This window comes from Halichoerus grypus, chromosome 9 (genome assembly GCF_964656455.1).
Source record: "Halichoerus grypus chromosome 9, mHalGry1.hap1.1, whole genome shotgun sequence".
NCBI classification, from domain to species: Eukaryota; Metazoa; Chordata; class Mammalia; order Carnivora; family Phocidae; genus Halichoerus; species Halichoerus grypus.
The window spans coordinates 41,809,263-41,881,351 of NC_135720.1; the positions used below are offsets into that span (position 1 = coordinate 41,809,263).

At 33.7% G+C, this 72,089-nt stretch overlaps 1 pseudogene; it reads right to left on the bottom strand.

Annotated features, from left to right (window-relative positions):
* Positions 1–71,444: 71,444 nt before the first annotated feature.
* LOC118554081 (high mobility group protein B1 pseudogene) overlaps positions 71,445–72,089 on the bottom strand; it is a 2,402-nt pseudogene continuing 1,757 nt past the window's right edge.

Sequence of the window (72,089 nt, forward strand, 5' to 3'; positions counted from 1 at the left end):
TAATGTAATCAAAATTCAAAAATCAAAAAGTTCTAAGACCAAATTAAAAAAAAAAAACAATTATAGCAAATGTGACCTCAACTGATACGTGGCTATTAGTTTGAGCAGTTGAGTTTGAGCAAATGTTGTGTTTGATTATGGGACACTGTAACAAATTCCACAGGGTGTGTTTCATAATATATGCATATGTAATGTATCATCTTCATAAAATTATAAAGCATACTCTAAGTTCTAAAATACAACTAGTGCCAAGAGTTTTGGATAAATCATAATAAAACTACAGACCATATAACAGCTCCTCCTATTTTGCTTGCTGATATCCAAGTAAAGACCCATTTTGATGAGCCTGGAAGCCTGACCACAGCTTTGGATTCCCGGGATCATTATGATTGAATTTTTTATTTATTTATTTATTTATTTATTTATTTATATTTATTTATTTATTTTTAAACATTTTATTTATTTATTCGACAGAGAGAGAGATAGCGAGAGCAGGAACACAAGCAGGGGGAGTGGGAGAGGGAGAAGCAGGCTTCCCGCCGAGCATGGAGCCCGATGCGGGGCTCGATCCCAGGATCCTGGGATCATGACCTGAGCAAAAGGCAGACGCTTAACAACTGAGCCACCCAGGCGCCCATGATTGAATTTTTTAATCAGATCTGATGTTTTAGGATTATATACACAAGGGCTTGAAATATATGGATAGAGATTAGATTGGAAATTTGTATTTTTATTTTCCTAAGGGCCCAAAGGGAGAATCTGTACCTAAGATCAACTTTCCAAGAGACTGGATAATGTGTGGGACATGGAGAAACTCCCTTTGCTTACAAGCCCGATTTCAACTTCACCCAAAGTCATCATATTTAAGCTCAAAATCATCCAAGATACCCAACATCTTTAGGCATACATGGCCTTCACCCCCAGATACCTTGGTGTCTAAACCTTCCTCTGCATAATTCATATTATGCATAATTCATTAGGCATTTCCAACACTTGTATTATAAGAAGATAGAATGCGAGGAAGAAAGAGTCCCTGTCACTGGGACTCAAAATCTAAGCAATTACATATTCAACAGCATAGATCTGACCCATTTTCATTCCAAGAACTAGAAAAAGGAGTAGCTGGATCCTTTTATCTGCTCTAGAATGCTCATAGGAACCCCAACTAATCATCACGTTGGATCAATTGACCACACGTAGATATATTTTTACTTCCTTGTTATTTTTGCCTTACCTACACTGTCCTATTTAGAAATTTGGAGGGAACCAAGAATAAAAAAAACCCATGCCAGTGCCAACATGTGCTCATAGCTAAGGATCTAGACACAAAATGGACAGCAAGAACTTCTTATTCAGTTGACATAGTCAAAGATACTAAATACCAAGTAGCCATGTGCTTCTCTTTCCACTATGTCTTTTCTCCCAGTAAAACCTGTGTAATCACAGAGTATATACTGTGTCTTATTAGACCTGTGTAGGTTTATTAAATCAAACCAAGACATATAACCCCTTTTGTATTCTTCCATAAGTCATAATTTAGTTAATAAATGTATAATTAATAAATGAATCTACATAATTATATATATAAATTTTGTTAACAAAACTACCATTTATCATTATATCTATATTTTCAAATAAATGGTAACTTTCAAAGAGATCAAGTTTGGAATTAATTCTGCTCCTATATAAAACTTTGTCTTTGTTAAAGAAATGCCTACAGCATTATTTTATAAACTACAGAGCTTTAGTACAATTACTTCATAGTTATACTTACTTTTGTAATAGTATTACCAATTTTAATTACTCATATTGTGATTCATTCGTTAATTTTGGTGAAAAATCAACTTTCCTACAAGGTGAAGAATTTACCCACATTAAGAATATGCCTAAGAAGACTTAGGACATTTACAAATTAGACCAATATCAATACTTCTGTAGCAATTCTGTGAATATTCTCCTTATGAACCATCTAAATGCAATAATAGATATTTCTTTATTACTGCTTCTGCTTTGGGAATTTTTGCCATGCAAGACAGAACCAGGAACCTACCTACTACCTTACAACAAAAAATAAGTTCCTTACTTTTCACTCATTGCAGTCCCCTGCCAGAAACTGTGGGAACAGCCTTGCTATTAGGCCAAAGTCTAGACCTATCCATCCAATGTCTTCCTTCCTTTCTTGCGCTTATCTCTGCCAGTCTTAGAAGGTTTGTCAAACTACATTTGCTGATGTCAGATGCAACTCATACTTGGTCACATTTTATCCTCTAACTCTCTACACCAAGTATATTTGAATCTTAGATCTGATCCAACTGTAAATCCTAAAGCACATACATTGATATAAGAAACATTAATCCTATCGACAATGACATCACAGTGATGTGACTTTAAGGCATTATATTGAGCTTATATGCCAAAATTATAACAATTCCCCTGCTAGTTACTGTTCTAAGGGTTTTACACATATTTCCATATTTAATATTCACAACACTTTATGGAAAATATCAATATAGCTAGATGAGAAAACTAAACAACAAAGAATTTAAGTAACTCACTCAACTCACGCTAATTGTCACAGCCAAGACTTAAAACAGCATTCTAGTTCTAGAATGTGTACTTTTTGTCACTGCACTATACAAACTTATGATATATGTAAATTGTTATTACAACAAAAAATATAATGAATAATGTAACAGCCATTTCACTGCTCAAAAAGTGTCAGCTCTATATCTTTCAGAAAACATGTTAGGATTGTGTTTTTCTGGTTCTTTTCTAAGTATTTGATGCTTCCATGTAGTCCAGGTAAATAAGTTCTGTGTATCATTCAGGACTAATATTTAATTGCCTTTGTGGGACTCTGACACAGAGAGGGAAACACTCAATATGGTGGATCCTCCATCTGTCTATATTCCTTAGTAACTACAATGAGTAGAGGTTCCTGTCAATCTGTGAGGAAATATAATTAAACAAAAATCAAAATTGTATTGTTTTAAGGAACATAAACTCGGGAATTGCTTGTTAACAACAGTAAAATCTTAATACAGTACATGTTTCTGATATGAGTATAACAAAAATTATAAACTAAACATCTTAAGCAAAAAATGTTAATCATTCTAAAACTTTTGTCAGAATTAGAAATTGACAAATATTTTTATTATACACAATTTTATATTTATTTCATTATTTCATGTGCCTTAGTACCTTGCTAGCAAATGATTTCTTGCTTTCATCACCATTGTTGAATAAAACTTAAATGTGTAATGGCAAAAAAAACTAAGAACATGGAGTTAATAAATGGTTTATTGTCAAAAGACTATCTTACTTAAAATGCAATAAAATTTTTGTACTGTAATGATATAACTTAATCCATCAACAAATATGGATTAGCCACCTAATATATGTCCATTATTGCTGATGTAAGAATTAGAACAGATTAAAAAATAAATTTTAGAAAAGTAACTAAATACTCATAAGACTTTCAAGTCATACTTTATAAATAAATGTTAAATATCATTCATCTAAGTTTGAAACAACAGCTTCTAGAACAAAGAAATTTATCAATAATTCAGTATTGTCTTTTGAAATCTTCTATTATATAGTGGTTTTAAAGAATTTTAAAATTCAATATTTGTTTCTTTAATTTTAATATGTTAGCTTTAGAGGAAGATGGCGGTGGAGTAGGAAGACTTTAGGCTCACCTTGTCGTACAAATACGACTAGACAACTACCAAATCATCTTAAATACACCAGAAATCAACAAAATGAGAAGGCAGAGGAATTTATCCCAAATTAAAGAACAAGATAAGGGCGTGGCCAGAGATCTAAGTGAAATAGATATAAATAACATGCCTGATGGAGAATTTAAAGCAATGATCAAAAGGATACTCACTGGGCTTGAGAAAAGAATTGAAGACATCAATGAGACCCTTACTCCAGAGATAAAAGAGTTAAAAAAAAGAATCAATCAGGGTGCAATAAACGAGATTATAACCATGCTTGATGCAATGAACAGCAGGCTGAAAAGGGCAGAGGAACAAATTAATGACCCAGAAGACAAAGTAATGGAAAGCAAGTAGCTAAAAGAGAGAGAGAGAGAGAGAGAAGAATTATGCAAATCGAGAATAGACTTATGGAACTTAGTGACTCCATCAAATGTCATAGCACTCATATTATAGGAGTCCTAGAAAAAGAAGAGAAAGAAAAGTGAATAGAAAATTTTTGAAAAAATAATAGCTGAAAACTTCACTAATCTGGGAAAGGAAACAGACATCCAGATCCAGGAGGCACAGAGATCTCCCATCAAAATCAACAAAAGCAGGCAGATAACAAGAAATACTATAATTAAATTTGTGAAATATAGTGATAAAGAAAAATCTTAAAAGCAGCAAGACAAAAGAAGTCATTAACTTAAAAAGGAAAACCCATAAAGCTAGCAGGAGCATATATATTCAAAGTGCTGAATGGCAAAAATCTGCATCCAAGAATACTTTATCCAGCAAGGCTGTCATTCAGAATATAAGGAGAGATAAAGAGTTTCCCAGACAAACAAAAACTAAAGGAGTTCATGACCACTAAACCAACCCTACAAGAAATATTAAAGGGACTCTTTGAGTGGAAAGGAGAGACCAAAACTGAAAGTATAAAGGCAGGAAACACAAAAGCAGTAAAAGTGAATATTTCTGCAAAAAATCAGCCAAGAAGTTCACACACAAAAAGAGGATATAAAACATAATAACATATACCTAAAACATGGGGAGGAGAGGAGAAAAGAATGTGTTCAAACTTAAACAACTGTCAACTTAATATAGACTGCTTTTTGCAGAAGAGGTTATATACAAACCTAATGGTAACCATGTATCAAAAACCACTAATAAATGTGCAAAGAATAGAGAGAAAGAAGTCCAATCACATCACTAAAGAAAATCAGCAAAACATGAAAGGGAAGAAAACAAGAAAGGATCAGAAAAAATTTCCAGAAACAACCAAAGAACAAGTAATAAACTGGCAATAAATACATCTATCAATAATTACTTTGTGTTTTTTTTTCGATAATTGCTTTGAATATAAATGGACTGAATGCTCCAATCAAAAAACATAGGGTGTCAGAATTGATAAAAAAAAAATAAGGGCCATCGATATGCTGCCTACAAGGGACTCATTTTAGACCTAAACACCTTCAGATTGAAAGTGAGGGATTGGAAAAGCATTTATCATGCAAATGGATGTCAAAAAAAGCCAGAGTAGCAATACCTTTATCAGACAAACTAGACTTTAAAACAAAGACTAACAAGAGACAAAGAAGGTCACTATATAATAATAAAGGGGACAATCCAACAGATTGAAGATGCAGAAGATGCAACAAATGTAAATCTTTATGCATTCAGCATGGGAACTCCCAAATATATAAAACAATTAGTAACAAACATAAAGGAACTCATTATTATCAATGATATAGTAGGGGACTTTAACATCCCACTTACATTACTGGACAGATCATCTAAACAGAAAATCAAGAAGGAAATAATGGCTTTGAATGACACACTGGATCAGATAGACTCAACGGACATATTCAGAACACTCCAACCTAAAACAGCAGAATACACATTCTTTCCAAGTGCACATGGGACATTCTCCAGAATAGATCACATATTAGGCCACAAAGAGGCCTCAAGAAATACACAAAGACTGAAGTCATGCTATGCACCTTTTCTGACAACAATTCTATGAAACTAAAAGTCAACCACAAGAAAAAAGTCTGGAAAGACCACAAATACATGGAAGATAAATAACATGCTACTAAACAATGAATGGGTGAACCCAGAAATAAAAGAAGAAATAAAAAATACATGGATACAAATGCAAATGAAAACATAACAATCTGAAACCTTTGGGATGCAGCAAAGTGGTCATAAGAGGGAAGTATATATCAATATAGGCCTACCTCTAGAAACAAGAAAAATATCAAATAAACCTAAAATTACACCTAAAGGAGTTAGAAAAAGAATAACAAATAAAACCTAAAGCCAACAGAAGAAGGGAAATAATAAAGATTGAAGCAGAAATAAATGATACAGAAATAAAACAAACAAACAAACAGTAGAACAGATCAATGAAACCAGAAGCTGGTTCTTTGAAAAAAATAATAAAATTGATAACCCTCTAAACAGACTTATCAAAAAGAAAAGAGAAGTGAACTAAATAAATAAAGCACAAATGAAAGAGGAGAAATAAATAACATCACAGAAATACAAAAAAATCATAAGAGAATATGCTAACAAATTGGACAACCTAGAAAAAAAAATGGGTAAATTCCTACAAACATATAAACAACCCAGACTCAAACAGGAAGAATTAGAAAACTTGAACAGACTGATAACCAGCAAAGAAATTGAATCAGTAATCAAAAAACTCCCAGCAAGCAAAAGTCCAGGACCAGATGGCTTCACAGGCAAATTTTACCAAACATTTAAATAAGAGTTAATACCTATTCCTCTCAAACTATTCAAAAAAATAGAAAAGAAAACTTCCAAATTCATTCTATGAGGTCAGCATTACCCTGACACCAAAACCAGATAAAGGCACCATAAAAAAAGAGAACCAGGGGCGCCTGGGTGGCTCAGTCGTTAAGCGTCTGCCTTCGGCTCAGGTCATGATCCCAGGGTCCTGGGATCGAGTCCCACATCAGGCTCCCTGCTCTGCGGGAAGCCTGCTTCTCCCTCTCCCACTCCCCCTGCTTGTGTTCCCTCTCTCGCTGTATCTCTCTCTGTCAAATAAATAAAATCTTTAAAAAAAAAAAGAGAGAACCACAGGCCAATATCTCTGATGAACATAGATACAAAAATCCTCAACAAAATATTAGCAAACCAAATCCAACAATACATTAAAAAAATTATTCACCACTATCAAGTGGGATTTATTCCTGGGTTGCAAGAGTGGGTTCAATATTCACAAATCAATCGATGCAATATTATCACATTAATAAAAAAAGGATAAGAACCATATGATCAGTTTAATAGATGCAGAAAAAGCAGACAAAATACAACATCTATTCATGATAAAAATCTTCAACAAAGTAAGTTTAGAGGGAACATACCTCAACATAATAAAGGCCACATATGAAAAACCCACAGCTAAGATCACCCTCAATGGGGAAAAATAGCATTTCTCCCAAGGTCAGGAATAGGACAAGGATGTTCACTCTTACTATTGTTATTCAACATAGTACTGGAAATCCTAGCCACAGCAATCAGACAACAAATAGAAATAAAAGGTACCCAAATCTGCAAGGAAGAAGTAAAACATTCACAATTTGCAGATGACACGATACTATATATAGAAAACCTAAAATATCCCACCAAAAAACTGCTGGGACTGATAAATGAATTCAGTAAAGGATACAAAATCAACATACAGAAATCTGTTGCATATCTATACACCAATAATGAAGCAGCAGAAAGAGAAATTAAGGAATCAATCCTATTTACAATTGTACCAAAAAAAATAAGATACCGAGGAGTAAACCTAACCAAAGAGGTGAAAGACTTGTACTCTGAAAACTATAAAACACTGATGAAAGAAATTGAAGGTGACACAAACAAATGGAAAGACATTCCGTGCTCATGGATTGGAAAAACAAATATTGTTAAAATGTCCACACTACCCAAAGCAAACTACACTAATTTAATGCAATCCCTATCAAAATACCAACCACATATTTCACAGAGCTAGAATCATCCTCAAATTTGCATGGAACCACAAAGGACCCCAAATAGCCAAAACAACCTTGAAAAAGAAAAGCAAAGCTGCAGGCATCACAATTCCATTCTTCAAGTTATATTACGAAGCTATAGTGATTAAAACATTATGGTACTGGCACAAAAATAGACACATAGATCAATAGAACAGAATAAAAAACCCAGAAATGAACCCACAATTATATGGTCAATCTTTGACAAAGCAGGAAAGACTATCCAATGGGGAAAAGACAATGTCTTCAACACATGGTGTTGGGAAAACTGAACAGCAACATGCAAAAGAATGAAACTGGACCACCCTGTTATGCCATACACAAAAATAAACTCAAAACGGATCAAAAAAAACTAAATCTGCACTGGCTATTATATGACTGATGAATCACAGACCTGTACCCCTGAAACAAATAAGACATTATATGTTAATTAATTGAATTTAAATTTAAAAAATATAAAAAATAAATTAATTAAATTAAAAAAAAAACAACAACACCTAAATGTGAGACCTGAAACCATAATACTCCTTGAAGAGAATACAGGCAGTAACTTCTTTTACATCAGTTGTTGCAACTTCTTACTGGATATTTCTCATCTCCAGAGGCAAGGGAAACAAAAGCAGAAATAAACAATTGGGACCACATCAAAACAAAAAATTTCTGCATAGTGAAGGAAGCAATCAACAAAAGTAAAAGGCAACCTATGGAATGGGAGAAGATATTTGCAAATGACATATTCAATAAAGGGTAATATCCAAAATACATAGAGAATTTATAAAACTCAATACCCAAAAAGTGAATAATCCAATTAAAAATGGGCAGAAGACATGAATAGACATTTTTCCAAAGAAGACGTACAGATGGCCAACAGACACATGGAAAGATGCTCAACTGATCATCAGGAAATGCAAATCAAAACTACAATGAGATATCACCTCATACCTGTCAGAATGGCTAAAATCAACAACACAAAAAACAACAGGTGTTGGCAAGGATGTGAAAAAAGAGGAACCCTCCTGCACTGTTGGTGGGAATGCAAATTGGTGCATCCCCTGTGGAAAACAATATGCAGATTCCTCAAAAAGTTAAAAATAGAGCTACCCTCTGATCCAGCAATTGCACTACTAGGTAAATACCCAGGTAAATACCCTTTGGGTAAATATTTACCCAAAGAATACAAAAATACTAATTCAAAGGGATACATGCCCCCAGCTATTTATAGAAGCATTATCTATGGAAATAGCCAAATTATGGAAACAGCCCTAGTGTCCCTCAATTAATGAATGGATAAAGAGGTGATACACACACACACTTGCACACATACACTGGAATTTTACTCAGCCATAAAAAATAATGAAATCTTGCTATTTGCAACAACATGGATGGAGCTATAGAGTATAAGTCAGTCAGTAAAAGACAAAATACTATATGATTTCACTTATGTGGAATTCATGAAACAAAACAAACTAGCAAAGGGAAAAAAAAGAGATAGAGAGGCGAGCCAAGAAACAGACTCTTAAGGATAGAGGACAAACTGTAGGTTATCAGAGGGGAGGTAGGTGGGGGGATGGGTTAAATAGGTGACGGGGATTAAAGAGCGCATTTGTTGTGATGAGCACAGGGTGTTCTATGGAAATGTTGGATCCTGAAACTAGTATTACACTATATGTTAACTAACTGGAATTTAAATAAAAAACTTTAAAAAATGTTAGCGTTATATGAGTTATAGAACAGATAATTTTTCCATAATGACATAAAAAAGATGGATTCCCCCCAAGAGGACTGTAATTCACAAATGTCTATATTGTATCATTAAGGATGAATAATTAGAAATATGTCAATATTCCTTTGGCTGCTTAAACACTTATTTCATGGGAAAATATTTATGTAGAGTTTTAAAATATTGTTGAAAAAATAAATTTCTTCATGACATAGTTTATGTAGTCATATTTCTCACCTTCTGAGGATAACTGTTAACTAATAGTTTTTATGGACAGGTATTATTCAAGTCACTGGAAAATTCTGGACTTATGAGATAATAAACAGTTTTCTAAGAGAAAACTGTTGGCAAATAAACATATTTATCAGGCTTTCCAATCTTACAGGGAAAACAATTACTGTTTGTTGTGCAAATAAGAGCACCCCTCCAATTGACCCACAGCTCTTTGTCGTTTAGAAATAAGAGCTTTGTGTGTGCTATCAAAGCCAGTTCCTTAAATTCTTTTATAACACTCTTAGAGACAATGAAATCTATTCTACTTTTTCCCTTTTTGAAGAAAAATATATGGTAACAAGAGTAAAGTTGATGAAACTGGAATTAGTAGAATTAAAGAGGAGAGAAGATTGTCTTGAAGGAAGTTATAGAAATGTGAATGTTGAGTTTCTCTTATTAGTGGAAATTAAAATAAATAAGTGTATTTATTATTAGATACTCATACAATGGAAAGAAAAGTATTTATGAAGAAGTTGAAAACAAAGTTTGAGAAAGAGGAAATACCTTCCCAAGACCTTTTGCTTGGAGAGGTTTAATTTTATTTTTTTGTGTTAATAGTAAGTGAAAAGCCTCATTTCTTTTATTGTCTCCTCTCCTTCTCTGACCTAATTTGTTTTTGTACATAAGCATTGTAGGTAAAAAAAAAAAAAAATTAAATTTGGGCGGGGAGACAGAAAACTGTGTTAAAAGGTAAAGTGAAGCACTTACAATTTTTAAGAGTTTATTTAAGTATATACATCGGTCTGAACCAGGCTGCACCAAACCCAAAGTGGTTAGGAGCGCCCTACTGCCCAGAGCCAGGGGCAAGGTTTTTTATAAAGAAAACACTGAAGCAAACACTTTCTCAGATTTTAGTGTATTGACTGGAGTAGATTTTGGTTTGCTTAGGTAGCCTACCAAGACATTAGAGCCACCACCGTGTAATGGCCTCTTTGTTTAAATGCTTTAACAATTGCTATTTAAATTATAAACACGGGTTGTTTATAAAGAGAAAAACAGCAGGGAAAAAAATCATTCCACTATGGATCCTCTTCCCCAATCCTGAAGAAATTTTATTTTGAAAATTGCTGTTGTATAATCGATGTATTCATCCACTTCGTTTGGATTTTCACCTAACTTTTAATATAGGTTAAAACAATAACGTGGGCACACTTCTTTATTAAATATTATAAAATAAAAATTTACAGATGGAACAGCCAGACTCTGTTGCCTCCCAGCTGTGTTAGCCCATTTAGGGAATAAAGGGAATGATGTCCACTTTCTACCCTAGAGGGAGCTTCAGTAGTTTTGGACAAATAAAAACATCCTAGATATTACCCAACCAAGGATTAAAATGTGTTGCTCACTGAATACAATGGCAACAACACATCATGTTCTCTTAAAAGGCTGTTCTCTTGAGTCTGTCTCAATCTAATATTCAAACAGTAGAGTATACTGATTAAAAGAATAGGCTTTAGAGTCACCCAGACCTGAATTTAAAAACCAACAATACTGCTTTCAGGATATGTAAACTTGGACAAGTTACTTAGCATCTTTAAATTTGAGTTGTCTCATCTATAAAATGTAAATAAGAATAATACTTCATTGGAGTTGTGCAGAATAAAATACAGTAATTATAAAACTGTTTAGCTCAGAGCCTCATGCACAGTAAATATTCAAATAACTATTAATTTTTGTTGTCATAATTAATAAAGGATGAGTCTTTTATTTACTGCCAGAATTGATTCCATTCTATATAAGCCTGTACTGTTTATGGGGAGAAATAGATTTATGTATATTTGATCACCAGGAACTGCATAATGGTTTAGATACTTATGCTTAACTCAGTGATGGCTCTTCAAGGAACAATTAATTGTCCATATTCAGTTTTCTTCTCCCAGAGATATGCTGTCACACTAGCCAATGCTGGTCAACCTATCATATATATGGTACCTGGAAAGCCTGTATTTCCTGCTCTTTGCTTCTTTTTTTCCCTGGCTTCTATAATGAGGGCTTACTTCTAATAAGAAATGAATCAGTCTGAGATAGTCACTGTCATGTTTATTCTACTTGTGTTATGCTCATGTTAAATTCTTCATAGTGTTCTATCCAGTATCTCTGTGGCATCTAAATCATGGGCTAATTATTTTATGAAACAATTTTTAATTAGATATTTATTTGCACTGGATATTCTTTGTATCAGTAAAATAGGACTTCAGATATAAAAAATTTTAACACATTAGAAAAAACAGAGTCTGGAGATTTTGGCTATTCTGATTATCTACAAAGTATTCACCCTTGGTCTTTCTGAAAAAAAATTATGTGTGCCAAATAGTTGGCTTTTAAGTTATCAGATATGAAGATTAGAAATGAGCCTGCAATAGATATAAATGAGTGAAAATATAGCTAATCCAAAATTTGTGGATTAAATTCAAATATGTTCTTATTTGCAAAATGAGAGCAGTAGTTTCTTTCAATTCAAAATACATATATCTTTAAGTATTAACAGACACTTTTAGGTTCACACAATTTTAAAGCTGGCTTACAAGGAACTTCAGGGACAACCTAATTTAATCCATTCATTTTGCAATAACATAGGTAAATCCAAGAGATTTATGAGAGATACCCAAGGTTACACAATGACTTTGAGGCAAAGCCGGAAATGTAATCAAGATCACCCAATTCTCAATTCTGTGTTTTTCCCATTATGCAATACTCACGCTGAGAGGACAGAGATGGATGATCAAGATGTGTCAGAAAGGCCAGCGATTTCAAGAGTTTCATGGTTCTCAGTCATCAATCTCACTTATTGCCAAACTTTTCAGGGGAGCTGGTACTATAGAAGCAGCATTTATACTCAAAAATGCCAACTGTAACCACAATTGCTTTTCAGAAGGAATAGAAATAAAGATTACCCCCTGAATTATGCAGCCATTATCTAAGATTATTTAATATAATTTCAGTATTACCAGAACATGCCTTGGGTTACCAGAAAAGCTTGAGATCTAAATAAATTTTCTGTTAATCATATTATTTATCATCTTTTTCTCTTGAGACATTTACCTGAAAAAGTCAATGCTGTCAATATGAGAGAGCCATTATCTAATTAGCATGTGATCACTCAGATAATCAGACACTATAATAGTTTTTTCTGTGTTCACTAGCTATGAACTAAAAATGGTCCACCTTTTCTATCCATTATCTTAGAAAATAAAAATTCGGGTATTTGATTTCTTTTTTTGATGTAAAATATTTCTTATTCTTTTGAAGAGCTATTTTGGGTTCATTCATGACTTTATAAAGAATACATATGGAAATTTGCATTTTAATTGAAGTTGATAGTTAAAATATAATTATCTTTACCCAAATATTGTGTCTTTCTAATCCTTATTGTGCAACACAATACTCCATTAACTTAAATATATTTATGAAAATGCCATTCAGTTAAAAATATCCTGATTTGTAGTGTTTATAGAGAAAGATTCCTATAACCTAGAATACTCATTTCCTAAAATTCTGCATATCAGCCAGCCCTTCTGCATAGAATCTATATATTGATACATACATAGGTATATAGGTTTGCTTTTTTCCATAATTGTTAGTCCAATACCTCTTCAAATTATGTTTAAGAAATATTCCCCAATATTGGGGCGCCTGGGTGGCTCAGTCGTTAAGCGTCTGCCTTCGGCTCAGGTCATGATCCTAGGGTCCTGGGATCGAGCCCCGCGTCGGGCTCCCTGCTCAGAAGCCTGCTTCTCCCTCTCCCACTCCCCCTGCTTGTGTTCCCTCTCTCGCTGTGTCTCTATCAAATAAATAAATAAAATCTTAAAAAAAAAATATTCCCCAATATCAATGTAAAAAAGAGAATAAAAGGACTAAATGAAAACTGATTTACAATGGAGTGGTCAAACTTAATCTAAAAGATTAATAGAGAAATGAGAAATGGCCCTAGTTGAACAGAATGTACAAAACAAGAGAGAGACTGAAGCTCAGAAATAAATCATAGCTTATTTGTAGCTCAGAAAAAGCCCACCCGGGGTCTCAAAGCATCCAACTAGCACAATTTAGAACAGAACAGTTTTCAATCCTTTTCCATATTTTCATTTATAGGAGACCTAGTTTAAGTTTTTTATTTCTAATATTTATCAATCTCTATTATAAGGAAAATGTTACTATTAACCTAACTCACATGAATTTATTATTTTTTCTGCTTTTTCGGCATTTCAATGAAAAATCTAATCACATTATTCATCTATATGATAACAGATAACTGAAAATCTTCCCTGTATTTAACTTGCCTAAAGAAAACTTTGTTAATTAATCTTTATCTCAAACCCACTGAATGCAAGCATCTTTATGGAGGATGCTTCTCATTTATTAAAACTAAATGAATTTTTCTATAACTTATGAGATCCAACTGCCTTTATTTCACAGTATTAACATGTTAATCCTTCCAATAAGGCAAATATTTAAATAAGACCCTACTTAATGGCTGGGAATAATTGGAGACCTTTATCTGGATTCATTCATTTATTGCTTTATTTGAAAATATTTACTGAAGGTCTACTATATACAGAATACTGTGGAAAAATATGGAGGTTGCAAATAGTAAAATATATTTCTTTGTATAATAAGCTAACAAATTAAAAAAATTCAAGTATGTACACAGAGAAGGAACTGAAGTGATTACAGCAGGAAAAGCAATCCTTCCTGAGATGACCAGTGAGCATCTTAAATACAGAGGAAGTTTAGGGAGAATTTCACAAAGTGGAAGTAAATGTTCCAGGTATACTAGGAAAAAATGTGTAAGTTTAAACATATAGACAGGAATGATTACAGTTTGTATAGGTATAGATTACAGAGGAGGTAGGTTATAGAAAAAAGAAATTAGTCTGTTAGATTTCTATAAAAACATGAAAGGGTCTTCACCGACTATGATTTATCTAAATGTGAATTTTGTTGTTTTGTTTGTTTAAAACAATGTTCAGTTTTGATGAATTTTTTCAGTATCAATACTGAGATATTTCTTTAGTTCTTGAAAAATTTCAAGTATTATCTCTGATATTTCCTATAGTTTCCTATAGCTGTTCCTCCTCGAAATCCTCTTAGATAAAACTGAAGCTTCTCATTCTGTTCTCTAGTTCTTTCCACTTTCAAAACATGTCATCTCTTTATTTCTCTCTGATATGTTCTGTGGTACATCTTCATTCCCAAATTCTAGTAATTAATTTTCTCTTCAGGATTGTCTACTTGTCTACTACTTATTTCCTATAATGACATCTTTTTTTCAGACATTTTGTTTTCATTTCCAAGATTTTCAAAAGGAAAAGATTGTGTGTGCTTTGTCTTTACTGTCTTTACTAGAACCTCTAATTGACATTTAAAATAAATTGTAGGGGCGCCTGGGTGGCTCAGTCGTTAAGCGTCTGCCTTCGGCTCAGGTCATGATCCCAGGGTCCTGGGATCGAGCCTCGCATCGGGCTCCCTGCTCCGCGGGAAGCCTGCTTCTCCCTCTCCCACTCCCCCTGCTTGTGTTCCTTCTCTTGCTGTGTCTCTCTCTGTCAAATAAGTAAATAAAATCTTTAAAAATAAATAAATAAATGAAAAAAGCTTTAAAAAAAAAAAAATAAAAAAAAAAAAATAAAAAAAATAAAATAAATTGTAAATTTGCCCTAGCCACTCTTATTTGGTCATTTCAAACGCTATAAAATTTACCTGGTTTTCATATCATAGTGATTCAAATCACTATGAATTATTGCCCTGTCCTCTGATGTGTCACCAGCTATCTTCCTCATTAGTTTTCTTTATACATTGATGAGGCATGTTCTTTTTTTTTTAATATATGAGAACATAACAATATCTAATAAACTGATTATATTAAGTTTTTCAGCATGCCCCTATACCACCCTGAACGCGCCCGATCTCGTCTGATTTCGGAAGCTAAGCAGGGTCGGGCCTGGTTAGTACTTGGATGGGAGGCTGACATTTTAAAAGGCATTATACCTATGTGTCTTTATTGAGTTTGTGTAGAAAATTAAATTAGAAAAGAAAAAACATCTAGACATCTTTACAGAGATTTCTTCTTCTCCAAAAAGATTAATTATATGCTAGACACTGAACTCAAAAGCAGAGTTTAAAGAAAATGACATTGTATAAAATTTGCTTCAGTACAATCATATTCAGTGACTCATACTGTTGTGCCTTCTAACCTCTGCTCTTAAAAACAAGCCCTTAGAAGGTCACTGCAACCTTAAATGATGTTGATTTTCTTCAGATTATGCTGTAACTTGACAGGAGCCATAAGAAGGCCACACTGTAAATATATGTTGGTTACTAATGTCCTTTTCTGCTGGCATTCAGACACTTCTTGTCAAAGCTCTTAGACCAGATAATGCTTCCCTACTCCTTTAAAGAATAATCTGAAAACACTACCCAGAGTGCTATAGAAATCCCAGAATTGTTTATCTGTAGATAGGTCATGTCTTAGGGGAAAAACAAAACAAAACAAAAAACCAACAGTCTCTAGAAAGTTTTCTTTTTTAGTGTTTTGGTACTATAGTGTATACACACACACACACACACACACACACACGTATTAAGTTAAGAAATTTAAATCTCATAACTTTTTTTTTTTGGTTGAGGAGTTTTTATTTATTTATTTGCTGGTTTTTACCTATGAAGTTTAAACTAATGCAAGCATACCAGAAGACCTGGTACTAGTTTTCTTTCTGTAAATTAAGATATAGCCAAAAAAAAAAAAAAAAAGTTGGGTGGTGCAGGCGAGAAGGTAAGTTTCTCTCTAGTCCATGGGAAACATTTAAAAACACTGGCACATATATTAATGTGTCAGGTTAATCATGTGTCCTTATTCTTGGTGTATGTTGAGATTTTAGCATTTATATCTACAGACTTTAATAAGCAAAATAGTCAGAAAAAACAATAATTTTTAAACAAATGATTATTTAAAACTTCTTTACTACAAAAAGCCCTTACTTTCTAAGCTGACAGGACACATCTTTGATATTATAAAATTTTTTATAATATCAAAGATGAGAATTTGTTATTCAAAACTTCAAGCTTTCATAATGTTTTTAGCGTTAAAAATGTAAAATCTTTGATGGCAGTGCTACTCTCATTTATTTTGTATACCCAGCACACAGCTAGGGAAAGTTGGTGCAAAATAAGTGCCATTTGATAAATTGAATGAGGGCAATAAGCTTTTAGCTTTGCTTCATTATTCAAACATAAGTAAAAATGTTTAACGCTTATGTGTAATTTTAAGAAAAAGGCAAAAAAACACATGCCTGTATCATTCTAAGAGAGAATTAAGAAAACAGAAATAAAATTAATTGCCAAAGAACTGGTACAAACTGAATTTTTCAGAAGGAATAATTAACTTACAGAAAGCTTACAGACATTTAAAAGAACATGCCACAAAACTGCATGTCATAGGATTATAAAAATAATAACATTTTATAGACAAATGAGCCTATAAGGAACTTTAGATATCTTCTAGTTCTGTTTCAAGCACCTGGAAGACATTTGAACCGTCACATAAATTGAGCATTGCTGAGAGGTCAAATTACACTTTGGGGAAGATAGAAGGAGTGATGAATAATAATAATGATTGCACGTTACATTTATATAGCAATATATACCATTTAATCTACTTTTATATCCATAGCTCTAGAGCAGAATGCAAAGATTTCATAATATCAAAATTATGATCTAGCTTACATCTATCTACACTTTGCAGCTTATATGCTTTCCATACTTGAGTACCTCCTTTTCCTGGAAATCCCAGGAATTTTCAATACTCAAACTAATGCATTACTCAAAAATCAGATCTGTGGTATAGACAGTAACATCTCTGTAACTAAATATCATTTCTCAATATAAGCAGTGATCTCCAGATTGAAGTAGACATATTTGTACTGATTTTTTATAGTGATGGAAAACCAAAGCAAGTACCATTCAAAATTTCATGTCAAATATATTCCCTAATGTAGCTGAAAAGTCTGTATGATAATATAAAGATATTACTTTAAGACTTTTTTTCTGAAGCTAGAAATACAATAGCAATTATTCTAATGCCTCTTTGCTTCTGCCCACTGTCAATATTCAAGCAATGTCTGCATGGTGACCACTCTGCATGCGGTGGTAAAAGTTCCAGAAAGGAAAAGTTTGGGAGTTGGAAAGACTGACAAATAGTACTCTTCAATTTTAAGAATTTATCATTCCAGTAATTTTATACTGCTAACGCGTAGAAAATATTTTTCACCATGGAACACATTCATGATTACAAATAAAGTATCTACTATGTTGTTTTCACAAGACTTTCATTCCAATTAATGTGAAACACTTGGATATAAGTTAGTGAGACAAATTCTAAGCCTTCATGAAATTATTTTCAGTATTATCATTACTAATAACTACATTAAGTCTCTTTAATGCATATTTATTTAAAATATTTTCCTCACCAGTTTCCAGGATAGTCAATGATCTGAAAAAATATCATTTAAGACAATTTTGGTAGAAACAGAAAGTCTAAGAGAGTAAAAGGAGCATCCTCTATGACAGAAGATCAATGGCTATTACAAATTTTATTTAATTGGATGCCATGCTTTTTGGAAAATAGGTAACTAGGGCAATGTATCAAGTTGCATAATTTCCTTTTTTTCCAGTGAAACCAGACCATGAAAACTTATTCTGTGGGGTGGGGAGAATGGAGACAGAAGGGCCTTCTGCATTGCTGAAGACAAGGGTGGCTGAGGATAATGATAGCTGCCCAATGAGTCTTCATATATCCACCAAAACAATCCACAGCTACCACCCCCATTTATTTCTTTTTTTTCTTTTTTTATTATTTTGTAAAGTTAACCAACATATAGTACGTCATTAGTTTTTGATGTAGTGCTCAACAATTCATTAATAGCATATAACACCCAGTGCACCAGCACCATTTAAATAAAAACAAAAAAAAAAAACACAAAAAACTAACGAAACATATTCTTAGCATGGCTAAAAGCCAAAACACACCTAAAACTACAAATCAAATGTAATTGTTGAAACAAACATTAAAGCCCTATAGGGTCCCTTTCATGATCTTGCCACAGACCTTTGCATTTAGTATACCAGACACTCTCCTTCCCACCAGAGACACCAGAGAGATTTCGGGATCACTGGTGGGAAGATCCTGCCACAATAAAAATCCATTCAGGGAAGCTTCTTTGTTCCCAGGCACTAAGGGGACTCTCTTCTCATAACGGAAGGCACCAAGGTAGACAGGTGGCATAGGCGCTGGCAGCCTCTTCATTACTCTGGATCTGAGTCTCCACTCCCCTGCCAAGAGACAAGGCACTCTGTGGCTCTGCCTGGAAAACCCCTCCTGTCCTCTCAGGTAAAGCTAGCAGAGACCAGTGGAAGCCACAATAGCACCACATAAATAAACCAGCAGATCAAAATAATACTGCAAATGTCTGAAAATTAAATTGTAATTAGAACCGCAATCCAAAATGTAACTCAGGACCATGTGCTAAACCTAACCAGGGTGACTTTTCGCTAAAATAAAACATGAACTTATGACCCAGAGCCTCTTAACATAAGACAAAATGTTCGGGATACAATTAAAAATCACTTATCATACCACAATCAAGAAAACCACAACTTTAATGAGAAAAGACAATCAAATGATACCAACACCAAGATGAATCAGATGTTGGAATTATCTGAAAAGGATTTTAAATCAGCTGCCATAAAATGTTTTGGCAATCAATTACAAATTCTCTTTAAATAGATGAAAAATTAAAAACAACCTCAGCAAAGAAGTAGAAGTTATTTTTAAAAAGAACCAAATGGGAATTATAGAACAGAGAAATATAATAAATGAAATTTGTAAAAGACTTGCTGAATGGATTTAATAGTAGAGTGAAGATGACAGGACAGAATCAGTGAATTTGAGAACAGATCCGAAGAATATAACCAATCTGAACAACAAAGAGAAAATGGACTGAAAAAAAAAAAAAACAAACCAACCTCAGGGACCTATAGAACAATAATAAAAGTTCAACATTCCTATTATTAAAGGAGAGAAAAAGAATAGGCTGAAAGAATACAGGTGAAATATCCCCAAATTTGGAATCTACCTGTTTTCAAATTTTCATATACTTATTGGCTATTTGTAAGTCTTTGGAAAAAAAAGTCTATTTCAGATCCTTTGCTCATTTTTAATCAGTTATTTATTAATTTTTTTGTTAGTGAGTTGTATGTGTTCCTTATATATTTTGGATATTAACTCCTTGTCAGATATGATGTTTGCAGATGTTTTCTCCCAATCACAATACACAGATTAAGCACACTGCCTTTCAAAATTGCCATGGTGTTTTTTCACTGAAATAGAAAAAATGATTGTAGGATTTACATGGACCCGCAAAAGACCCTGAATAGACAAAGCAAATTGAAAAAGAACAAAGTTGAAGGCAACATACTTCCTGATTTCAAATTATATTGCAAATCTATGATAATCAAATCAGTATGGTATTGGCATAACAATGGACTCATAGACCAATAGAACAGAATAGAACAGAAATAAATCCAAACATAAACAGTCAACTAATTTTTTAAAACTTTTTTAAAGATTTTATTTATTTATTTGTGAGAGAACATGTGCATGCACATGAGCAGTGGAGGGGAGAGGTAGGGGGAGAGGGACAAGCACATTCCCCGCTGAGCAGGGAGCCCCATTCAGAGCTCCATACCAGGATCCCAAGGTCATGACCTGAGCTGAAGGAAGACGCCTAACCGACTGAGCTACCCAGGCACCCCAACAGTCAACTAATTTTTGACAAGAGTACCAAGAATACACAATAGGGAAAGGATAAATAAATGGTCCTGGGAAAACTGGATATCCAGATTTAAAAGAATGAAATTGGACCCTTATCTTACACTATATACAAAAATTAACTCAAAGTGGATTAGACTCAAATATAAGACCTGAAACTGTAAAACTCCTAGAAAAAAACATACAACAAAACCTCCTTGACATTGGCCTTGTCAATTATGTTTTAGATATGACACCAAAAGCTTAGATAACAAAAACAAAAATGAACAAGTGGGGCTACATCGAAGTAAAAGCTTCTGCACAGCAAAGGAAACAAAATGAAAAGGTAACCTATGAATTGAATAGACATTTCACCATAGGGAATAGAAAGATGTCTAAATAAGTACATAAAAAGATGTTCAACATCATTAGCCATTAGGAAATACAAATTAATACATGATTAGGTAACTCTATATACCTGTGAGAATGGTTAAAATAAAATTTAAAAAATACTAACAATACGTAATATTGGCAAAATTCAGAGCAACTGGAACTATCACACATGGCAATACAAAATGGTACAGGCACTCTGAAAAACAGTTCAGCAGTTTCCTGTAAAGTTGAGCATACCCTTAACCACGTGACTGAGCAAGCACTCCTGGGTATTTACTCTAGATAAATGAAAATTTATATGCACAGTAAAACCATACACAAGTGTTCATAGAAGCATTATTTGTGATAGCCAAAAGCTAGAAATAACTGAAATATCCTTCAAAAGGTGAATGGATAAGTTATGACATATCCACACAATGGAATACTACTCAGAAGTAAAGAGGAAAACTATTGATATAAACAATGACTTAGATGAATTTCAAAGATGTCATGCTGAATGATTACATGTCTCAAAAATTGTATGCTGTGCTTCCATTTACTTGACATTTTAAAAAAACCCAAAACTATAGTAATGGTTATCCAGAGTATGGGAGGATGTGACGCTGTCACTATGAAGTGAAAACATGAGAGGGCTTTTTGGCCTTATGGAGAACTCTGTATCTTCATTGTGGTGGTGATGCAGACCACCATGTGGTGGTACCCAAATGTGTACATGTGTTAAAACTCCTAGAACTGTGGGGCGCCTGGGTGGCTCAGTCGTTAAAGCGTCTGCCTTTGGCTCAGGTCCTGATCCCAGGGTCCTGGGATCAAGCTCCGGAGCCTTCTTTTCCCTCTCCTACTCCCCCTGCTTGTGCTCTCTCTCTTTCTTTCTCTGTCAAATAAATAAATAAAATTAAGAAAAAAAAACCTCCTAGCACTGAGAAAAACATCAATTTTACTATATGATAATTACAAAATACATGGTGGAGGAATAAACAAAGATAAAGTCATTATCTCAAAAATCAGAGTAGTAACTACTTCCAGGAAAATATGGAAATGTGATTAACATGGATTACAAAGGAGATCCTAAGGTCCTGATAACATTCTTTACCTTAACCTGGGCATTTGCATTTGGCATGTCTTAAATGTTATATATATATGTACATATATATATATACATATATATATATATATACACACACACACATACATATATGTATAAAATAAACATAATATTTTATCTATATAAACACATTTCAACAATTTGGTATGTCTTAAATATATAAATATATATATTTCGACAATTGTAAATGATAATTTGAAATTGACTAGTAAGATTGAAGAAGCATGTATACATCGCCACAATCATTCCATATATTCTTTTAAATAAACTTTGGTACATTTCTCCAAGGAATCATATATAAGTGTGCTTATTACAGCACCTTCTGGTGAAGAAAATATTTAGACATGACCTATCCATAAAAAGGAAAATTGATTAATAAAATGTGTTTATTCATAGGATTAAATAGCATACATATCATTGAAAATAAATAAGTGTATGTATCAACATGGATATATCTCAAGAACTTAATACAAGTAATAAAGGTAGGTTGTGAGATATTGCATACCAGTTATTATTGTTTATTACTAAAAAAGTTAAGCTAGTATATAAAACATGCATATGTTTTATGGATATAAAATACATGATAGTGCTTGTTTCTTTGGTAAGAAGGAGAGTAAAATGAAGGAAACAGAGGAAACTATAAATTCCCCTGTAATATTTTACTAAAAAGAAGAAAACGACTGCATCAACTATGGTGACATTTGATAACCTTGCTGGTGTGTGAGAGGTATTAATGACAGCATTAATATCTGTATATTTGAACTATTTTATAATTTAAGGGCAGACTGATTATATTTTTATCAATTGATTTTTTTTAAATGTGGGCCTTGAACTCAGAATCCCAAGATCAAGAGTTGCATGCTCTACTGAGTAAGCCAGCTAGGTACCTCCTAGACTTTCTTTTTTTTCTTTTTTATAATGTCCTTTTAAAATTAATTAATCGGTTTATTTATTTATCAGACAGAGCACAAGCAGAGGGAGAAGCGGGCAGAGGGACAAGCAGGCTCCCTGCTAAGCAGGGAGCTGGAAGCGGGACTCAATTGCCCAGGACCCTGGGATCGTGCCCTGAGCCAAAGGCAGATGCTTAACCGACTGAGCCACCCAGGTGTCCCACCCCCCATAGATTTTTCTTAAATGTGAATTGCTTCTGTCATTTATGTTACTTTCCTGGCCCCTTGTGCATTTGCATTTGTAATTCCTGCACTTCACTGAGAGGCTAAAAACATTCCTTAGGCCTGTGACAACTGACAATCTTTGTAAACACTTGACTGCTTGGACCTGGAACCCTTTTACTTTTAATTTTTTCACTCTTAGTTTACTACCACTATGGTTACCAACACTGCTCCTATTCTCTCACACTCAAGACCTGTTGTTCTAGGTCATCCAGACTCTGAACAGGACAACTCTTTTCTTTGGGGCTGCTTTCCTTGAGATGCTGCTTCTCCACTCCTTTCTAAGTCTCTGTGAGAAAGATTGGGAACGTCACTACTGGGGCAAATTAAGGAGGTAGATATTGTCTCTTGTTGCTCTGTTTTCCCACAAATTAGAAAGAAGCCCCATCTTTGGAGAGGAGTAAGCTGGAGTGGTTTTTGATAGTTCGCAAGTGAGGCTGTTCCTGCCAGACCCTGGAAGCCTACAGGACCCCCCATCCATCAAACTATATTTTTCCTGTACTCTCCCTAGGAAATCTTGGATTTTTCTAAAGTCATCCTTAAAAAAGCAAAGCAAATTCCTGCCCTATGGAAATGAGGCTGGATCCTTACCAAACTACTAAGATTCTGGTAACATATCCACGTCTACAACATATCTCTTTTTAACATTTGTGCAAAACAAAAATATATAAAATTTCTAATCTAATCTTATAATCTATAAAATTCCCCCCTGAGGGACTGAGGTAAAGTAATTGGTTGTTTAAACAAAATGAAACACATTTCTTGACTTATGAGTCTGAAATGATCAGTTTTTTTAAATTACCTTTCACTTTATACAAAGTAGGTACATTTAATTAGTTCATCAATATGAAGTTCACTTAACAAGTTCACTGTTGGTAATAGATCCTAATATTAAGTTAATAGAGTATCAGTGTATGTTGGTAAAATGGGAATCTATTCATTTATGCCAGAAACACTTATGAAAATGTGTTTGAAAGATATTTCAGAGCTTGGGTGAAGGTAATTAGCATCTAAGCACCACTTAATAAAATACTTCCTTACAAGAGGCTACTTCTATATGACAGCTCAAGAAATTTAGAATAAGGAAAGATGCAGATTGCACCTGTCATTCAGCCCATCAAGTCTAAAAGAAATGGCCTTCCCTTCCTTTCAAAAAAAGGAGATGGCTTACCACTTAGAAAACACTTTATTTTTTAAACTCCTCTGATAAAGGCTATTTTTTTTCTTAAGTATTTTTAAATACAACATGCAAGTGTTAATAATTTATCTTGTAAAAAATAAACTATATACTCTGTAATATATATAACCCTGGGGTGTGTGTGGGGAGGTTGTTTCTTGCTTGTCATGTACTTATGTCTTCATGTGTTCATTGTATGGTCCTTCTACGTTATATAGATGTGTGTGTGTGTGTGTGTGTGTGTGTGTGTGTGTGTCTCTGTGTGTGTGTGTCTGTGTATAAAGCCTTTATATGACCATGTTACTGTCTCTGCCTGAAGGAACTGTGATTCTTCAGGTGAAGAATTTTGCATCCCATAGTACATAGCACAGCACCACACATAAGACGCCTTTAATAAGATTTAGGGGTAAATTTTGTTTTCTCAATGAGGCCAATTGAAGATAATACTTTACATGTGCTTGGAAGTCTGTGGTATAGAAAGCCCTTCCCACACACATTAGCTCAAAAAACACTATTACCCTGAAGCAATGCCTTATAATGTAAACTGCTTTGGATACTTACCTTCCAATCTCTTCCTCTACTGTGCTAGCTCTGTGATCTTAAAGGACACAGAACTCTTGATTCCCCTACTCTGCGCTCAAGCCCTAGGCAACCATTAGTCTACTTTCTATATATAGATCTGCCATTCTGGACATTTCCTATAAATAGAATCATGATGAGTTTTGTGAGTTTTGTGACCGCCTTCTTTAACTTAGGATGTTTTTGAGGTTCACCTATCAGTATTTCATTCTTTTATATTGCCAAATAATATTCCATTTATATTGCCAAAAAATATACCACATTTTTTATCAGCTTATCAGTTAATGGAAGTTTGAGTTGGTTTTACTTTTGGCTATTATGAATAATCTTGATAAGAACATTCAGGTGCAAGTTTATTTGTGGACAGATAATTCATTTCTCTTTGGTAAACATCAAAAAGAATTGCTGATTCATTTGACCATTATTTATTAACATTTTGAGACACTGCCAAATTGTTTTCCAAAGTATTTGCACCATTATACATCCCAACAAGCAGTGTGTGAGGGTTCCAGTTTCTACACATCCTTACCAACTCATTATTTCCTACCCTTTTTATTATAGTCATCCTAATGTTTTTACTATGGTCATCCTGTTGTTATTAATTATTATTATTACTACTAGTATTGTGGATGTGAAATAATTTTGATTTCCATTTCCCTAATGATTAAAGACTGTTGACATCCTTTCATATGCCTATTTCCAATTTGAATTTCTTTTTTGGAAAACTGACTATTTGACTATACTGTTGACCATGTTTTGATTTATTTTTCTTTCTATTATTGAGATCTAAGAGCTCTTTATGTATTCTAAATACAAGTGTCTTATCATATATAATTAGCAAATACTATCAGCAGTCTGTGAATTGTTTTCATCTTCTTGATTGTATCATTTGCATCACAAAAGATTTGAATATTAATAAAACAGTCTACTTTTCTTTACTCCTGTTTTCTTCTAAGAGTTTTGTAGCTTTAGCTCTAAATTTACATCTATGATACATTTTTAGTTAATTTTTGTGGACCGTAAGAAGACATACAACTTCATTTACACATAGGTGTCCATCGTCTCAGCATCATTTTTTGAAGAGATTTTTCTTTATTAAATGGGCTTGGTACCTTTGTACCATAAAAGTGAGAATTCATTTTTGAACTCTCAATTATATTTCACTGATCTATAGATTTATACTTACGTCAGTACCACATTGTCATGAGTACTGTAGCTTTGTAGTGAGTTTTGAAATTGAGAATGTTGACTTCTCCTAATCCTTCTACTTCTGCAAAATTGTTTTGGTTATTTTGTATCTCCATATTAATTTCAAGATCAGTTCTCCAATTTTTGGGGGAAAAAAAGCCACCTGGGATTTTGATAGGGGTTTCATTGAATCTGTAGGTCGATTTAATGAGTATTAACAGTATTGTCTTCCATCCAAAAACATGGAATGCCGTTTCATTTATTAGGTCTTATAAATTCTGTTCAATAATATTTTTAGTTTTGTAGAGTATAAATTTTGCACTTCTTTTGTTAAATTTATTATTAAGTAATTTTTTTTTCTTTTTGATACCATTCTAATCTTATCTTCTTAATTTTATTTTTGGATTGTGCATTGCTTGTGTGCAGAAATGCAGCTGACATTTGTATATAAATCTTATATTCCGCAAGGATACTCACTAATACTCATTTACTGAATTCATTAATTACTTCTAATAGTTGTTTGTGAATCTCTTAGGATTTTCTAAATATGAAGACCACATAATCTTCAGATAATTATAGTTTTATATAGTATTTTCCAGTCTGGATGTCTTTTGTTTCTTAATTTCCTCTTCATATTTAAAAAATAATTGTGCTATACAGAGAGATCACAATTGATAGTCTTTTTCTTCAGGTACTTTAAATATATTATGTACTCTCTTCCAGCCTCTATTACTTCCATGAAAAGTCAGCTGTGAATCCTATTGAGGACCCTTTGTATGTAATAGGTATTTTTCTCTTGCTGTTTTCAGGATTTGTTTTTTGTCCTTGCATTTCAAAAGTTGGACTATGATGTATCTAGGTTGGATCTCCTTGATTGATCCTACTTGGTTTATGCTGTTTCTGGAATATGTGGATTAATGCTTGGTTTTTATCAAATCCTGACAGTTTTTGTTTTTAATCAAATTTTGATAATTTTCACCCATTATTTCTCCAAAGATTTGTTCTTCCTTTTTCTCTCTGCTTGTGAACACCATTATGCATATGTGGGTATGGTTGATGGTATTGTACAGATCAGTGAGGCTCTGTTCTTTTTTCTTTATTCTCTTTCCTTTCTGTTCCTCAGACTGGGTCATTTCATCTATCATTCAGTTCACTAATTTTTTTTCTGCAATCTCAAATCTGCTATTGAGCATCTCAAGTGAATATTTCATTTCAGTTATTGTAATTGTCAAGCACAGAATTTCTATTTGGTTCTTTTAAAAATAATTTCTATCACTTTATTGATATTCCCTATATGGTGAGACACATTATAGTGTGTGTGGGCCTCATACAATCACTTGAGCGCCTAAATAGAAAAAAGACTGAACTTCCCTCAGCAAGAGAGAATTCTGTCATTCTTCCAGTAGACAACTTTTGGACTTGAATTGTAACATTGACTTTAAAGACTTTGAACTTGTCAGCCTCCATAATTGTGTGAGCCAATTCCATGAAGATTTATCTCTTTATGCATACACATATCCTATCTGTTCTGTGTCTTTGGAGAACCCTGACTAATACAAAGGTAAACAGGCATTTCAGAATTTCAGGAATTTCAGTACCTAATGAAGGATACAGTTTTTCTGCTGTGTTTTACTCCAGCAAGGTAAGTGATGCCAATACCTTGCACACCTAGAATCCTGTAGGTCTGCCTCATTCCAGGGAGGTAATAAATATGAGATACAAGGATGCTGAACTGTTCCTAGTCATATATTTGGAAAGAAGATGACATTTTGACCCCTTTATATCCATACATGACACAGATGATAGCCCAAAGCATTCCAACTTCAAACACCCAGATTTACTCCCGTGATTGTAGGCTAAGTCACTGAGAACCTCCTCAGTGTATCCACATCCCCTTTTAGTTCATGCCAAAGCTTGCTACCTGCCCATGAATTATGAAGGAGACACACAAACTGAATTATTGGCAACATAAGCACTTTTTGAGAGGATTAAAAAAGATGATTGGACCTACTGACTGTGGTCCTTGTATATTTTCCACTATAAAACAGGGACTAAAACCAATCTTATCCACAACTTAAAGACTCACCTAAAGAAAGTGATGTAGAAAAGGTTGAAAAATACAGAGAATACAGTTTTTATTATCTCTGCAAATATAAAGATGATAAAGCCTGGGAGGGAATATAATAATTTACTGATTACTTCATTTGTAATAAAGAGGAGTCAAACATGTTGTAAGTTGAAGCTGACACAAAGATGGGGCTTAGGATGCAAGATAGAGGTTTTTGTTTGCTTATTTGTTTGTTTGTTTTCAGGATCAGCATGTGTGAAGGAAATGGGGAAGAACACTATTGAGCAGAAGGCCTGAAAATCCTCAGTTGGCTGAGTGAAGACATCTGGAATGAATATTGCCCATTAGAATTGTCCTGTATCAGGATGATATAGCTTAGACTATATACCTCACCTTGCCCAGTAACAGGATGTAAGCTTCCCTGGAAAAGGTTTGGTCTCCAGCAGCGCAATTCTCTGCAGCTCAGATATGTTCAAGAGCCTCTAGCTGTCTGAAAATTGTATTTTCTGCATCTGGGCAGCAAGTCTTATGGCTACATACCATGTAGCGAAGGTCATATAAATCTGCTCTAATAAAGCCAACACATCTGACTCAGGAGCTATGATTGGAGGTACAATTTGTTTTTTACTTTGGTGGTTTACATTCATCCTTCAGGACCTATCTGATTTTTGCAGGAGGCAGACTGGAAAATTAAACAGTACTGTAATGAGTATGACCAACCTGGCATCTTTTATATCTTTCATAGCGTCACTGATGTCTGTCATCACTACCCCACCCCTTTGCCCGGTTGCCAGCACACATAGGATGCAGTATTGTTTCTGATTTACTAACATGATGGCGTAAGGTGGGATAGTTTCAGAGACTTTACTCAGCCTACCTTAGTATGATAGCTCTTACCTCACTGACCTGGGAAGATGGAGGCTGCATCAAGTGTTAAGCATCTAAATCCAAACTATGACTACAGAGACTAGGAAAATGATCACCAGGGGTCTGTGGATCTGTTGGCTCACTATATGGTCAACTTTGGCCATTCATTATTTGCCCCCATATATTCATATTCTAACAGGGGTACCATGGTCTTTAGTAGCAATGTCAACTCAGAATTTTTATTCAACATCCTCAAAATGTCTGGATATTCATCTTTCCCCTCTGCACTATAACCCAAATAAATGGTCATAGGCCCCTTTGGGGAAGAACTGGAATAATCTTATACCATATGATTATGCCATGTATAATCACCATGGTTTTACAGATATATTTTCTGCTAAGTAGATTCCAGGTCTAAAAATTAGCCCACATCCAAAAATTGATATGGAAAATATAAATTTTTTTGAGACACTTGCCTTCAGATTCCTTGTTATCCATCCTTTATGTTTTCTTCTTATATAAGTTTAGTGATACTGTTTTTGTTTGTCCATCTTTCTCCTGGGAATGCTATGTTCCAGGATCTTTCTGCATAACTCTCCGCAGCTCAGACTTGCTTGACTGATAATATGACCTTTTCAATATTATACCAATTGTCACTCCTAGCTTCTGACAGTTAGATTCTGACACTTTGTCCTCTATTGTTTTAGAGTCCTATGACCCCTATTGCCGTCAATAAACTAAGTTCTAGAATAGCCTCTTCTACCATCAGCTATGACAGGCAGAGGAAAGCCATCACCAAATGTTCAGTGTTGCCGGAGCTCCCTCATCACCTATTCTTTATTACTTCCATAACGGGTGTAATTGTTGGGCCCTACTGTAGCACAGAGTCACCTGGAGAATTTTCCTGACTAAGCTGCCCACTTCTCTGAGCAATTTAATTCATACCTCCACCACATGCCACAGTAATTCTAACATCTCAACTTCTCTCATCATGGACAATCATTTTTCCTTACTTCTAGGATCCATTCTAGTAGTGAATTTGCATAAAAATACTTTTAAGATTACATTAATTTCTTTTACCATATTAACACAACCACTTTTCTGACATTTCTATCCTTCTTTAAATAGAGGGAATAATGAATGGCAAGCCTGGTAGATTTAAAGACCTTTCCTTTTTTAAGTTTGTCTATTTTTTATAACAAGAAGTTCTTAAATATTCTCACTTACCTTAAATTTCATATTTTTTAATGTGTCTCTCAGGACCTTTTGACACTGCTTTCCCGTATCTAAGCATACTGCCTGCCAATTTCATTTACTTAATCATAGTTTGTGATTACTTATCTTTCCTTTGAATAAAGCTGTTCAAATTGCCCATCCTTCTCTACCATTTATTCTCTCAAACATACAAAAGAGATTATGTACATAATATAGTTTTTGAAAAATAAGCAAAAAATTGAAGACAATTCTTAAAAGACAATGATGATTTAAGTTTTCAACAATCTTCCTTCATATATATATTACTCTTTGCTTCTCTCATTACTTAAAGGATAACACATATTTAATAAGATAAAGTGCAAACTAATTTCTACTAACTTTTTTTTAAATTCTTTTTTTATTTGACATAGAGAGAGAGAGAGCAAGCACACAAGCAAGGGGAACAGCAGAGGGAGAGGGAGAAGCAGGCTCTCCACTGAGCAAGGAGCCCCATGCGGAGCTCAATCACAGGACCCTGTGATCACAACCTGAGCCGAAAGTAGATGCTTAACCAACTGAGCCACCGAGGCACCCCTACTTTTTACTAACTTTTAAAATTAAGGAGGGCACATGATGTGATGAGCACTGGGTGTTATATGCAACTGATAAATTACTGAACATTACATCTGAAACTAATGATGTACTATAAGTTGGCTAATGGAATTTAAATTTAAAAAAATAAGATAAAATAGACTAAGAACCACTTGGGCAAACTCCAAATGCATAAAGTTTTAAGAGGCATGGTTAGCCTTTTATTTTCTAAGGCTGATATTTTTTCAGAAAATGCTTGATACCTATTTTTTTGTCCTCATTTATTATAGTATGTTGTTCTAATTTGTATTCAATAACTATTTGTTGAATTGAACTTAATTGAACTACATCTTTTAAAAAGCAAAACCATTTTTCCTCATCCTTTATTTCCTTCTTTCTTTACAGTTATAGTTTTCAGAAAATTTCTATAATTTTAAAATTTTTTTAAATTCTTTATACCAGTTGAAGAAAAAAATTATGTTTCAAGTCCTTTTATATGAAAGCAATTATTTATCATGGTTGCTTTTCTCTATTTGGTATCCTGGGGATATAGTTCAATAGAGTTTTAGAAAATTCTCATTACTCTTCCTGGCAATATTCTGGTGATTCTTTGTACTTGCTGACTTAATTTTCTGTCTCTTCATTGAGTTTATGGCTTTGGCCACTGTGATGAGGAGCAAAGGAATAGGAAAGGATTCAACAGATTTTATAAAGGTTAAAGAAGTCCACCATTCATTTCAACTGCCAGTTATATACTGTACTCCATCAGGCATGCTAATTCAGAAATCCTTACCTTAATGCCAGACAGTTAAAATGAATATATTATCATGAATATTCATGATTGTATTGAAAATAGAAAATTGCATAATGTTCAACTTCTTCTAGTTGCTTTTCAAAAATTGTATTTGGATGGCCCTCCTTAGGTGTCATTACTTAAAAGGCAAAATTTGAATGGTCCACCATCATTTTTTAAAGGTTTATGCAGTGAGTTTAGTAGGTGTGCTAATGTAGGTGATTTGATATTTTCACTGGTACTGCAACTTACAAAAGAGTTTCCTCTCATTTAAACCTTTCAGGATGAAGTCAAAACATACTTTTATATAGACAGACAATAAGCACTTGACAACTTCGTAAGTGAAATAAATTACTCCGTTTTGCTTCATTCTCAATATTTGCTTTAGGATAAAGTATGTAAGACAAACTCTTGTGGTAAAGTAAAAATAAGTCACTGCTCTTTGGCAGCTTGAAGGAGGTAGTTGAGATCTCATATTCTTTTTCCTCCTGGTTTCATACTATTTTAGGCCAATGGTTGTCAGCTATGTAGATTCAATGTAATATCTTTGAATTATAGTAAGGCCAACATGAAGGGATTTACCATTTACGTGCTTCCATTTGACTCATCGCCATTGTTGAAGATAACTGTTTATTCACTTTCTTTGTGGAATAGAATTCATATGCCTCATAACATAAGAAACAAGCGTATCTATTTATGTATATATCTACATATATATATATATCTTATGTCACACGGCCTTCTTCTTGAGTGCCATTTAACTCGTTTAACTAAAGAACAAAAATTCCTTCTTAATGTATATGAAGTTATTTTTTCAAAGAAATCTACAAAAAAAGACAAAAATAATCCTTTTATCATATTTCTCTGTTAAGTAGATGTTAGGTAGTGATAAGGCAACCTTTGATGGGGCATTACTAAGGCTGTTTATGATATGTCCCAAATTTTTTCAATAATGGAAGATAGAAAAATAATCACCCTATCTGAGTATCTTACTATTTTACTGTTAGGTCAAAATACTTTACTTGTGAAGTAAGTTATTAGTAGAATGGGCAAAGACAAACTCAAATATAGACTTACCAACTAACATTTTTATAAGTAAATTTTAGATATTCAGAACTAGAATGACAGAGAAAAATCATACCACATTCAGTTAATACAGTTAAAATAAATTGAGGTAGCAGTCGATAATATATTTTGCACTAAGTTATTGGTTATGCAGTTTAAAATTTTCAAAAATGAAAATTAAAAGGGCATAACTAAATTTGGATATTAAATATGGATTTCTGCTTTAAAACTTGTAAAGCTTAATCAGCAGGTCTTCTTTCTTGGAACCATATTTGACTACTCAAATTTTTAATTTTTTTTTAAAAGTGGGTTTCGTATAAATATTTAGCACATCATTTCCTTCTAGATCTTCCTTAATCTTTTCTTCCCAGTTCAAGTTAAGGTGCTCTGTTTAAGTTAGTTTATCAAGTCCACTTCCATAGTCATTAATTAACTAAATATAAAGACTATGTTGTATGACTCAGAGACTTCTGCTGTCTAGGAAAAATGTTTAGTATCTATTTTTTTGAGATTGATTGGTGATAAGATGACATTTGGAAGTTAACAAGAAACTATTTCTTAACAGGACTTTTCTTTTCTTTTTTTGAAACTAAGTACCACAAAACATTACATTAAAACTTGTGGGACTAGCAAAATAAAAGGAAGCTAATTTGTGAGAAGACACTTTTAGTAAAACCTAAAGCTCTTAACCTGATTTACATAAACACCTTATTTTTCTACTGGTTGAGCACCAGCACATTTCCTTAAGGGGTCTAGCTATAGCTCTTCTTTATTGCTAGATATGGTTATATAAAAGTGGGAATCAGGGCGCCTGGGTGGCTCAGTTGGTTAAGCGACTGCCTTCGGCTCAGGTCATGATCCTGGAGTCCCTGGATCGAGTCCCGCATCGGGCTCCCTGCTCGGCAGGGAGTCTGCTTCTCCCTCTGACCCTCCTCCCTCTCATGCTCTCTGTCTCTCATTCTCTCTCTCTCAAATAAATAAATAAAATCTTTAAAAAAAAAAAAAAAGTGGGAATCAGGTGGCTCTTCCATTGTTTGTCTTAGTTTAGTAAAGTACTTAAAAGATTATTAGCTTAGTATTTTCCTGATTTTCTTTAAACTCAAACATTTCAGTGTCTTTAGCAAGGAGAATTCCAAATACTGTATGAAACCTAGAGATTAGAACTATAGTATGTTCTTATGTAAATAAATCAATTCCAGATTTTCCTGTGTTAAACTCTACAGTTGGTAAATATTCAATAATGGAAAATCAGAATTATGATCTAATGTAATAGGAAAATCCTTTGACATTATTAGTCATCTCTAGTTATGTAGGTTATATATGGCACTAATTTTTGGTTCTGGAAGCAGCGGCTTCAAAAATTAAAGCAATATTTATCATACAAAGGGAAAAAGGATGAATGTAATGCCTTTCTCTGTGCTGTTTCTTAAATAAGGACTCTAACACACTGATTCCCCCTTTTTCTTTTATTCTCACTGCTGCCCTAATTTTCATCTATACCCTCTATATGTTTATTTTATTTTCCTGTTTCTCACCAATTCTTATCATTTCCTTACCACAAGTATATCTTTATTCATATACCCTTTTATCTTCCCTTTGGTTGCCTACTGCTGATTACATCTCCCCAGAAAATGATTATGTTCATTGAGTCAATATTAATGAAAATAATAGGATTATCTCTGTTTTGATCACCGATTTTTTGTTTGTTTTTGTTTTGTTTTGTTTAATTTTCTTATCTACTCACTAGCCCACAATTATAAGCCAAAGACTCAGTATAGAAAGAGGTTTAAAATGGTTTCAATGGGCCTTGGTTTCTCATCTATTTTGAGGTTTTACTACTTGTTTCTCTGATGTATTTGATTGAGCCAGCTTGTTTCAGCATGCTAATGAGTGCCTAAGCTCCTTGGAGGGTCTTAAGAGCCCTCAGACCAACTCTCATCGAGGAACAGTCCATTGCAAAGAGTAATTATTTTTCCCCTCAAAGTTTTGTGGCTCTTCCTAATGTAGAGGTATATGGGTGTGCTGGAGCAGAAGGAAGATGTAGGAGACAGGCTGAAAGATGTATTTGTGTGAAGTACAGAATAGCAATGAATAAGGGAGAGAATGAAAACATAGTACTTATATTCTCTGTCTGATGATCAAGGTTAGTTTAGCAACAAAGAATGCCAAATAAATGTTAAGTGAATATGTGATTTTTTTTCCTCAATTCCCTTCTTATTTGTCAACATTTTGGCTGTAAAAAACACTGAATTAGATATATCTCTATGATATCTCTTCTAAATTCATGTAACTAATGTTTGTATTAAACACTTTATATATGTATTGCCTATGTTCACAGTGCAATGGGCTGTCCATGATCTGCTTTATGATACTTTGTACACCACCACCCTCTTTATCACCAGAATTCAAACCAGCACCAGGTAATGAGCAGATAAAAACATCTTGTCTGACGAATGAGTAAATTTTTCTTGACAACTAAGTGAAATATAAACACAGCTTGTGATTTTGTTTCTTTTTTCTTTTGATTATTTTGTATTATGTAGTTGTAACTTACATCTATATGATGCCAGGTTTTTGAAAAACCCTGCTAATATGCTTGATATAGTTGAAAAATGGGTCTTTGCTTTAACTTTATCTTAAGTTAGCCTAAGTTAAGCTGTTGACCTTTGAGTCTGTTGAGTATTGAGACTTTTGAGTATTAGTAGTTATAAGTTAAGCTGTTGACCTTTGAGTCTTTTGAGTATTGAGACTTTTGAGTATTGAGACTTTTGAGCAAAAATGCCACACAAAGTGCATAACTACTAATACTCAAAATAGGTAACAAAAATGTAATAATTTAGTAAATTTAATCTTCAAGGCAATACACTAACAATAATAATACATGTAGTATAGAAAACAGGTTCCTTTTTCCAGTTTATTAAGAAATAATTGACATACATCATTGTATAAGTTTAAAATTTTAGTATCTTAATTGCTGACAAATGGTTTAATATTGTCTTAGAGCTTAGCAAAAGAACACTATTTAAGCAACACTTAGCAACAAGAGTGGAAGGTGCTTCAATATGTAAGAGATTCAAGCTTGTTGATATCTCTGGCATCAAAAAGATTTAAAAATGTTTTTTATTTATGCTCAACCAGCACAATAGGCAAACTCAGTTTTAATCAAATTTGCTGTAACTAAATATTACATATCACGGTGTGTTGAAAATTTTAGAGTAAATTAAATACTGTCTTTATTCTGACTTAGAAATAATCTGCATTAGGCTAAGAAAATATTAATGCAATCAGTATAGTAGGCAAAACAGGAAGAATAAATTGCTATTAAAATAATGCATGTGTGATTTTTAAATTTTTAACTATGTTGTTTCAAGTATATGCAATCCAGTAGATAAAGAAGTGAAGAATCTTATTATAATATCTCTTAAAATTTATCTCAACAAAATAAAACATACAACCCAATTATCTATGAAAATTACATACTAAGCTTTGAGTACAAAAGACTAGTACAAAATGAAGCTGCCAATGTCCTCGGTCAATATAAATCATCTACAAATTGGAAAATAATTTTATTTATTTTTCCCTTACAAAATAATGATCTTTTTAATTATTAAAAAATTGTGATGTGTCTACCTGAAACATCTATATACTACCCACTAGGCTGCAGTATTATAGAACTTATTTATTTATTTTAAGAACTTTAAAATTACAATCATGTCTTGCAAATTTTAAATTTGCTAGTATCTCTATAGTTAGATTTTTATTCCATCTCTATGATAATTTTATAGTTCTTAACTTTAGAGGACATTCTTAGTTGAAGTTAGTGCTAACCACATCCATCACCTTATCGAGATGCCTGTGTGTAAAAATCCATTATATAGTTTAAGAGGAATCTAGCTGCCTTTCCTAAGAATTCATTTCACATATGATTTCATTTAAAATTGCATTGCAGTGATTCCACCTCCAAATTTGTCTCAAATGTTTGGGTCATTAAAATAGATTTAGCATCCAGTAAAAAAAAAAAAAAAAAATCAGTACTTTTTTTCTTATGAATCTTAATTGTAATTGTTCTGTTGTAAGAGTAAATAAAAATGAGCTTACTGTATTATAATAAATAGACTATACATGGGTAATATATTTTGATTTATACAGTTAAAATGCTACCTATCAATATTGTAGAAACTTTTTTTTTTTAATATTGTAGAAACTTAAAGAAGTTTATATAAAGACACAAATTCAGCTTTTTAAAAGATGGTGAAGAAAGAAAAGTTTAAATTGTTTACAATTTAGGTTTTTGAGTTATTATTAAATGTTAAGTTTGAATAACTAAGTATGAGTCATTATACATTTCCCCTAAATACAGTAGGGGTTAAGTTTAGATATTGTATTTTAACAATTAATGGTTCAAGTTGTAGAACATTTTTCCAAAACATGAGAATTAGGAAAATTCTACAATGTGTCTTTCCATTTCTAAATTATGTTGATGCCATCTTTTTGTTTAGTGTGATGTGTGATCAGGTCACTATGTTACTTTTCATTCTTTACTGTTAAAATGCTTATTTTAAAAATTTATTTCATATCTAGCCTAAATAGCCCATTCTTACTCATGTAAGCATGATAAAAATACAAAATTCTTGAGATTGTATAGTCTTAAATAAAATTGCTCTGATATACATATATATCAGATACATATAAATCTATTAGTAAATTCAGTAATAGTTGTCCAAAATGCGAATGTAATAAAATATCCTAACAAATTTGTGAAATGATATTCTAACTCTGAATACTGCTAGTTACATGATACATCCCTGGGCTTTTGAGTCACTTAATAAATGCCCCTGGGAAGCTTACCACCAACCATAATGCCGCCCCATGTAAAGTTTTTCTGGATAACTGGACACTTAACCACAGAGGAAATTAAGCAAGAGCAAATAATAATTAACTTGGTCTATCATTTATAAATGTACAAATATTAATATATTGTTGATAAGAATACACTATACAACCATTATAATGAAGTACGAATGGTAGTATTGGGTTGACTGAAATAGCAGACATAGAAACCACTGTGGTAAATCACGTAGCTTTTATGCATTTAAAGAATTCAAAATAAAGTCAGTACTGTCAGAGTGTCAGCAACATTATCTCATATGAAGTAAGCTACACAACTCTACAGCTCACTATGTAAGACTTGGGACCAGGGACTATGGGGACAATGAAAAAGGAAATTCTTCTCAAAAAGCAGAATTGAGGGCTATCTGATTGACTAATCATGGCATATACCCAATGTAATGGAATGACGTCTTCCCAGTTCTTATCTAATAGGATTTGGTGTGCTATGAACCAAGTTTTGCTGAGTTTTTCACACTCCCCCTTGTTTCTGAGTGAGAGTTTTTACTCTGTATGTACTGTTTCGGCTCAACCTCTGTATTGGGGGGATTGTGCAGAAGATAAATCCTATACTAGTTTATGTGTCACTTAGAGGGCCAAACTCTAGACATACAGACAAGCCTGAGCACTCCATAGAGATCCTAGGCTTGAGTTGGATGTAGTATTTTAGAGATAACTTCAAGCAAATTGTCATGTGGCAGTTTCTTGGAATATTCCTTAGGAGGCAACCCATGCATGCCTCATGCCCATCCTTTTGCGATGCCTTAATCCTTATCTTTGGACTGTAAATATTAGTCTTGGAGCCCAATATTTCATGAAGATAAAGGGTATAATAGGAGATTGTGGCATAGAAAGAGGTTTTGATCTCTGGGGAATTGGTGGAACAGATTTTTCATATCAGCCTATTTCCAAATTGTTACATAAAAGAGAAATAAACTTCTATGAGCTTAAGCCAATGTTATTTTCATTCCCACTGCTCATATCTAAATCTAATCATAACTGATAACATCAATCATGTAATAGAAAACAAAGAATATCACAACTACAATAAAATCAATACCATATAAACAATATTCACTTAGCATGTGCAATTAAATTATAAATCAAAATAAAAAGTTAATTTAAAAAATTCTTAATATGTTAATTTTAATATATACTTCCTTATAATTTGTGGGTAAAAGAAGATATGAGAATAGGAAATTAAAAAAGTGAAATGACTGATAATGAGAGTGCTATTATTAAAAATCTGGGATTTAGTCAAAGTAGTTCTGAGGGAGTAATTTATAGAAGTAAATTCACTTATTAAAAAATGAGAAAGATTAAGAGTACATTAACTTAGACTTTAATTCAAGAAGCTAAAGAAAGAATAATCAAATAAACTCCAATTAAATAGAAGTAAAGCATTTATAAAGATACAGACAAGAAGATAGTAAAATATAGAAGAGCGAGAAATGATCAAGAAAACACAAAACTATTTCTCTGAAACATACAATATATTAAAAAAAACTCTCACTAGTATAATCCTGAAACATTAGAGAATGGATAAATAAGCAACTTTAAGATTGAATAATAAGCCATAATTAAAAATAAGATTTTTAAATATAGAAAATTATGAGATGTTATTTTAAGGAAATATGAGGTACCAAATTGGCCCATAGTTATAAGAAAACCTGCAAAAACAATAACAAAGGAAAAGAATAAAAACCATTCAAATATCTGCCTCTCAAAAGACAATAAGAAAAATGTTTTAAAGGCAATTTCTACTATATTAATACAGATAACCTTTGGTACGTAACTAATGCCTTTCACACTTCCACACATATGCAAAATATTGCAATGTAGAAATAATCCAAGAGGATCAATAAATACAAATTTCTTATGGTGATGGACTGCATCTTATGATATCTTTTAAAAAATTATGAGAACAAAGATGTTTTATTTTTAGCTCTACTACACATTACATTGCAAATCATAGAGTATACTTTAATGAAGAAATAGATCATAACATTATGTCTTATTAATTTAAGAGAAAAGCTTTTTTTAAAAGAATGAAGAATAAACTAATTTAGTATCTAAAACCTCTAGGATTTTATAGATATTTACAAATAATTTTGTATAGAAGTAGACATTTTGCTAATTGTTGAAAAATTAGTCAACTTTCAAAATGAGTCTTTCTGCTGACTTGATGCTATAAAACCCAAGTTTCATGATGACATTTATAATCATGATTTATAGGAGAACACACTTTTTCTTAAACTAAGCTCCACTAATTTGCTCTCATGATTGACTGCCATGTTATATCTCAAGGTTATCCTTTCTCAAGGATAAGACTGGTAGGATGTCAGAGGAAGAGTGCAAACATTCTGATTCTCCTTATCACTCTTGGTATAATTCAGTGTTGAGAAAACCAAACTTTGTTTCGGGGAAGATCCAGTAGAGAATTCTGAGTATTATTTTGACCACTCTTGATGTATTCACTTAGGAAGACCACATATAAATGTTCCCTTTCCTCATTCTTTTTTGTTTATTTCTTTATGATCAAAATGATATTCTTCCACTAAACATCTTCTCTAATGAATTAGTTATTGGTCCAGAGAAGAGAGACCTGATGCTGGTAGGCAGACAGCTCTTTTGAAGACAATATTATCTGAAAGACTGTAATTGTTATATAGTTCAATATGGAGCCCTTGGTTTTTACTTCAAGTAGACAGACACATGAGAGCTTGCTGTTGTGCACAGCATTGATGTTATATGAAAATTTAAAAATAACAAAAACATTTAAGTGCACCTTTTTGAATTAATTTAATGTGCTTGTCATGTGGAAATACCTCACAGTTCACATGAACTTTATATTACTGCAAAACTGTCAGAATTTATTTGAAGAAAATGTGTATTAGCAAATAACAGGTTTAGAATAATTACAGCCAAGTGATAATTATACACAATATTAAAGGTTTTTAAAAAATGTGGTTTTTTTTTTAAGATTTTATTTATTTATTTGACAGAGTGAGAGAGCACAAGCAGGGAGAACAGTAGAGGGAGAGGGAGAAGCAGACTCCCTGCGAAGCAGGGAGCGCGATGGAGGCTCGATCCCAGGACCCTGAGGTCATGACCTGAGCCAAAGGCAGACGCTTAACCATCTGAGCCACCCAGGTGCCCTAAAAAAATGTTTTTTAAAGTAGTATTACATAAACTCAGCTCTCTATAGTCATCAAGTATATCTCTATATAGGAGAATAAAATCTGCTTAGTTTTATAGAAGATAAATTTTAATATATGAGAAATATCTGGAAAATTATATTTATCTTTGTAACTATTTAGCTTTCAGTATTATTCAAAATCTATTCCTATCACAATCTGTATGCCTTGGTTGATAAGTTAGATGCTTTCCTTGGATATCAAGTTGGATAATTTGCTAGTAAAAAGCCAGTGAATAGTAGTGAGTATCTATGTGCTGCCCACAAGAAGTTATTTGAACCTCAACCTCAAACACACTGTGTTAGAATAATAGGTTTTTCACATGGTTCTTTTTTATGTATTAATTTTCACATATTAATTTGCAAATAACCTATTCTAAGATTTGAATTACATGCATTATATGTTATTATCATTGATCCTATTATTATTATTATTATTATCATTATTATTATGGGAGTTTCAAAGGTACATTCTAGTGCAGATGCAGGTATAAAGTCTTTCCAAGATATTCAGTGAAATGAATGAAAGAAGCAAAAAATAGAGATATGTAAACCTCATCAATGTTAAAGCTAGCAAATAGATATAGCATCATTTTACAAAGAATGAGGATTAACTCCAATATCTAGTGAAATTAAAATCAGATGGGAAAAAGAAATTGTGGCTTGACAATTTCTCTACTCAAAGGAGGATGCACTATAATATAGAGCAATCATATGCATTTATGAAGCACCCTTTAGTATCCTTTTGTTACGATTCATGAGTCAGAGGACTTGTCAAAACAAGAGAATATGGAAATCACCCTGTATGTACCCCATTACCAAATTATGAATCAGCACTGGCATCAAGGATAAAAAAGAAACTATACAATTATACTTAGCCATATATTCTTGCCCCTGCCCTCTTGTAAAACTGAAGAGTGAAGATGAGGGAAGATGAAAGGAGAGTCGAAGAATAAACTATGACTCAACTTTATAGTTGCAGAGCAACTATCAAACATAAATGCATATGCACAGAAAAATATATTCTAATCCACAAAATAAGAGCACATAGTGCAGCACTTCACTCTAATTCAATTTCTCACCTAAGTAGCTAGTTCACTCAAAACCAGCGACAAAAACAAAAAGAAGGAAAAAAAACTCAAATGGGGTATGAGTTATAGGGACAGAGTAGGACACAGCAGGCAGAGAAACAAAGGAGAAGTGATTTCAGTATATAGAGGAATCATATAGAAGCAAAGTATACTGAATGTAATGGAGTTTAGACAATATTTCTCCTTCCTTGTAGAATACTGAATAACAGAAATCACTTAAATCTTTAATACCGAAAAAACAGGGTTAATTTTAAAAAACAAGCTAATGGGGCTAATAGGATCTAGATACATTTTCCCTCATTCAAATATCATGAAAAATATGCAAGGAATAAAGTATGCAAAAAAAATAAGCAAACATATATTATGTAGAAATTGATAGTGACCAGAATTTTTTTAAGATTAATTTATTTATTTTAGAGAGAGAGAGTGCGAGTGAGCAGGGGTTGCTGGGGGATAAAGGTAGAGGGAGAGAGAGAATCCTCAAGCAGACTCCATGCTGAACACAGAACCTAACTCAGGGCTTGATCCCAGGACCCTGAGATCCTGACCTGAGCCAAAATCAAGAGTAGGCACTTAATGGATTGAGCCACCTAGGCGTCCCGTGACCAGACTTTTTTAAATTGCATATCTGAAGTAAATATTTCTACATTTCAAATTCTTATTCACTCATTTATTTCATTTGGTTATTTCATGTATATTTTTAGCATATTCTGGCATAGTGATAGGATCTGGTCATCATATAAGGAGCAAAATCAGACATAGGCTTTGCCTACATGTAACTTTACCTCTAGACAAATACACAAATGTAAAGAACAACTGAAACAAGTCAATAAAGGAGAAATACTATTCTAAGTGCATAAAAGGGGGATTTAGCCTTTTTTGGGGATGAGGAAGCTTCCCTAAGTTTGAGTTTCAAGCTGAAACTTGAAACTCAAGTTTCTGGGGGAAGGAAAGAAAATTCCAGACATAAACAAAACCATGTAGTAGAGGGGGATATGAAATAATAGTAAAAAGAGCGGTATAGCTGAAGCCTAATGTGGAAGAGAGTTAATGGTAACCTTTAAATAACAGCTTCAAACTCTTAAAAAAGTATTGAAAATATGAATTCTTTAGTAAATGTGGGCTAGTTTACATAGAAGCATCTTCTTGTTGGAAAAACAAAACATACTTAATTCTAAATTATAGATATAATATGAAAAAATGATCTTCAAAAATTAATCAAAGATCTGAAAGATAAATTAGCAGGATAAATAGGAGAGAGAGCAAGAGGGGATGTAAACAAAGCACTCAAAGTAAGGGTTTCTCTAGATCAAATCAAGATGTGATATTGAAATGTGATTGTGATGGACTTGAAAAGAGGAGAATGGGATTTAGCATCCTATTAATGTTTATCCACAAGTGGTTCCACCTTCAAGGTAGAAATGAACCAGAAGTAAACCACTAGCACTCCTATCTTCCCAAAAGCGGGAAGAGACCTGACAGGCCACTAAATAGAATAGTGTGGAACAATTTTTTTTTTTTTTTTTTTGAGAGAGGGATAGAGATGACAAGTTGGGGGTTTGGGGGCAAAGGGAGAGGGAGAGAGAGAATCTTAAGCAGGCTCCACACCCAGCCCCCATGACCCTGAGATCATGACCTGAGCCCAAATCAAGATGCAGTCGCCTAACTGACTCAGCCACACAGGCGCCCCTGGAACAAATTTTTAAAAGCCTAAGAGGGCGCCTGGGTGTCTCAGTTGGTTAGGCAACTGCCTTCAGCTCGGGTCATGGTCCCAGGGTCCTGGGATCCAGTCCCACATCGGGCTCCCCCTGCTCTGCAGGGAGCCTGCTTCTCCCTCTGCCTCTGCCTGCCACTCCCCCTGCTTGTGCTCTCTGTCTGTCAAATAAATAAAATCTTTAAAAAAAAAAAGTTTTAAAAGCCTAAGAGACGTAACAATTTTAAACTACTATGTGTCCCAAAATAAAACCTCCATATATTTAAAGTAAAAAATTTGCAACTCTTGGAACTCTCTTTCCAGGAATTTTAGCATATCTCCTTTTTCAAGACAAACACTTATTTTAAAAAATCATACTATGCTGTTTGGCCAGTGAGCAAATTCTAACAAATTCTAATAAATTTGAAGCAATTGAAGTCATATAAAGCTTGTTCTCTGACCATAATGGAATTAAGCTAAAAGTCAACTGCAAAATAAATAATAAACTATTCTGAAAATTAACTAAGGTCTTTAGAAACTTGAAGTTGAGGGGCACCTGGGTGGCTCAGTTGGTTAAGTATCTCAGTCTTGGTTTCAGCTCAGGTCATGATCTCATAAGTCGTGAGATCAAGCCCTGCTTTGGGCTCCATGCTGGGTGTGAAGCTTACTTAAAAAAAAAAAAAAATCAAAAACAAAAACAAAGAGGTAAAAAAATAAGGCATAAGAAACTGGAAACACATACAGAACTATCTCAGGTAATTATTACTCCCCACTGGGTTTTATGGCCCTCATACCTAAGAGCCATGATTGTCAAAATGTTTGATTTTTCCTGATGCTCAAATTCTTAAAAACTAGTATCTGAGTTAATATCTGAGTAAGATAAATGATTAATTCTTTATTCTAACAACTGTAAATAAGAATGAAACAAATCTTAGAGTTCCTCAAAGTGTAAGATTCCCTTTCTTCATATATTGGAGGGACCCACCCCTCCAATGAAAATCAAAACATAATTTTCAATAATGTTCAATTCCAGTAGCACCAAAGATAAGTGCTAAGAATCTGTCCCTCCCCCTACTCACACTCTCACACACACACACACATCTCTAAAACATATTAATAAAATCTTTAAAAATAAAAAAAACCTTGAAGTTGGGGGACATCAGCAAGACGATGAAACAGGAAGCCCAGCCCTCCTTCCCCTCATTGACACAATTATTCAACACCAATTTCTCCTTTGGGAGAAATCCAGAGATCAGTGGAGAGGCTCCTACACCCCTAAGCAAGCATGGAAACAGGCACATTTAAGCTGATAGGAAAATTTATGGGACATTCTCTCCATAATTCCTTTCCCAGGCACAACACCACATAATCAGGAGGAAACTGAGCTCTAGCTTCTCCCAAAGGAGGGAGAGGACTGGATAACACACCCAACATTCTGACTTTTCAGGGGACTGTCCAAGTAACTGGTTTCTGTCATGCCTGAATCTGAGCACCGACAAGAAAGGGCCCCTTGCTAGGAGCTGCTGAAAACAAAGGAGACCATTTGGACTATAGCCACACTTACTGGCTATATCACCTCCCTCCAATTTATTGCAGAAAACATCAGGCAAATATTCCCAATCTTTGTTCGCCCCTGAGAAAAGAAAGCATTGGAATATGCATCTGACATTCCAGCTTTCTAAGGAGGTGCCAAAGGGACAAGATTTGGAATCACCTATCTTAGAGCATTCACAGGACTTGGCATGCCACTGAGAACAAAGGGGGCAGTTTGGCATAGTCACCACCTGATTCCCGTCCCTGGCTCAGTGTGACATGATCAAGAAAATTCAATGTCTGGCATATCTCTAGGCAGGGAAAGAGAACACTGAAACATACATCTAACATCTAGTTTTTACTGGGGGCTGCCCACGGGACTGGTTTCTTTCTGATCTGTCTCAGAGTGCCGATGGGAAATAAAGAAATCTAGATGCCTGGGGGCTGCTGAGAGTTGAGCAGTATGCTGCTGCTTCAGAGGGTCCACACTACAGCGGACAGACATGGGAAAGGTTATGTACTCCTTAAAAAGAAACCAGAAAATCCCTTTAATCAGGAATTTATATGTGTAAATCTAGACAAGACATGGCCCCAGAAAAGATATGAGAGACTGTAAGAATCTCTAATGGGGCTGTTTGGCAAAAGGCTTTCCTTGTATGAAGCTAGTCCCCAGAGACTGGGGAAAATGGCTGTTTTTTCAAATGTGCAAACACCAATACAAAGTGTCAGGAAAATGAAGAAACAGAGAAACATAGTCCAAATAAAGGAACAACAACAACAAAAATCTACAAAAGCTGACCCTAAAGAAATGAATCTATATTAATTGCTCGACAAAGAACTCAAAATAACTCCCATAAAATGCTCACTGAAATCAGGAAAATGATGTATGAAAAAAAATTAGAATTTCAACAAAGAGATAGAAAATATTTTTTAAAAAGCCAAAGAGAAATTCTGGAGCTGAAGAATAAAACTGCCCTGAAAAAATATCACTAAAGAGTTAAACCATGAACAAGAGTAAGCAAAAAAATCAGTGAATTCAAATAAAAGCCATTTGAAATGATCCAGTCACAGAGGAGCAAAAAGAAAAAGAATGAGAAATAGTAAAGAAAACCTACAGAATTAATAGGACGCCATCAAGTGGACCAATATATACATTATAGGAACCCAAAAAGAAGAGATAGAGGAAGGAGAAGAAAATTTATTTAAAGAAATAATGTCCAAACTTCCTATTACCTGGGGAAGAAAATGGACACTCAGATTCAAGAAGGCCAGAAACTCTCTAAAGAGGAACTCAAAGAAGTCCACATGGAGACACATTTTTCTCAGTGTCGAAATTCAAAGAAAAAGAATTTTGGAAGCCTCAAGGGTAAAGTGACTCCAAAAATTAAAAATACAACTACCATATGATGCAGTAATTCCATTTGTGGGTATTTATCCAAATTTAAATTAGGATCTTGAAGAGATATTTGCATCTAAGATGTAGAAACAACCTTAATGTCCTTAATGGATGAATAAAGGAAGTGTGGTATATACATATAATTTAATATAAATCAGCCTTAAAAAAAAAAAGAAGGAAATCTTGTCATATGCAACCATATGGTTAAACAATTTGTTAAGGTGTGTTTTATGTCCCAGAATGTGGTCTATCATGGTGAATGTTCCCAGTGAGCTTGAGAAGAATGTGTATGCTGCAGTTGTTGGATGAAGTAGTCTATAAATGTCAATTCTATCCAGTTGACTGATAGTATTACTGAGTTCAACGATATCCTTACTGATTTTTCTGCCCATTAGAGTTGATAAAGGGATGTCTGCCATTTCTGATAATGTTGGGTGTTGAAATCTCCCAATTGTCATAGTTAACTTAGGCTCCTATAGCAAAATACCACTCTGGGTAGCTTAGAAACAATAGAAATATATTTCTTACAGTTCTGGAGGCTGGATGTCCAAGATCAAGGCACCAGTATAGTCATGTTCTCCAGTGAGGGCCATCTTTCTGGTTCATAGCCAGTGTCTTCTTGCTGTGTCCTCACAAAGTAGAAGGGGCTAGCGAGCTCTCTGGAGGACCTTTTATAAGCACTAATTGCATTCATGAGAGCTCCAACCCCCATGACTAAGCACCTCCCAGTGGCCTCACCTACTAACACCATCATGCAGCTGTTAGGAGTTCAAAATGTGAATGGGGGGGGGCAGGGGGACACACAAAAAATTCAGACCATAGCACCAAATATGATAGTGGTTTCATCTATTCCTCTTTGCAATTCTGCTAATTTTTGCCTTACAAAAGTTAGTTTTGATTTGTTAATCAAATTTGTTATTTTGATTTGTTAAGTGTGCAAATATTAAAGATTATTAAGTCTTCTTGGAAAGTTGAACTTATTTATCATTATGTAGTGCCCTTCTTTACCCCTTATAACTTCCCCTGCTTTGACATTTGTTCTGTCTGAAATTAATATAGCTATGCCTGTTTTCTCTGATTAGTGTCAGCAGGTATATATTCCTTCATCCATTTACTTTTAATCTACATGTGTCCTTATATTTAAAGTGGGTCTCTTATAGACAACTATAGTTAGGTCTTGTTTTTTGGTCCATTGTGACAATCTCTGCCTTTTAATTGGTGCATTTAGACCATTGACTTTCAAAGTGATTATTGATAGATTTAGATTAATATCTATCATATTCACATACTGTTTTCTATTTATTGCCCTTGTTCTTGATTCCTATTTAATCTTCTACTCTTTTGTTACCTTTTGTGGTTTCAGTTGAGCATTTTATATGATTTCAGTTTTTCTTAATTCTTAGCATAGTGCTTATATTTCTTTTTAATTTTTTTAGTCTTTGCCAGTGTATGTCTATTTATAATTGTTATATCTTTCCATTGAATCGACTCTTTTATCATTATGTAAAGACTTTCTTTGACTCTTGGACAATTTTTACTTAATCTGTTTCTTCTGATATAAGTGTAGATACCAATACTTCTGATTACCATTTGTATGGAATATCTTCATCCATCCCTTCACTTTTAATCTGTGTGTTCTTAAATCTAAAATGGTATCTTGTAAACAGCATATTGTTGGATTTTTAAAAACCCATCCTACCAGTCTATATCTTCATTGGTATCTATTTATATTTAAGTAATTATTGACTAACATTTGTTGATTTATGTTTAGTGATTACTTAAAGAGTTATCATTGTTTTCTGTATGATTTGTAGCTCTTTTGTTTCTCTCTTCCTCTCTTATATAAGTCTTCCTTTATGATTTGAGATTTTTTACATGTGTGTGATATACATTAATTATTTTTTCTTTATCTTTTTTGTATCTGCTAGGATTTTTTTTCTCTTTGTGGTTACTATTAGGGGTGCATAACACTTTCTATTGTAACAGTCTTTCTGAACTAATAACAATTTAAGTTCAACCACACAAAAAAAGTCTATACTTTTATTCCCCCACATACTTTATTTAAATAATATCAGAATTTACTTCATTTTAGATTGTGTATCCAATAACCATTTTTGTGTTAATGGTTATTCTTAATTCTTTTGTCTCTTACCTTTTATACTAGGATTAAAACTGATTTATGAGCCACCCTTACATTATTACATTATTCTGTATTTGTCTATGTATTTACTTTTATGTGAGATTTAAACTTTCATATACTTTTATGTTGCTGCTTAGCATATTTTCATTTCAACTTAAAGAACTCCTTTAAGCACTTTTTGTAAGGCAGAACCTGTAGTAATGAACTCCCTCAGTTTTTGTTTGGGAAAGTCTTTATTTCTCCTTTATTTTTTAAAGGACAATTTTGCTGGGTATAATATTTTTGTTTGGTAGGGTTTTTTTTTCTTTCAGTACTTTTAATATATCATTACATTCTTTCCCAGCCTGCAGTACATTTGCTGTGAAATCAACTATAGTTTTTTCGGGGTTCCCTTGTATGTAATGAATCACTCTTCTCTGTCTGCTCTCAAAATTCTCTTTGTCTTTGACTTTTGACAATGTAAGTATAATGTGCCTTGCTGTAGACCTCTTTAGATTTAATCTATTTGGGGACTCTTGGGCTTTATGAATTTGGAGGTCCATCTCCCTCTCTATATTTTATTTTGGGCCACTATCTCTTTAAATATGCTTTATGCCCCTTTCTGTTGCCTTTTTGTCTTATATAATTTGTATATCGGTTTATTTGTTGGAATTCTGTAAGTCCCATAGACTTTCTTCACTCTTTTTCATTCTCTTTTTTTCTTTTTGTTCTTATGACTAGGTAATTTCAAATGACCTCTTTTTAGCTTATTAATTCTAATGATTGATTGAGTCTACTGTTGAAGATGTCTAATTGTATTTTTTCAGTGTAGTCATTGTGTTCTTTAGCTCCAAAATTTCTATTAGTTCTTTCTTAATGGTTTATGTCTCATTTTATTCATGTATTGTTTTCCTGATTTCATTTAGCTGTGTACATGTCTTGTAGATCTGGGCTCCTTTGAGATGATCATTTTGAATTTTTTGTCAAGCAGTTCATAGATCTCCATTTCCTTCAGGTTAGTTACTAGAGCTTTATTTTGTTCTTTGGTAGTGTTATGTTTGCCCAGTTCTTTTTGATATTTATAGTATTTTGATGGTGTCTATACATTTGAAGAACTAACCACTTCTTCAAGTCTTTATAGACTGGCTTCAGCAGGCAAAACTCTTCAGTCAGCATGCCCAGATATTCTGAGTGAATCACCTGGGAAAGTCTGTAGGTTTTCTTGTTTGTAAGGTCCACAGGCAGTTAGGCTTGATTCTTAAATTTTTGGTGGGAAGGCCTGGTATCTGGTCTACTGGACCGACCTGGAGCCAGCATCCACAGGGGTGGGCCTGGGGTTAAGGTCCATGGCAAAGTCATACAGTCACTTGGCTCTTTTTCCCCATAGATGAACTTCTTGATGGAGGGGATCTTTTTTAGCATTACACTATATGAGCTCTAAAGTGAAACTGTCCTTCTTATTCTCTTCAGTGTGCTTTTCCTCATTTCTGTGCCCCACCTGGTTGCTGTAATCACTCACCTGGATTCTTAGGCTTTTGTGAAGGTATTTTTGCCCATTGACGCTTTTTAAATTGGTGTTTCTATGGGGGGAATGAGGGCTGGAATCTTCTATTTGGCAACATCCTGAAGTCACTCCTTACTGTTTTTCTTATCTTTGTCAAAATAATGGGGATGTGAGAATAAAGAATCAGTATACTTAAAGAAAGATTAGTAAAAATTACCCAATCTAGGGGCACGTGGGTGACTCAGTTGGTTAAGCATCTGCCTTTGGCTCAGGTCATGATCCCAGGATCCTGGGATTGAGCCCCGCATTGAGCTCCATGCTCAGCAGGGAGCCTGCTTCTCCCTCTCCCTTTGCCTGCTGCTCCTCCTGCTGTGCACTTTCTCTCTCTCTGTCAAATAAATAAATAAATAAATCTAAAAAAAATTTACCCAATCCTTCCAAAAAGAAAGACAGATAATGAACAAAGTCTCAGAAGTTTGTTAGACAATATCAAATGATACAATTTGTGTAATTGAAAACTCAGAAGGAGTAATAAAAAATGAACAGAATATATACTTAATGAAATAATGACTATAAACTTTTAGTGAAAACATTATTTGAAGAAACAAAAATCTTTATTTTTATAATTCCACTTAGTTAAATAATTATTTTAAATTTAACTAAATAGATAAGCAAACATAAATAAATAAAACATGCTAACTAATCAATAATATCAAAAAGCAGAATAAAGGTTTACTTCATAAAGAAATGGCAAAGTGGCATGAGGATTCTTTGGGGAGAGTAACAGAATTGTTCTTGATCACATTGGTGGTTTCACAGGTATGTGTTTCTGTCAATATTAATTGAATTATATATTTTAAATGTGCACGACCTATTGTATAAAAAGTATACTTCAATAAATTGCAGAAAATAAAAGTGAGTAACTATTAGGAGTATGAGTAGTTTATCCACAACAGAATTATTTATTTATTTATTTATTTATTTATTTATTTATTTTTAAAGATTTTATTTATTTATTTGAGAGAGAGAATGAGATAGAGAGAGCATGAGAGGGGGGAGGGTCAGAGGGAGAAGCAGACTCCCTGCTGAGCAGGGAGTCCAATGCGGGACTAGATCCCGGGACTCCAGGATCATGACCTGAGCCGAAGGCAGTCGCTTAACCAACTGAGCCACCCAGGCGCCCCACAACAGAATTATTTAAACAGCCAAATAAAATATAAGACTTCCAATTTCACAAATAATTTAAGAAATTCAATTTTATGAAATAATCACATGTATTTTTTCACTGAGTAGGCTTTCAAAATTAAAATATGATAATACATGGTTATGGAGTATGATAAAAAGATGCTGCAATAAAGTGTTATTTGTATTTTTAACTTGCATATTACCTTAAGTTAAAAAGATTTACAAGGATACATACAGTTATTCATTGGGTTCTCTGTAAAAGAAAAACCTAAATGCACACTAGTAGAACATTGATTAAATACATTATAGTTTATAAAGTGTGAAACAGTGAAAGCATGGGTAAGAAGTTTACATTGCGTGCATTTGTTCTTCCATTAGAATGTGTATAGTGTAAGCAAATTATGTAAACTTTCTATTTCAGCCTTTGTAAAATGGGAATGACAGTACCTACTTATAGAATAGCTACATAAGTGCTCAATATTGATCCTATTCTTCTTCTTCTTCCTCCCCTCCTCCTCCTCCTCTTCTTCTCCTTCTTTTAATCATCATCATCATCATCATCATCACTATTATTATTTTACATGGTATGGCTTGCAGTCAGTGAGTTAAAAATATATTAGGACATGTAAATATTGTGTCAAACAATTATGGTATATAAAGAAGTCTGAAAATAAAGAGATGTGCTAATATATATAAAGAAATAAAAAGACAGTCTCTTCAGCAAATGGTGTTGGGAAAATTAGACAGCCACATGCAGAAGAATGAAACTGGACCATTTCCTCACACCACACACAAAAATAGACTCAAAATGGATGAAAAACCTAAATGTGAGACAGGAGTCCATCAAAATCCTAGAGGAGAACACAGGGAGCAACCTCTTCGACCTCAGCCGCAGCAGCTTCTTTCTAGAAACATTGCCAAAGGAAAGGGAAGCAAGGGCAAAAATGAACTATTGGGACTTCATCAAGATAAAAAGCTTTTGCACAGCAAAGGAAATAGTCAACAAAACCAAAAGACAACTGACAGAATGGGAGAAGATATTTGCAAATGACATAGCAGATAAAGGGCTAGTATCCAAAATCTATAAAGAACTCACCAAACTCAACACCCAAAGAACAACTAATCCAATCAAGAAATGGGCAGAAGACACAGACATTTTTCCAAAGAAGACATCCAAATGGCCAACAGACACATGAAAAAGTGCTCAACATCGCTCGGCATCAGGGAAATCCAAATCAAAACCTCAATGAGATACCACCTCACACCAGTCAGAATGGTTAAAATTAACAAGTCAGGAAACAACAGATGTTGGCAGGGATGTGGAGAAAGGGGAACCCTCCTATACTCTTGGTGGGAATGCAAGGTGGCACAGCCACTCTGGAAAACAGTATGGAGGCTCCTCAAAAAGGTGAAAATAGAGCTACCGTATAACCCAGCAATTGCACTACTGGGTATTTGCCCCAAAGATACAAATGTAGTGATCTGAAGGGGTACGTGCACCCCAATGTTTATAGCAGTAATGTCCACAATAGCCAAATTATGGAAAGAGCCAAGATGTCAATCAACAGATGAATGGATAAAGAAGAGGTGGTACACATATACAATGGAATATTATGCAGCCATCAATAAAACCCAAAAAACAATGAAATCTTGCCATTTGCAAGGACATGGATGGAACAAGATGATATTATGCTAAGTGAAATGAGTCAATCAGAGAAAGACACGTATCATATGATCTCACTGATATGAGGAATTCTTTTTTTTTTTTTTAAAGATTTTATTTATTTATTCATGAGAGACAGAGAGAGAGAGAGAGAGAGAGGCAGAGGGAGAAGCAGGCTCCCAAGGAGCAGAGAGCCCGATGCGGGACTCGATCCCAGGACCCTGGGATCATGACCTGAGCCGAAGGCAGACACTTAACCATCTGAGCCACCCAGGCGCCCGATAGGAGGAACTCTTAATCTCAGGAAACAAGCTGAGGGTTGCTGGAATGGTGGGGGGTGGGAGGGATGGGTAGCTGGGTGATAGACATTGGGGAGGGTATGTGCTATGGTGAGTGCTGTGAATTGTATAAGACTGATGAATCAAGACCTGTACCTCTGAAACAAATAATACATTTTATGTTAAAAAAAAAAAGAAGATAGTAGGCAGGAAAAAATGAAGGGGGGAATCGGAGGGGGAGACGAACCATGAGAGACTATGGACTCTGAGAAACAAACTGAGGGTTCTAGAGGGGAGGGGGTGGGGGGATGGGTTAGCCTGGTGATGGGTATTAAAGAGGGCATGTATTGAATGGAGCACTGGGTGTTATACGTAAACAATGAATCATGGAACACTACATCAAAAACTAATGATGTAATGTATGGCGATTAACATAACATAATAAAATAAAATAAAAAAGAAATAAAAGTTATCTCCAATAGGAATATCAAGTTAAAATACTTGGATAAATAATTTTGCAACTTTGCAAAAGTTCCTCATCAATAAAGTAATTCATTAGTAAGTAAATGACAGCTCTTGTCTGCTCCTTGATTCCTGACATGCATTCTGACAGCATTTAGAATAACAAAAGAAAAGATATGCTTTACATGACTATGTCACTAAAGCAGGACAAGGAGTTATTTAAATAAGACACCTTAAATATGTAAACTATTCACAACCATGAGTGAAGAGATTTAAAGAACCCCAGAGGTTATCTAGTTAAATCTTATTTTACAGATGAGCAAAGTAAAGTTCAAGACTTTAAATAATTTCAACTAGGTAAATCGCAATGGACTTCCAGCTCAGTGCTGTTTTAATTATATCAATCTTCTTTTATAATTGGTTATAAAATATTGGCCATAATTTAAAATGGCATCATATGTCAACACACATTCTATTTTGAAATATAATGTAAACACACAAAAGTACTCAACAGTATTCTAGGAGTCCATGATATTAAAGCACCTAATAAGAATAAACCATTTTTTACACATTAGCAATCATTATCTCTGGATGAGATCAAAGGCAGTTCTATTTTACAGTAAAACAAAAATTCTTAAGTTTATCTTAGCATAAGTTCATATAGCACTTCCTTGAGTTAGACATTATAGTTCTTATCTGTACTATCTATATGATTCCTATTTATAGATAAGGGAAGCAAAACAGAGAGGTTAAGTAACTTGTCCAACATTGCATAAACTAGAAATCCAAGATTACAACAAGGTAGTGCTCATAAAAGAATTAAACTAGAAATTAACTATCATAAAGACAATTTTAAAAGTCTCTAAACACATGGCAATCAAACAAGATACTTCTAAATAAATCATGGACCAATAAAGAAAGCCCAGGATGTATATACAATGTATATATGAAAGTGAATGAAACTAAAGGTACAATAATCAAAATTCATGGCATGCAGATAAGACAGCATTAAAAGGGAAATATGTTGCATTAAATGTCATAAATTCCTCATTTAAAATGAGGACACATTCTAATCAATAATCTATGTTCCTATCTCAAGAGACTAGAAAAAACAAAACCAAGTAGAAGGAAGAAAATCATGAAGAGCAGAAATCAACAAAACTGAAACTAAACAAAAAAAAAAGATGATCAGTGAAACAGTAGGTCATCTTTACAAAACTCAACAAAATTGGTGAATATCTACCAAAACTGACAAAAATAAAGGGAAAGATACAAATCAGTATTATCTGGAATGAGAGAGAGGATATATAGATCCTGCAGGTGTTAAAAAAATAATAAGGAATATTGTGAAAAAATGTATACTTATAATCTTAGAATTAATAGAATAATACTTGAAAAATCATAAAGTACAAAATACATCCAAGATGAAATAGATAATATGAATAGCTTTATAAATGTGGAAGAAATTTAATTTATAATTTAAAAGCTTCATATATTGAGGCTCAGATAATTTCACTGGAGAATTTTACCAAACATTTAAAGAAAAATTAAGAGCAGTTTCACAGATTTTGTTCAGGAAGAGGAAGAAACACTTTCCATTTGATGAGTGTAACTCTGATACCAAGGTAGAATAAAAAAAACAAAAAACCGGGCGCCTGGGTGGCTCAGTTGGTTAAGCGACTGCCTTCGGCTCAGGTCATGATCCGGAGTCCCGGGATCGAGTCCCACATTGGGCTCCCTGCTCGGCGGGGAGTCTGCTTCTCCCTCTAACCCTACCCCCTCTTGTGCTCTCTTTCTCACTCTCTCTCTCTCTCTCAAATAAATAAATAAATAAAATCTTTAAAAAAACAAAAAACAAAAAACCAAAAAACACTACAGATATATCTCTCATGATTTTAGATGCAAAGATTCTCAATAACATATTAGCAATCCAAATGCAACAACATTAAAAACAGTATACATCATGACAAAGTAGAGTATATTCCAGGTATGGAAAGCTGTTCCAACAATTTAGAGATCAATTTAATCTACCATATCAACGCACTAAACTGGAAAACAAAAACAAAAACAAACCAAACACATGAATAGATTGATTGACACAGAAAAAAGCATTTAACAAAATCCAAGCCGTATTCACTTACCAAGTTAGGAATAAAGGAAATTGAAGAGTAGGAATACAGTATACTTGGCTCAATTTGATAAATAGTATCTATTAAAACTTACATCTAACGTCATACTTAGTCATGAAGCACTGAATGATCTCCCCTAAGATTCACAACAAGACAAGAATGTCTGCTCTCACCTCTCTTATTCATAGTATTGGAAAATCTAGACACTACAATAAGGCAAGAAAAAGAAATCGAGACAGTGTGGCATTGGTGGAGACACAGACTTGTGGAAAAGAACACAGAAACTAGAAATACACTAGCATAAATGCATCCAATTGATTTTTGACATGGGTGCAAAAGCAATGAAATAGAGGGGAAATAAGTATTTTCACCAAATGATGCTGGAACAGTTAGACATCCAAAAGAGGAGAAAAATAACTTTCACCTAAACCTCACACCTTTTATATAAAATAACTCAAGATGAGTTACAGAGCTAAATGTAAAAGCTAAAACTATAAATCTTGAAGAAGGGATAGGAGGGGAGAATTTCTGGGATTGACTGATTGATTTTGAATTTCTGGAAATATGGGTAGGCAAAGAGTTCTTAGATTTGACACTGATAGGACAATGGTAAAAGGAAAAAATCATTAATTAGCTATCATCAAAATTAAAGTCTTTACATTTGCAGAAGTCTAAATGAAATGGATGAAAAGTCAAGCTATAACCTGGGAGAAAGTATTTGCAAACCACATATCCAAAAAGGACTATTATTTAGAATATATAAAATTCCCTAATACTGAATAGTATAAAACATAAAATCTAATTAGAAAATTGAGAAAAGGCATTAGCACACATTTCCCCATGAAGGATATACAGGTGGTAAATAGCATATAAAAAGATAGTCAACATAACTAGTTATGAAGGAAATGTGAATAAAAATTATAATCAGATACCACTACACATCTATCTGGCTAAAATTAAAAAAATAATGATAGCATCAAATTCTGACAAGAATGTGGAGAAACCGAATCATTCATATATTGAAGGTGGGAATGTAAAATAATACAACCACACTGGGAAAACTGTTTTATAGTTTCTATTAAAATTAATCCATGCAACAATGATATGACCCAGCAATTGTACCCTTGGACATTTTCCAGAGTAATGAAATCTTATGTTTACACAAAAATTTCTTTTTTTTTTCTATGCAAATGTCTATGCAAATGTTCATAAAAGCTTTATTTGTAATAGCCAAAACTGGAAGGAACCTAGATGTCCTCCAACAGGTGAATGGTTAAACAAACAGTATTACATATCATGGAATACTATTCTGTAATCAAAACTAATGAACTATTGATGCATTCAACTTTGTGGAATCTCTGGGGAATGATGCTGAGCTAAAAGAGACTATCCTAAAAGTTACATACTGTATTCTTTCATTCATATAACATTTTTTTTAAGTGTTTAAAATTTATTTAAGTAATCTCTACCTCAACGTGGTCCTTGAACTCACTATCCCAAGATAAGGAGTCGCAGCCAGGTGCCCCTCATTTATATAACATTTTTAAATGGAGATCAGATTGATGGTTACCAGGGCCAGGGTTATGGGAGGGAAGGATGTTAGGAGGGATGTTGCCATAATTATAAAAGGGCAACAGGCGGGGTCCTTGTGGTGATGGAACTATTGAGATTCTTGACTGTGTTTGTGGATACAAAAACCTATACAGGTAATGAAATTGTATAGCATTAAGCAAAAATATACAAATGGAGCACAAGTAGAAGTTGGAAAATCTAAATAAAATCAGTGCTTTGGATCAATGCTGACATCCTAGTTGTGGTGGTCTTATACTATATTTTTGCAAAATGATGTCTGGGGAGAAAGTAGATAAAGTATACAAGGAACCTCTCTGTGTCATTTCTTACAACTATGTATCAATCTACAATTATTTCAATAAACATTTCAGTTTTAAAAAGGAATGATATACTGCTGCAACATGGATGAAACTTAAAAACTTTATGCTAAGTGGAAGAAGTTACTAATAAAAAGATATAGTAGATATATATTTGCCTAATGTTAGGGGAGGGGAAGAAGGAAAAGTGATTGCTAATGGTAGTGGTTTTTTTCTGGGATGATTAAAATGTTCTAAAGCAAGATTGTGGTAAAATACTAAAAACCACTGAATTGTACACTTTGAATAGGTGAATTTTGTGATAATCATAGATCTCAATAAACCTATTTAAAAAAAGAAAAAGAATCAGAGAAAATTATAGCATTTAATTTGTATCAATATTTTTTTTCTTCTCCCAAATCTGTAGAGGTTTCCCAAATCCAACTGAGATTTTTGCCTCCATTTTAACTGACTTTTCACATTTAAGCATGTGTCTGAACAATCTTTAACTTTACTGAGTAAACTGAACTGAATAAACCTCTTAGAGCGAATTATGAAGCTAGCTGCTCAATGTATGAGAAACTGAAATGGCTTACATATTAACACACTTTGATTCACAGCTCTACGATAGGCCCATGTTTTTATCAGTCTCTGGTAGGACAATGTGTAAAAGGAGTGTTGAGGCTGTATTGTTTATTCCTGTCAACTTTCTTTTCAGGTAGATTCTTATTGATCTGCTCTTCTGTCAGTCTGACCCTGTCTGTTTCATAGCTCCAGAAATTTCTAAACATTTTTCTTCTGTTAGATCCTCTCCCCTGTTTTCCAAAATAAAAGTGTTTTCTTATTAATTAGACATCCAAAAGGAAATATTGAGCAGGAAGGTAGATATATGAAATCTAATCTTGATTTGAGAGTTCTCATGGTATCAGTGGCATTTAGTTGTCCAAAAACTTTTCTCTGGATACTCCATCTGTTAAAGGTATGGGAGAATGGTGGAAACATTTAAAGAAGATTGAGGAGTCACCAATGAATTAAAGGGAAAACAAATGTACTTGTTGTCTTTGAATCAAACTGAAGTTTTTTCTTCAGAAGAAAGGTGATAGTTGAGTCAAAGGATGACGATAGGTTGTACAAAATGAGCATTAGTATACAAATTACCTTCACGTGGGAATTGTGGTTGAGAATGTGATCACTACTAGCACAGTCTAGTGTTATTGCCTTACTTCCTGCTAAGGCACCTGTAATTTTACTATCAGTTATTTTGCACCAGCAAGTACAAGTACTAACACAGTGAAAAAGGCAAATATGAAATGATGCCTGGTACTCTTTTTGAAAACAATTTTGAACTCACAACCACTTGAAAGGGTGTAGACAACTCTGAGGAGTCTATAAAACACAATTTAGAAACAACTCCCTTAATAATATGGGATTCTATTCACATAGTTAGATAAATATAGCATAAATATTTTCAAAAAGCTGTTGACTTTTATGCAGTGAGATTGCTTTTTATACCAGTAAAAATGAACTATAATGCATTCCTATTCCTAAACTATGTTATAAGGACAGGTTTATTTTTTCAATGTAAAAAGTATAATTATTTTTCAGGAGTTCATGTTAGTATGGAGAGCAATATCTTAACATTCACTTCTTCAAATGCTTTTTGATCCATAGCAACTGAATATTTTTATATCATTCTTCCTATTGTATTGAAAATTAATGAGGGTTTATTCTATTATAAATAAAATAATGTGTAGTAATAATTTACTATTTAAAATTTACCTACTAAATTTTTTAAAAACTGTATTATAAAATGTGCCTGAAGATTTTGAGCAATGACAATTTGGTATAATTTAAATTTAAGCTCAGTGTTACAGATTTTCAGAATTTAATGTTATCAATAAGAAATATAAAATTAAAAATAATTTCAGTTATTTAGCCTAACTTTAATTTTGCTTTACATTGGAAATGGACATTTAATTAACATTTACATAATAATGAATATCTTAAAACCTTAATCACCTTAAACTTTAGTTACAGATAATCCATGCATAGATAAATCTAATAGGTTTATGTGCATTTAAGATGATTCTAATAAACTAAATAATAATAATATGTTTGAAATCATGGTAAGAATAATTTGTTTGGTTGCTGTGCTCCCAAACTGATTATTTCAAGCAGAGGTAGCTTCTCTTTAGAAGCACAATGAAGCAATCTCCAGCTAGAAAAAGAGCTGTCGCTTACTGGGTTCATGAAGTAGATACAGAGCCAAAGGATGCTTTCAGGTAGAGATGAGAGTCATAAAGTGTGTGAATTAAAAAGAACAGATTCATTTATCTTTGTCTTTTACACCTGGACAGAATGCTAAGAGCCATCTGTCAAAATTGCATTCAATGCAATAAAGGGCATTTTGTTTATCTGTGAATAAATTAAATGGACCTGGATGGGATTTTAATGGAAATATGTACGGTTGAGATTTCCAAACAATCAAGCTTGGCATTTCTTACAACAAGCTTTTGATGGGTCTCTTTAGAGGGCAATTCTCAAGGATAATTCCCCTTTCCTCTTTTTCTTCTGGAAATATGGCTATTAAATTTTTTTTCTTTTTAATATTGATACATTTTTGATCAGTAGAAAAATTAGAAAAAAAGAGTTCCAAACAGTCTCCACCAGGAAACTTTTCCTTTGGATGGATAAATAAATGAAGTGAAAAAATATTATTTTATTTAGAATGCTAAGTGGGTTTTCACCAAAATTGATGAAAATATTGTATCTTTTATAGATTGACACATTGTTTAAGTAAATAACTCATTCACAGAAGAATATTACTATACAAATTTTTGACACTTTTTATTTTTCCTTCCAAAGAATAAGGCTCCATATTGGGAATAGGGGAAGAATCACATTTTTCAATCTTTTTAGTCTCTTTCTTTCTTTTTGTTTTTTTAAGAATTTTTGATTAAGAATGAACTAGAGGTATATAGAATGACAAACATTAAAATAAATAACATAGAAGAATCTATGGAAAACTGAAATAAAATTTGTAAATATTATTTTTCTTTAGAAATAGCAATATAATATCTTAAAAGTTAAAGTCCATGAAAATCAAAATTGATGTTAAATTGTCCAGTTTTCATGTAAGTAGCTGTGACAATCTTCTTGGCAAAGCTGAAGATATTTCACATAAATAATATGTTTTGGTTAAATATTTCTTTAAAATACATCAATTTTTGTAATTTATATATATTTGGACTCTTCAAAAGAGCAGCTCCCATAATAATGTGATTTGTACTAAAGAAAACCACACAAAGTAGAGAAGTTCAATGTTCAGAATAGTACTGTACTCTGAGGTAACTTTAAAAAAAAAAATCAATAGGAAGATATAGAATTAACACCTCTTATCTCCCTAAGATATCTTCAAACATTAAAAACATATTTGTGAGGGTTGGGATCTCCTCAATGGTAATGTAAGAACCTCAATTTTAAAGTGCCAAAATTAAAATCATGCCTTATTACACACAGAGGACCCCTTGGCAAATAGGTATTTTGGTGCAAGGCATTTAAGGAAACCTTTGCCCAGTCATTAACTGATTACTAAACTAACCAAGCAGAGACCTTAGTGGCTATTCAGTATAGGTAATACAGACTATGTCATTAGCCCAGGAAACTCATAATATTTTTTTTAGTAAAAAAAATATGAAACCTGTAAAGAAACAGGGAAACATGGCCCATGCATGGGGGGAAAATGCAGTCAATAGAAACTGTTCTTTAGGAGCCTGATTTTAGACCCAGTAGACAAAGACTTAGCATCAGCAATTAAAAACACAGTTAAAAAAAAAGCTAAAGGAAGTCATGTTTAAAACATTAACAAATGTATAAGAATGATGTCTCACCAAATAGAGAGGATGAATTAATAGATAATGATGATAAAAGTAATAATAAATGGAAATTCTGTGGATAAGCAAAATTACTGGAATCAAAATTTCTCTAGAGGGACTCAACAGATATGAATTGGCAGAAGAAAGAATCAATCAGCTTGAAGATAGTTCAATTGAAAATATCCAGTCTGAGGAATAGGAAGAAAAAAATAATGAAGAAAAATAAATAAAGTTTCATTGACCTGTGAGACACCATCATTATACCAACATATGCATAAAAATAATCTCATAAGGAGGAGAGAGGAAAAAGGCAAACCAAAACAAAACAAAACTCTTTGCATAAATAAGTGACAAAAAATTTTCCAGATTTTATTAAAACAAGAAAACAAATAGCAATCTACACATGCCAGCAACTCAACATAAATCAAGTAGGGCCAAATCAAGGAGTACCACACCTAGATACATTCAAACTGTTTAAAGACAAAGAGAAAATATTAACAGCAGCAAGAGCAAAGTGTCATAGCATACAAGAGAATCTCAATAAAATAAACATCTGACTTCTTATCACAAACCATGGAGGCCAGGAGTTGTTGGCATAACATATCCAAAGGGCTGAAAGAAAAATATTGCCAACCAAGAATTCTATATTCAGCAAAACTATCCTACAAAGAAGGAAAAATTAAGACATTCCCAGATAAACAAAAGCTGAAAGAATTTATCACTAACAATTCTTCCCTTTAGGAAACACTAAAGGGGATCTTTAGGTTGAAATGAAAGGATACTACACAGTAATTTGAATCCATACAAGGAAATAAAGAACACTGGTAAAGCTAATTGAGAGGTAAATACAAAATTACAATATATGTATTTTGTTTGTGGCCTTTTTTCCCTCTTATCTGATTTAAAAGACAACTGCATAAACAATTACTACAAAATAGTACTGATGTGTATATAATGTATAAAGATGTAATTTGACAACAATAGCACAAAGGTGGGAGAAAGAAATGAAACTATATTGGACCAAAGTTTTTGTATACTATTAAATCTAAGCTGATATTAATCTAAATTAGACTATTTTTAGTTAAGATGTTAATTGTAATACCTAGGGCAACCACTATAAAAATAACTAAAATGTGGTACAGGAAACCATCAAAATCCTAGAGGAGAACATAGGCAGCAACCTCTTTGACATCAGCCATAGCAACTTCTTACTAGACATGTTTCCAGAGGCAAGGGAAAAAAAAAATGAACTATTGGGACTTCATCAAGATAAAAAGCTTCTGCACCGTGAAAGAAACAATTTACAAACCTAAAAGGCAGCCTATCAAATGGGAGAAGATATTTGCAAATGACATATCTAATAAAGGGTTAGTATCCAAAATCTATAAAGAATTTATCAAGCTCAACACCCATAAAACAAATAATCCAGTTAAGAAATGGGCAGAAGACATGAATAGACATTATTCCAAAGAAGACATCCAGATGGCCAACAGACACATGAAAAGATGCTCAACATCACTCATTATCAGGGAAATACAAATCAAAACTGTGGATGAGATATCACCTGTTAGAATGGCTAAAATTAGCAACACAGGAAACAACAGATGTTGGTGAGGATGTGGAGAAAGGGGAACCCTCTCACACTGTTGGTGGGAATCCAAACTGGTGCAGCCACTCCGGAAAACAGTATGGAGTTTCCTTAAAAACTTAAAAATAGAACTACCCTATAATCCAGCAATTGCACTACTGGGTATTTATTGAAAGGATGTAAAAAAAACACCAAAAAACAAAAAACTGATTTGAAGGGGAACATGCACCCCAATGTTTATAGCAACAGAATTCAAGAAATGAAGCAGGTGAACATTGGAGAAAGAAAAAAGCGGGGGGGGGGGGGCAAACCATAAGAGACTCTTAACTATAGAGAACAAACTGAGGGCTGCTAGAGGGGAGGTGGGCAAGGGGATGGGGTAAGTGGGTGGTGAGTATTAAGGAGGGCACTTGTATGGGTGTTGTATGTAAGTGATTAATCACTAGATTCTACTCCTGAAACTAATATTACACTATATGTTAACTAACTAGAATTTAAATAAAAACTTGAAACATAAAAAGTCAAATAAAAAACAGTAAAAGAAACAAGAGAATTAAAATTCTGCAGAAGAAAATATCTATTTAACAAAAAAGACAACAGTAATAAAGAAATAGAGGAAAAAGATATAGATATATAGAAAACGAAAAGCAAAGGGACAGAAGTAAATCTGATCGTCTCAGTAATTACACTAAATATAAATTGATAAGATACTGCAATCAAAGACAGAGATTAGAAGAATAAATAAGGAAAAAAAGCATGATTCAATTATATGCTGTCTGTAAGACACATTTTAGATTCAATAATACATATATTTAGAGTCAAAGGATGGAAACTGATATATTATGGGAACAATAACCAAAAAAGAGTTAGAATGACTACACTAACATTGGACAAAAAGGTATTAAGACAAAAATTCTTACTAGATGCAAAATGGATATTTTATAATGCTAAAAGAGTCAATTCATTATAAAAATAATAGTTAACAACATATGTACCTAAAAACAAAACTTCAAAATAAATGAAGTCCAACCTGGCAGAATTGAAGAAATAGATAAGTCAACAATAATATTTGGAAACTTTGATACCTCACTTTCAACAATGAATGAAACAACTAAGCAGAAGAACAAGGAAATAGAAGACATCAACACTATAAATCCACTGGCTCAAACAGACTTCTCTAGAATAAACCACCAATAGCAGAATATATCTTTTATTCAAGTGCACATAGCACATTCTACATTATAGACCACTGATATGCCCTAAAATAAAGCTGAAGTCATGTAAAGTATATTTTCTTATAGTCACTGAATCAAATCAATTTAAAACCAGTTAAAAACGCCATCTTTTAAAAAAATTTCTTAGAAATTTCATGATATAAAATTTTAATCGTTTTTTTCAATTTTGAACTTAATAGAGAACATGGAATGTTTTTAAGAACATAGAATTCCATTTTTAAAAATTCCAATGTTTATGTAATTTTTAAGATTTTTAACCCAATCTTAACTATATATTTTACTAGCAATTTGCTAGTGTAAATGGCTGAGAATAAGAGTGTAAAAAAACTATACAAGAAGAGTTGAAAATTGGACTGTATAGATTATAAAATGGGAGCAATTCTATGAAAAAGTGAGGGAAATATGAGTAGTGAAGACAGAGAAGAATGATTGCAATGGAATTAACTAATTGAAAAATTTTAGGACTAATTAATTAGATATAGTCAAGATCAAAGACAAATGCAGAAAATCAAAATATATAAAATAGGTGTTAACAACTGTCTACACAGCAAAACATGAGGCATTGTTCTCAGAAGCTTCATCTTTCTCATTCCATCTTATACAAAAATGCCTTTCAGAATTAGAGAAAGTCAATTTTCTGAAAAGCAAAAATGCTAACACTTATTGACCATTGTTTTATGCCAGGGTCGATTCTAAATATTCCCTACATATCAATTGATTTAAGCCTCATTCTGACACATGAAAATAGCTTTATAGATGTGAATACTGTAGTTCAGAGAAATTAACACTTTGCCCAACATCATACAGCCAGCAATTTTTAAAACCAGGATGTCAACATAGTTTGTCTGGCTCCAGAACTCAGTTGCTTATTTAACACTGTCTTCTGGACTATGCTTATAGCCTTTGAAGCTGCACGTAAGCATGGGCAACTCTCAAGATTTGATCATTGGACTCACTGTTTTACCTTGGAAAAATGGATTGCTTAATTCTATGAACTTCGAACAGATAAAAATACAACTAAAATGGATTAATAGTTTATAAATAATATTAATATATTTTGCAATGCCTTATTTTGATACGATGGTCCAATAACAGTCTGAAAAACACTAGTTTAATTACCATGCACCCTACTATATTTTCTCCACTGTATTTTTTGCCCATTTTATCTTTTTGAATTGATAAATTTTTGTCTCTCATCTGATCTTTGTGATAAAAAAATGAAATTGGTAAAGTGCCTTTGATCTCAACCTATAATAATTATTAGATTTTTTCAACTCTTGAACACTAGGAAGGATATTGTTTACTAAATTGCTACATGTGACCTGTCTTCATTTTTTTTTTCTTTTCTTTTTTTTTTAAGTTTATTTTTTTTCTTTTTTTTTAATTTTTTTATTGTTATGTTAATCCCCATACATTACATCATTAGTTTTAGATATAGTGTTCCATGATTCATTGTTTGTGCATAACACCCAGTGCTCCATGCAGAACGTGCCCTCCTCAATACCCATCACCAGGCTAACCCATCCTCCCAACCCCCTCCCCTCTAGAACCCTCAGTTTGTTTTTCAGAGTCCATTGTCTCTCATAGTTCTTCTCCCCCTCCGATTTCCCCCCCTTCATTCTTCCCCTCCTGCTACATTCTTCTTCTTCTTTTTTTCTTTCTTAACATATATTGCATTATTTGTTTCAGAGGTACAGATCTGAGATTCAACAGTCTTGCACAATTCACAGCGCTTACCTGTCTTCATTTTTAGTCCTTTGGAGAAATCAGCTGCTTCAAAATCAACCCATAAATTGTTTAGTAGGGAAAATCAAAATTCAATTTTAGACATAAAACATATAGTTTTGGGATGACTGGGTGGCTCAGTTGGTTAAGCATCTGCCTTTGGCTCAGGTCATGATCCCAGGGTCCTGGGATCAAGTCCTGCATTGGGCTCCTTGCTCAGTGGGGAGTCTGCTTCTCCCTCTGCCTTCTGCTTTCCCTGCTTGGGCACGCTCTCTCTCTCTCTGACAAATAAATAAATAAAATCTTTAAAACAAACAAACAAACAAACAAAAAACATATAGTTTTACATAGAGAAAAAAATCCAAACTCAGGTGAACTAGAATATCATAATGAATTAGACAAAAAAGATATTGGGAGGTATGATAATTTAGAAATAAATTTTAAATTGGTTAATCATATCAACCATCTCAATTTTTTTAAGTTTTTATTTAAATTTGTTAGTTAATATACAGTGCAATATTAGTTTCAGATGCACAATAGTGATTCAATACTTCCATACAACTCTCAGTGCTCATCATAATTAGTGCACTCCTTCATCCCTATCATCCATTTAACCCATTCCCCGCCCCCACACACCTCCTTTCTGGCAACCATCAGTTTGTTCTCTGTAGTTAAGAGTCTGTTTCTTGCTTTGCCACTCTCTTTTCTCCCCCATGCTCATTTGTTTTGTTTCTTGAATTCTACTTATGAGTGAAATCATACGGTATTTGTCTTTCTCTGACTGAAAAACACTAGTTTAATTACCATGCACCCTACTATATTTTCTCTGACTGAATTATTTCGCTTAGTGTAATACACTCTAGCTCTATCCATGTCATTGCAAATGGCAAGATTTCATTCTTCTTTATAGCTGAGTAATATTCCATTGTGTCTGTACCTCTTCCTTATCGATTCATCAGTCAATGGGCATTTGGGTTGTTTCCATAATTTGGCTATTATAGATAATGTTGCTATAAACATCGAGGTGCATGTATCTCTTCGAATTAGTATTTTGAATGTATAGTTGTAACTCTGCTAATAAATTTTCTTGGGGAGTCAGGTTTAAATAAAAATGTATTTCCATTCTAAGACAACTTTCTTTTGTTTTCTTGTTATTGGGATATTTTCATTTGTACAAGATATGTCCAGATCACCATCACAATATCGGTACAGACATTAATAAATTATCATTTTATTTCAGATTCTGTACTCAGAAGGATAATTAATTATTCCTGCTATCAATAGTGCTTGTACTATCAATGTGAAGGTATTTCTATTGAAAAAGAAGCAATGTAGCTAACTCTATTTTTACCCAGTTAACATTAAATTTCTGCTATGGAAATAATTTTTAGTCATACAGCTTTAAAATTAGAATGAATTAAGAGTCTTAAAGTTAGAATTAGAAAAGTACTATTAAAATACTTTTAAGGAGGGCACTTGTGATGAACATTGGATGTTATATGTAAGTGATGAATCACTAAATTCTACTCCTGAAACCAATATTACCTTATATGTTAACTAACTAGAATTTAAATAAAACCTTGAAACAAAATAAAATACTTTTAGAGCTATGATCAATTTATATGTTATGAAAATCCCAAATTCTGTATAGAAAAAGTTTAAATGCTTCTCTCATTGCTCATCTATTTAGTAGAATGATGTCATCTCTGTTATTAGACAAAAATTCTTCCTGTTATTCTTATTTTTCCTTAGAGAATGTAAGCTAATATTAATCACTAAATATCCCTTTGTCTCCCTGGTGGTTCTTTAAAATGTGGCTTTGATAATGAACTATGGTCTTTCTGCCTCTGATATAGTTCAGGTGTTTGCAGATCACTAAAAAGAACAAGCAGCTATGATTTCACCAAACTTATATCTATAAATATTACAGAGGATCAGAATTTTACCCCACAATTGTATTATTGTTTAATTATAATGTGACAAGGAGGATGTGGGAGGAAAGCTCTTTCTTCTCTTTTGCCTACGGGAGGCTTCATGAGACCTATAAAAGAAGTGAGCTAATTCTAACCAATCTAAGAATTTTGCATGACCACATAGGTCTAAGTAATTCAGCTACACACAGCTAGGGGGATAGAAAGGCAAGATGCTGCATAGAAATGGCCTTGAATTGCTTTCCCTCGTTGGCAGAGAACTAGAAAATGAGTGGGAGTGGAAGTTCAAAACAGTTGTAGCTTTTGAGTGTTAGACAGATTAGATGAGAATACAAAATTCCTGAATATATGGGGGGGCTGAGGAAAAGAAATATATATATGTTTTAAGATTTATTTATTTATTCAAGAGAGAGGCAGACAAAGAGTCTTAAGCAGACTCTGTGCTAAGCATGGAGCCTGACACAGGGCTCGATCTCACGACCCTGATATCATGACCTGAGCTGAAACCAAGAGTCAGATGCTTAACCAACTGTGCCACCCAGGCGCCCCAGAAATACATATATATATATATATATATTTTTTTTTTAAGATTTATTTATTTATTTTAGAGAGGGAGAGGGAGATGGGGATGCAGGGCAGAGACAGAGGGAGAAAGAGGAAGCAGACTCCACACTGAATGCAGAGCCCCCAATGTGAGGCTCAATCTCAGGACCCGAGATCATGACCTGAGCTGAAATCAAGAGTAGGATGTTTAGCTGACTGAACTACCCAGACACCCCAATATATGTTTAATCTTTAGAAAAAGAGACTATAGGAAATTCTTCATGATCTGCCCAACTATTATTTCTCCTTATGAGAAAAGTGCTAACACTTCAGAATGTGAATTACAAGTACACTTAAAACAACATTTCCTGAAATGTTTAAGCTAAATGAGAAGAAATTAGCAAAACTTTTTTATAAAGTTTCTTTCTTCAAAATTTGTTAACAAAAGGCCTATCTCCTGGTAAAGGAGGTATGTGTGAGTCTACCTGAAGGTAAATTACCCACTGTATCACTCTAGAAAAAAAATAAAAGTAAGACTGTCTAAGCAGAACTGTAAGAGGTTTATTTTTATTTATTTTTTGTTTTATTTAAAGAAAGAGAAGGGGAAAGAGAGAGAGAGAGTGGTGGAAGGAAGGCAGAGAGAAAAGGAGAGAAAATCTCAAGCAGGCTCCACGCCCAGGGCAGAGGCTGACTTGGGGCTTGATCTCACGACACTGAGATCATGACCTGAGCCAAAATCAAGAGTCTGATGCTTACCGACTGAACAACTCAGGAGCCCAGAACTGTAAGAGGTTTAGAGTAGGGGTTTCAAATTTCTAAATTTGAAATATGCCCAACATAATTACCATTCCTATGCTCAAAGCCTTTATTATAAGGCTCATTTGAAAAAAAAAAAATGAAAGGCTATGGGTGTTTTCATTCAGGCTGAGGTATAATTACACATGTTTTGCTTCTATTAATTCATCACATGTCAAAAACTGGGGTCATAGAATATGGAAAATAAGAAGAAATTGATATTCCTATTGTACCTGCTTTCAACTGATGGCAAGCTGATAAGAATGTACTCATAACTTTTTTACTTTTTGATTTATTTTCAAGGTCACTGTATCATAAATTATCTGCTTTATGTATTTTGGGCATTAGGAATTGGAAACCCTTTTCTATTGTACTACACTCCTATTTTCACACCCTAACAAGAAGACCATTTCACTTCATCTTTCGGATTTACAAAGATTAGAGTGCCCCTACTTACAGCTAGTGGGATGGGATTTTCCAAGGAATTAAAAATGTATAGTTCCAGGGGCGCCTGGGTGTCTGATTCCTGATTTTGGCTCAGGTCATGATCTCAGGATTGTGAGATAAACCCGCAACTTGGACTCTGTGCTCAGCGGGGAGTCTCCTTGAGATTCTCTCTCTTCCTCTCCCTCTGCCCCTACCCCTTGCACTCTCTTTCTCTCTCTCTAAAGTAATTCAATCAATAAATCAATCAATCTTTTAAAAAATAAAATAAAATAAATATGTGTAGTTCCAGCAACTTCTCTCTTACCTTGTGGTTATAAAATAGAACAGAAAAGTTGAAGCATAAGATTTCTTTCTTCATATTATACGGAAGGAAAAATTCTTCCTCTATCCTTCAAGGTCTTCCAGCTGCACTAAGATAAATTTACATGAGACAGATAAATAGGAGGAAAAAATTATTATGTGCACATGGAGGTCCAATAATGAAAATGAGATCTAAAGAAATGACCAAGGCAGGCTGCTATTATACTTTTTAGACAAAGAGACAATAAATTTGTAAGGAATTGACAGGATAAAGAAAACAAATGTTTGGGAGCTTTAATTAGTAAGGAATTCTAAATGGAATTTGGGCAGAGGTAGTGATTAGAAAAAAGTAACAAGGTTTGCTTCTGTAGCTTTCTCAGCTTTAAAGTTCCTCTCTCTGGTGATAAGGATGTCTTTTACTTCTTAGTACAGGGAGAGTACATTTCAAATGGGATATTTACTTCCTGATTTCAGGAGGACAGAGGAGGGTCTGAGGGTCTTTGCACTGACTGTTATTTAAGTAATTTCTATTTTAAATAATCAATATGCCAAAGTGGCACATTTTGGGGTAGCTTGCCCCCGCTCCCATAGTATACTTTCTCTTCTAAAGAAGAACTAAGTTCAGGGGCGCCTGGGTGGCTCAGTCGTTAAGCGTCTGCCTTCGACTCAGGTCATGATCCCCGGGGTCCTGGGATCGAGCCCCGCATCGGGCTCCCTAATCCGCGGGAAGCCTGCTTCTCCCTCTCCTTCATGGTTATGGATGATAACCATGAAGTTATGCCCATAGCACTTATTATTATAAGGTCATTTCACTCCGCCTGGACAGACTTTGTGGTAAGCCTACTAGCTCCTGACTCAACATCAGTGCTGTACGGGGAAGCGGCTGGAGTGCAACAGCATCCAGCCTGACCACGTTTCTCTGCTTTTTTCTTTAAATTAAAAAAATTGTATTTACTCAGAAACATTCAGAATGTCAACAAAACAGCTGCAACTTTTTTTTCTTTGCAATTACAGAGTGGTATTAACAGTTAACAGAACGATTACTTCGTGTAGGCTGCATCAGAGACGACTGAAGATGAAAAACCTGCCATCCCCATCCATAACTAATCTGAACTGGGCACCAACAAGAACCTGTTTTCGATTTCCATACCAATTTACCATCCCCACACTGTCCCAGGCAAGGTTAGTGGCCACTGAAAATACCATCAGGACGGGGCTATATAAAGACACATCCGGTAGTGTGTTAACCATACAAGAAAAAGACACTGTACAGCTTAAAAACAAATCTTACACAGCCTTACATTTCCATTCTTCTTCTTTAAAAACAGCTGTGTACAGGGTGGAGGAGTGTAAAATGATTTAGAGACCAGAAAAAAAAAAAAACTGCGCTTGATCCAACTTCATTATCATCATCATCTTCTTCACCTTCCTCCTCCTCCTCTTTATCTTCCTCGTCTTCTTCCTTTTCCTTCTTTTTCTTGCTTTTGTCAGCCTTGACGACTCTCTCTCTCTTTTTTTTTTTCTGCGTCAGGCTTTCCTTTAGCTCGGTATGCAGCAATATCCTTTTCATATCCTGCCTGCAGCCTAGCAGCCTTTGGCCACCTGCGGCATGTTACTACCGCCCCTCTCTCCCAGTTTCTTGGCAGCCCCACCAACGGAGAAGCTGGAATGCTCTCCTTTGACTTGGGGGCAATGATCAGAACAAACCGAGAAAACGGCGAAAGGAGGCCACTTGGGTGCATTGTGATCCTTTTTGAGTTCCTTTTTGGTTTCCCCTTGAGGGGGGTATGTTTCCATTTCTCTTTAGCAGACATGATCTTGCACCTCTCTGAGCACTTCTTGGAAAACTCTGAGAAGTTGACTGAAGAATCTGGGTGCTTGTTCTTTTGCTCCTCTGGGCCAGTTTGGACAAAGAATGC